General features: G+C 39.9%; 6 protein-coding genes and 2 long non-coding RNA genes across 8 annotated transcripts; 5 read left to right on the forward strand and 3 right to left on the reverse strand.

The window, feature by feature from the left end:
• Positions 1-15,573: 15,573 nt before the first annotated feature.
• Positions 15,574-16,460, reverse strand: LOC122757901. The gene is made up of 2 exons (XR_006358092.1): positions 16,023-16,460; positions 15,574-15,958 (listed from the first exon to the last, which is right to left on the reverse strand). It is a non-coding gene; the product is annotated as an uncharacterized LOC122757901 (long non-coding RNA).
• A 1,835-nt stretch (positions 16,461-18,295) lies between these two features.
• Positions 18,296-19,671, forward strand: LOC116804653. The gene is made up of 2 exons (XR_006357467.1): positions 18,296-18,401; positions 19,501-19,671. It is a non-coding gene; the product is annotated as an uncharacterized LOC116804653 (long non-coding RNA).
• Positions 19,672-33,011: 13,340 nt separating this feature from the next.
• LOC6586226 (glycine-rich cell wall structural protein 1.0) lies at positions 33,012-34,295 on the forward strand. The gene is made up of 2 exons (XM_032733185.2): positions 33,012-33,208; positions 33,280-34,295. Exons 1-2 carry the CDS (start codon positions 33,203-33,205, stop codon positions 34,171-34,173), a joined length of 900 nt encoding a protein of 299 aa, XP_032589076.1. The 5' UTR covers positions 33,012-33,202; the 3' UTR covers positions 34,174-34,295.
• Positions 34,296-39,783: 5,488 nt separating this feature from the next.
• On the forward strand, positions 39,784-40,371 carry LOC116804638. Its single transcript, XM_032733186.2, has 2 exons — positions 39,784-39,883; positions 39,952-40,371. The coding sequence occupies exons 1-2, from the start codon at positions 39,878-39,880 to the stop codon at positions 40,237-40,239; spliced, it is 294 nt and encodes a 97-aa protein (XP_032589077.1). The 5' UTR covers positions 39,784-39,877; the 3' UTR covers positions 40,240-40,371.
• A 2,552-nt stretch (positions 40,372-42,923) lies between these two features.
• On the forward strand, positions 42,924-44,217 carry LOC116804654 (skin secretory protein xP2). The gene is made up of 2 exons (XM_044011415.1): positions 42,924-42,929; positions 42,989-44,217. Exons 1-2 carry the CDS (start codon positions 42,924-42,926, stop codon positions 44,030-44,032), a joined length of 1,050 nt encoding a protein of 349 aa, XP_043867350.1. The 3' UTR covers positions 44,033-44,217.
• Positions 44,218-44,939: 722 nt separating this feature from the next.
• LOC6586229 (ATP synthase subunit delta, mitochondrial) lies at positions 44,940-46,099 on the reverse strand. Its single transcript, XM_002011816.4, has 4 exons — positions 45,995-46,099; positions 45,552-45,756; positions 45,263-45,474; positions 44,940-45,186 (listed from the first exon to the last, which is right to left on the reverse strand). The coding sequence occupies exons 2-4, from the start codon at positions 45,748-45,750 to the stop codon at positions 45,124-45,126; spliced, it is 474 nt and encodes a 157-aa protein (XP_002011852.1). The 5' UTR covers positions 45,751-45,756; positions 45,995-46,099; the 3' UTR covers positions 44,940-45,123.
• A 91-nt stretch (positions 46,100-46,190) lies between these two features.
• LOC6586230 (nuclear envelope integral membrane protein 1) lies at positions 46,191-48,413 on the forward strand. Its single transcript, XM_002011817.4, has one exon. It carries the CDS (start codon positions 46,564-46,566, stop codon positions 47,938-47,940), a length of 1,377 nt encoding a protein of 458 aa, XP_002011853.1. The 5' UTR covers positions 46,191-46,563; the 3' UTR covers positions 47,941-48,413.
• Positions 48,414-48,764: 351 nt separating this feature from the next.
• On the reverse strand, positions 48,765-49,681 carry LOC6586231. The gene is made up of 2 exons (XM_002011818.4): positions 49,473-49,681; positions 48,765-49,406 (listed from the first exon to the last, which is right to left on the reverse strand). Exons 1-2 carry the CDS (start codon positions 49,530-49,532, stop codon positions 49,110-49,112), a joined length of 357 nt encoding a protein of 118 aa, XP_002011854.1. The 5' UTR covers positions 49,533-49,681; the 3' UTR covers positions 48,765-49,109.
• Positions 49,682-72,089: the final 22,408 nt, after the last annotated feature.

The raw sequence follows: 72,089 nt of genomic DNA on the forward strand, positions 1-72,089 counted from the left end.
ACGTGAGCGATTGTTGTTGTTCCAAACGTCAATCAGCTCCGCCCGCATAAACACATGTTGTACTACAAAATGTTGATTTTTTTGAAAACGTGTGGATACGGACAAAAATGGTTAGTTTCTTACTAATCTGCACACTTTTGTTAATACCATCTCACATTAAACTTTTTGCAACGCTTTGCCATGCAAAAGTACTGATCCACGAAACACAAATACACGTGTTAAGCTCAATCTAAAAATACACATATATAAAATAAGGTACAATTGGACAGAAACACAGAACAATGACACAACTAAGGCTGAACTATAATTTTACATACCAAGACAATCGTTTTCCATAGTAATTGTTTCAATTGTTTAGAAATGTGCACCAGAGCAAATAATTAAAGTTTAGAAAATTTGCCCGCCAATTTCAGCCAAAGCATTTTCTACACAATCAGCTGATTTTAACAGTACTCAACCAGAAAAGTATTACATGATGTGTTAATGTTAAATACTTTTTTATTTAATTTGGGAGTTCTAAAATATAAAATCAACAAAAAATTGAAATTAAAAAAAATTTTTTGTTTGACTTTATGCCAAAATAAACGCAAAAAAATCCACTGTGGTATGGTTAAAATTTCAATTTCGGTGTATTTAAAAATATAAATTAAATAGAAAACTCATTTATTAAAATATAAAAATATTTTGATACAATTAAAAAAATTAACATCAGTTGTACCGATCGGGATTCGAACCTCGACTCCTCAATCGAGCGTCATGCAACTAACACACTACGCCACCTCACTTCTGGAAGCTGCGCTGGCAAAACTCAAATAGATTCACTGCTGTAGCGCCATCTACCAAAACTATACCAAACTAACAGCTGATGTGATTCAAAGAATGTGACTTGAACTTGAATGTTTTTATTCGAAAAAAACATATCTGGATGATTTATCGAATTTTAAAAGCAAACTCGACATCCGCGTTGTATATACGGTAATTTAAAAAAAATTATATCTTCTGAAATCGACGCGTTCAAACATACTGACAGACGGACGGACGGACAGACAGACAGACGGACAGGGCCAAATCAACTCAGCTCGTCGCCCTGATCAAGAATATATATACTTTGTGGGGTCTGCCACGCCTCCTTCTGCCTGTTACATACATTTCAACAAAACCATTATACCCTGATTTCCCATTGAAAATGGGTTCAGGGTATAAAAATTATCAGTTCTCTTGAAGTTCAAAATATTCATCTTCTGAAGCAATAACTTCAAGTCCATCCTGTTCTTCATCTTCATCTTCTTCTTCTCCTGCATCTTATTGCTGGAATGGAATTTCAAAACATCAGCTAAATCTTTTTATACCCTGAACCCATTTTCAATGGGAAATCAGGGTATAATGGTTTTGTTGAAATGTATGTAACAGGGAGAAGGAGGCGTGGCAGACCCCACAAAGTATATATATTCTTGATCAGGGTGACGAGCTGAGTTGATTTGGCCCTGTCCGTCTGTCTGTCTGTCCGTCTGTCCGTCTGTCCGTCTGTCCGTATGTATGAACGCGTCGATTTCAGAAGATATAAGAGCTAGAGACTTCAAATTTTTTTTAAAGTGTCCGTAATTACAGCGCGCATATCAAGTTTATCATTAAAAATCGATAACTCATCTCGATCTTTTTTATCGATAAAAAACCTTATCGAAACCCAGTTATAAAATTATATCTTCTACACCTTTATTGCTAGAGTCTCCAAATTTTTAATGTATGCTTATATGCAATTTATACAATTTCGGTTTTTGTTAAAATTTACCCCCCACCTCTAAATTCTCCCCCTCACCCTCACTTTTGTAAAAAGCGTATTTCAAATACTAGAGACTTGTGCTTTGGCAATTACATGCATATTCATGTTATAATCATAATCTAAAAGTTTCATGAAGATCGTACGTCCATAAAAAAAGTTATTAAACAATTAAGTTTTCATAGTAAGCGCACACTGCAGCCCATGCGTGTTTATGCGTGGTTGCTTGTGTGTGTATGTGTTTGTGTATGTGTGTGTGTATGTGTGTGTGTGTGTGTGTATGCGTTTGTGTCTGTATGCGTGTGTGTGTATGTATGCCTGTGTGTGCGTACGTGTGTGTGTGTGTGTGTGTGCGTGTTTCTTGTGTAAGCTGAAAGTCGCGAAAAAGTATTGAAATATCTATTGCTCCAAGGGTTCAGGGGATCTCGTAGTCGAGCAGTCTCGACTAGAGCTTTCTTACTTGTTTACTTTTGCTTTTATTTTTTAGCAGAAACTGTAGCAGCATGTATAAGTAAAAGAGATGAGTTGTTATTCTGATCGGAAAGCTCAGAAGCTCATTTTTTTTCAGGCGAGGACCAGCGCTCTCGCGCAATGGCCGGAGATTTCTATAAACATGTTTTTTTTTTCAAGCCATTTTGCATGCTTTCCTTTAAATCTTGCCAGAGTTGAGTTGCATTTTGGCAAGTGTTTATTAATATAATTTTCGAAAGCTATTACGTTTTCATTTATTGTCTTAATGCTCTCGTCATTTATAAGGTTTTGGTCTATTTTTTGCAATATGTGATGTTACACTGCGTCACATGAACGATTGTCAACCAGCTCCGCCCGCTTAAACACATGTTGTACTACAAGATGTTGATTTTTTTTAAACGTGTGGATTCGGACTGCAGTGTCGGCCTGGCGGGCAACCGAATAGGCCGCCACATCTCGTCGACGCCCGCCGATGACTCCAGTGGTGCGGGCGGCGATTTCGTCGACTGCTGTGGCGTCTGCGGCCGTTCTGGTTGTGGAATCTCCTCCAGGGTGAATCCCGCGCCAGCGTAGCTGGCACTTACCCGCGGGGACTCAGTCGTTTCCTCGTCTTCGGAGTCGGAGATGACTATTGTTTCCATCGGCGCCCGTTCTTCCTCTTCATCGCTGTCGACGATCACGATCGGATCGCCGTACTCCTCGTCGCTGCTCGGCATCGCCCGGTAAGGCGTGGGTGGGGTCCCTACGGAGCTCGTCCCTAAGAAAGCTATTAGCTACCTCTGATTGTTCGAGGTGAGTCCATTTAACATTTAGCAATCTCTTAGTGCGTAACATTAGAGCTATCAAGCATACCGAGGGAATCCCGTGACCCCCACAACTGAGGGGCATGGAAAAATTCAACTGACACGTACAACGGAAGATCCAGTATCCTCCTGAGGAAAGACCGCACCTGACTGTCACACTTTCCCAGAACGCCTTATGCAACACTACCAAGTGTAATCTTATTATAAAGCTGAGGAATTAGGACTGTTCTGAGGGCGAACAACTTCTGTTTTGGTTTGATGACGACTTGCATCAATCTCTTCATCTCTGGACGCATGTCCTCCGAAGGACTGTAGGGCATTAGTTTTAGCATTTTCGACATTGACACCGATGCCTTTGGATATGGACCACACTATCTCCACTGTAATATCTACGTAAGTATTCGAAAAGCCTTTGGTGCACCATAAGCGGTTACGGTATTGCATACCGCATCGTAAGTTACAGAGTCAAACGCCTTACTCACATCGAGCGTAGCGAGCGATACGAACACCCCCCCGTTGACCCACGCTTACTTCAATTACATCACTTTGACATTCAGAGCACTGGGCAGAAATCAACGATGCGCAAATGAAAACAGCACGTCATCATGTTCCTTAATCCGGCGCGTTACCACTTTGTGGTCAAAACTGACACACTTGTGGCAATCGTAAGTAGGGTTCAGTGGGTGCCAGGGGGAAGAAAACCACTCAATGTAGATCCTTTCGAAATCCGCCAAGATATCTAACGTCTTGCGTTCAACCTCCAATTGTGCATTGATCGTCGCTCCCGCGTCGAAGTTACATGGCCTTGGAGCAATCCCCGCTTTGCTGAGTTTTCCAGCACGCTGAGCGCAGCTGCACCGGGCATGTTGTCTGAAACAACGACTCGCCGGAACTCCCTTTCAATGGCCGAAACATGTTGTACCATTGCAACAGCTCTAGCTGGCACCAAACTAACGGAACGGGCAGTCACGGTAACAGCGGCAGCGGATGACGACGGCGCCTTCAGTGGGGCTGGGATTTGCGCAGTAGAAGTAGCAGCAGCGAAAGCAATAACAGCAACGGCAACAGCGGCAGCAGAGGCAACACCGGTTGTGACGGGTGTTGCGTTCACCGTCACGTTCCGCAAGACGATGTTCGCGATGCGCCCACGCTTCGAGAGCTTCGGCCAATCAGAGCACTGTAGTCGTGAATCGTTCACACACGCACAGCCAAAGAAATAAGCAATTTTAACATACGCTCAGCGTATTGCAGGGAGACACATCAAGTAACACTACAGCCATCACTATACTCCCACAAAATGGGGCCAACCTCTGTTCGAAATTTGGCTCTGGTCAGCCTTTCGACTCCTTCAATTGGATTTGTTTTCCATATTAAGACTCTGGTTAGCCATTCGACTCTCTCTTAGTAGCGAATCTGCCAAATTAAGGCTTTGTGGTTGGCCTTTCGATTCATCCAGTTGGAATCATCTCCCAAATTTATGGACTTTGGTCTGACCTGCGATCTGCCTACGAGAGGCACATCTTCCAGATTGAGGCTCTGGTCGGCCTTTCGACTAATCTCGAAGGATTTCGTCTCCCAAATTTAAGGACTTTGGTCCGACCCTCGAAGATAATTCTACTACCAGTTTTCACACAAAACAAAGCACTAAGGACTTGGACCGGAGCCGAATGGTTCGTCAGAAATGAAACCCTGCACACCGACCTCGAGATGCCGACAATTGCTGAGCTCATTGGCCGACACAGCACTAGGCACGCGGACAAAATATCTGCCCACCCAAACCAGCTTGCAGCCAATTTATCCACCAACACCATCAACAGAAGGTTGAAAAGATTACACCCCCTGGACCCGAGAAGTGACCTAAATCAGCAAACGTAGTTCGTAGTAATAAAGGCATTTAGCCACTTCATTATTTAAGATATCCTTATAAATGCGCTACAGAGTTTAAGACAAAAGCTGCAATAAAACTATATTTAAAAAAAAAAACAAAATACCAGTTTTGACTAACGTCAGTCCGGCACTGGTCTGCCAGGTCCCACACCATCGATCAGCATGCGTCGCCTGCTGAAGACTGTGCGAGCATAGTCCTCAAGCAGTTGCATGCTCTCCGCCTCCATCAAGGTCCTCTCCATTGTCCAGTCACCGGATCCGACTGCTGGATCCTAAGTCCTTGCAGATCCCGCACATCCTCATAGAGGGGGCAGGCACACAGCACGTGTAGCCTCTAGGGGATGGCCACATAGGCATCCAGCAGTCTCGCTTAGACCACGCGCATGCAGAAAAGCGTTCAACGAGCCATGACCAGTTATGAGGAAACTGGTCAGCATCGTGAAACTGAAGTCGGGACGGCTATAAACGAAGCTAACATCCGGGATGAATTAATGCGTAACATGGCCGTGTTCGCTGTCATCCCACCGGATCTGCCATTCACGCAACAAGCGTTCGTCCAGCAAGGCTCTCCTCATAGTACGATCAAGGGTCGAAACGTCTTGACCGTAGAGCCAATCGCCCTCTACCATCGGGTAGCTCCTCTTCAGCTTAAACTGCATAGCGTTGCGCGTTCCAGCTAGAACTTCAAGGGCATCTGCAGATACCGTTCGGCACGTAGGCAAACATCCTAACAGGATGATGCGATGGCAGGACTTGAGCGACCTCCTGGCGCCGACTAGTCTCATCACCACCGTGTACCACACCGAAGCACCAAATAATGCACAAGGCACCATGAGTCCGGCATATATCCTTCGCCGTGCGCGCGGACTGAGTCCCCAGTCAACGCGTAGCACACGGGTCAGGGCTCCGACGACTCCGGCCAGCCGATCGCGTAGAGATGCGATATGCGGGAGAAAACTCAACCGCTCGCCAGCCGTGATGCCAAGGTAACGGTATTGCGTCACATACCGTAGATTTGCTCCTGCAAATCTGACGGCGGGATTCCTGCCAGCTGACAGCCTTCCCTTAAGGAGCATCGTCACAGTCTTCGTAATCGAAACCGAGACGCCCACCTCAATACCCCATCCTCCAACTATCTCCATTAGTTGGGCGCCTGTGAGCTCCAGTTGGGATCTGGAATTCCCCTCGACGAGCAGCAGCAAGTCATCAGCATATGCACTAAATGTGCAGCGCGCTTCAAGGCGGAGCAGAAGGACATCCATCAAGATGTTCCATATAAATGGACCACTAATGGACCCCTGCGGGCAGCCACGTGAGACGTTCACACTGGCTTCACCAAAGCTTCTGATGATGCTGGCATTTCGGTCCGAAAAGAAGCTGCGCCAGATCCCAATTTTCCTGCATCCTAGGTCCGATAGTCGGCGTAACGCTGCATCCCATTCGACATGGTCGAATGCTCCTTTGAAGTCAATGAAGATTCCGAGCACGTATCGAGCCGGGCTGGCTTCGATGCTACTCACAACATGCCTCCAGGCATCCTCGACGCAGCGTCCGGGGCGAAAACCAAATTGCCATCGACTCTCGCCCGTGAGCACCTCTTTCACGCGGTTCACCATGATCCCTTCCAGTACTTTACCAAAGACAGGCAGTAGGCAGATGCCTCGATATGACGCTGGATCACTCCTGTCTTTATCGAGGCCTTTGAGGAGCGCAACCACACGTGGGCGCTTCCACTCAGAGGGAAAGTATCCATCTGCCAGGCAGCGGGAGTACAACGCTGTCATGTGCTCCGGAATAGCGCTAGGCCGCTTTGACCATACCCCCTGTGATGCCATCTAAGCCAGGCGAGCGCCTGCTCCGAACTCTGGCGATGCAAATCTCGACCTCGAAAGTTTCGAGGGCTGGGGGTACTTCGCGAGGAACAACAATGTCCACTGGCCTCTCCGCAGCTGGGAAAAAATTGCGGAGCAGGACATTCGCGCAGTCATGCCAGGTACGAACTGCTCATTGTTCCAGCGAAGGCAACCGATATCGGTGCACGTCTTGCGGCCTCGGCATATCTTGTAGACTGATCCCCATGGGTCATCCTGATGCTCGCCAACAAATCGTTTCCAGTCTTCCTCCTTCGTCCTAAGTATCATCCTCTCGTATTTCTTTCGGGTGATCCTGAAATGTGAGGCAAGGGCACTGGCACTATCACTTTGAGTACGACGCGCATGTTGAAGCCTTCGCCGGGCTCTCCTGAGCGCACGGCGTGCGTCCATGAGGGCGGCATTCCACCAGCCCACACGGCGTCTAGCTTGCGGTTGTCGACGCCCAAACAAATTGTCGTTCACCTGATGGACCAGGGAGCGCAGTGCAGCCACTTGTTCATCCGATGTCATAAGACGAAAGTTCTCCAGGGGGATTTCCATCGATGCAGTCCTCAACTCATCACAGAAACGCCGCCAGTCAGCATTCTGAAGTTTCCACGAGGGCACAGGAGCATAGCTCTCAACTGTGTTTTCCGGATCAAGCGTCACCACAACAGTGATGATGTTGTGGTCGCTTAAATCCCACTCGCTTACACTCCAGTCATACGTTGCCCACGTAGACGCCGAATCACTGGCAATGGTCACGTCAATATCGCTCCGCGCCCTGCGATTATCAAACGTGTATACACTACTACGAACATTCAGCACGCCGGCTCGACTTCCCTGAATTCAATCAGCTAGCAACTCACCCCGCTGCCTATTCAGGTAGCCCCGAGAGCGCTCGGGTAGCTTACTGAACCACAGGAGGGATACCGCATTCGCATCAAGGCCATAGATGACAGGCGTGCGGCTGGCTAGTCGCAGCACCGCATCCATGTATAGTAGGTATGGTTCCAACTCTGTGTTAAAACGGCAGTATACGGAGGTGAGGAAAATCGAGCCGAAGTTTCCCGACACACTCACGCATACGCCAAACTCGGTTATGAGCGAGGAGACAGGCATGCAGATGACCTCCGGGTCATCTACGATAATTGCAGCTTTGTTGCGTCGGTCGGAGAAGACTCGCATGCCTGCCGGTAATCCGGTGATCCTTCCTCCACGGTCAACGTATGGCTCTTGTAGCAATGCGAACATCGTCCTTGAGTGCCTCATCCGAACTCTAAGGTCGGCTGCGACCGCAGTTAGCCTGGATGATACTAAACATTATTAATGTTTAGCAGCCACCCTGGCGAGCACACGTCCGTAAATCGGGCAAGTCTCAGAGAGCATATGATGCCCCGCGGGTAAACCCTTGAAACTGCAGTTAGAAATAGAAATAGACCCTCCATGAATTGCTTCGGCGTGATGTTGCTATCAACGTTAACCACGTTGATCTTGGGCCGAATTCCAGCATTCTCCTTAACATCGAGGCCAACTTCCTTAAACTTCGGGTTCGTAAGAACCTTCCGTATTTCGCCAACGGATGGCGTGCGAATAATCGCACTGCCACGTTTCAGCTCACGCACCTTGTGAACGCGAACACCCAGTGCGGGCGCAACTTCCTTTCGGACACGCTCAGCAACTTGCTGAGACGTCTCCTCCGGGTTGCTGGACGTCACAATCGCTGACCACGTTTCCGCAACTTTGCGGGCCCCAGGAGCAGAAATCGGAGCTGCGGCTGCAGTTGCAGTGACGGCGGCGTAAGAAGTGGCGAGGGCGGCATTCGGTTGGGAGGCAGCGACCTGTGGGCGGGTCCGCGCGGTTGTTTCCAGTTCCTTGATCCTGCCATACATTTCAAGCACCAACTCCTGGTACTTGGCCGCCAGATCCAAGACGCTCAGTGCAACGGTGCTGGGCACTCCATCGGCGACGACGGCTCTCCTGAGCTTCTTTTCGATGGCCAACATTTGTTGGACCATCAAGTTGGAACTCACCTCCTTGCGTCCTCCAGGTTGGTCAGCTGCAGATGTTACAAAAGGGGCAACAGCCGGGTCAACAGGAGGGGCAACAGGAGGGGCAGCAGCAACAGAGTCAGCAACGGGGGCAGCAGGCACAGCAGGCTCGGCAGGAGCACCAGGGACATCAGGGACATCAGGGACATCAAGGGCATCAAGGGCATCAAGTGTATCAGTGGCAGCAGGGGCAACAGGGGCAAAAGGGGCATCCGAATCATTATTATGTTCTTTCTTACCTGCGCGCTTCTTGCGGGGCGGCGACTCAGGGACTATGAACATCGTGCTCTCGTGGTTAGAAGATGTCTTCCTCGATAGCTTCCGCCTTCTGCCAACAGAAGCAGGCACCACAGAAGCATCGCTTTCGCCACTAGTTTCAGTGAAGCTGCTATGGTTAGAAGCAGCCATTTTGTCGGTTTGAATTTTCCGCCAAAATAAGTGTGACCAGTCCTGTAAATTTAAAAAAGCCAAAAGATGTGACCAAACCTATTATTTTCCAAAATGCTGTATTTGTATATGAGAGTGACCATATGCTCGATTGCAATTTATCGATATCTGTTTGATTGCAACACTTCCAGTAAAAGGCCACGTAATGTCTATAAAAATTTTGCCAATATTATAAATATTGTTAATTGTTGATTATAGTTAATTGTATATTGCCCGCACTCCCCGCGCTGGGCGGACGCACAAAAACAAGCTAGTAAATAATATTATTAATTAATATTAAACACTGTTTATTTTATATATTTTACACGAGCACTCGAAAAACACGTCCGCACCAGTCGGCTGTCAGAAGCAGACTGAGTAGATAGGGACAGAATCCTTGATTTGTTTTACGTGGCGTGTACTCCAATGGGAGTTTACTACCACGGTACTCTCATGTGCCACATAAGTGACACATAGTACAGCGGGTGAAAATAATGCGTCCACCAACGCCCCTAAAAGAACTCTTTTAGCTACCAACTCGAATTGTGTTGTCGGACACAATTCCCTCTTGGGTCGAGGCGAGGCCTATCATAACCTCTGCTGACTACGGGTACAGCATCCGGTTGTGATCCAAATACACATTGGACCCAACAGCTGTGCTCCGACTTTTGTGAAGACACAGCTAAATAAACACCACAGCCACCACGATACTCCCACTAAAGGGGGCCAACCTCAATTGGACTGGCCTTGGACACCAGCCCATCCCGTGGTTCAAATTTCAAATCTGTTACAATTTGCAGCTTTGATCGGCTGAACGTAGTCCGCGACTACTGCCCATTTTGGTTTCCGACAACCTGGAACTGGGTTAACACCGGCGGCACCTCCGAAGAGATAACCTACCAGATTAAGGCTCTGGTCGGCCCTTCGACTCCTCCAAATGGATTCGTCTCCCAAACTTACGGACTTTGGTCTGACCTTTGTAGACAAGTCTACTACCAGTTTTGACTAACGTCAGTCCGGCACTGGTCGGCCAGGTCCAGGTCCTCCAGCATCTAGCAGCGTGCGTCGCCTAGTGAAAATTGTGCGAGCGTAGCATTCCAGAAGTTCCATACTATCCTGATTCGTCAAAGTCTCCGCCACAATCCAGTCACCGGTTGTAGACTGCTGGATCCTAAGTCCTTGCAGATCCCGCACATCCGCATAGAGGGGGCAGGCACACAATACGTGTAGCCAGTCCTCTAAGGGATGGCCACATAGGCATCCAGCAGTCTCGCTTAGACCACGCGCATGCAGAAAAGCGTTCAACGAGCCATGACCAGTTATGAGGAAACTGGTCAGCATCGTGAAACTGAAGTCGGGGCGGCTATAAACGAAGCTAACATCCGGTATGAATTTATGCGTAACACGGCCGTGTTCGCTGTCATCCCACCGGATCTGCCATTCACGCAACAAGCGTTCGTCCAGCAAGGCTCTCCTCATAGTACGATCAAGGGTCGAAACGTCTTGACCGTAGAGCCAATCGCCCTCTATCATCGGGTAGCTCCTCTTCAGCTTGAACTGCATAGCGTTGCGCGTCGCAACAAGGTCCAGCGGTGGGGCTCCAGCTAGTACTTCAAGGGCATCAGTGGATACCGTTCGGCACGTAGGCAAACATCCTAACAGGATGATGCGATGGCAGGACTTGAGCGACCTCCTGGCGCCGACTAGTCTCATCGCCGTCTTGTACCATATCGTGGCACCAAATAATGCACAAGGCACCATGAGTCCGGCATATATCCTTCGTCGTGCGCGCGGACTGAGTCCCCAGTCAACGCGTAACACACGGGTCAGGGCTCCGACGACTCCAGCCAGCCGATCACGTAAAGACGCGATATGCGGGAGAAAACTCAACCGCTCGCCGACTGTGATGCCAAGATAACGGTATTGCGTCACATACCGCAGATTTGCTCCTGCAAATCTAACGGCGGGATTCCTGCCGGCTGACAGTCTTCCCTTAAGGAGCATCGTCACAGTCTTCGTTATCGATACTGAGACGCCCACCTCAATACCCCATCCTCCAACTATCTCCATTAGTTGGGCGCCTGAGAGCTCCAGTTGGGATCTGGAATTCCCCTCGACGAGCAGCAGCAAGTCATCAGCATATGCACTAAATGTGCAGCGCGCTTCAAGGCGGAGCAGAAGGACATCCATTAAGATGTTCCATATAAATGGACCACTAATGGACCCCTGCGGGCAGCCACGTGAAACGTTCACACTGGCTTCACCAAAGCTGCTGATGATGCTGGCATTTCGGTCCGAAAAGAAGCTGCGCCAGATCCCAATTTCCCTGCATCCTAGATCCGATAGTCGGCGTAACGCTGCATCCCATTCGACATGGTCGAACGCTCCTTTGAAGTCAATGAAGATTCCGAGCACATATCGAGCCGGGCTGGCTTCGATGCTACTCACAACATGTCTCCAGGCATCCTCGACGCAGCGTCCGGGGCGAAAGCCGAATTGCCATCGACTCTCACCCGTGAGCACCTCTTTCACGCGGTTCACCATGATCCCTTCCAGCACTTTACCAAAGACAGGTAGTAGGCAGATGCCTCGATATGACGCTGGATCGCTCCTGTCTTTATCGAGGCCTTTGAGGAGCGCAACCACACGCGGGCGCTTCCACTCAAAGGGAAAGTATCCATCTGCCAGGCAGCGGGAGTACAACGCTGTCATGTGCTCCGGAATTGCCCGCCAAGCCGCTTTGACCATACCCCCAGTGATGCCATCTAAGCCAGGTGAGCGCCTGCTCCGAACTCTAGCGATGCACATCTCGACCTCGAAAGTTTCGAGGGATGGGGGTACTTCGCGAGGAACAGCAATGTCCACTGGCCTCTCCGCAGCTGGGAAAAAGTTGCGGAGCAGGACATTCGCGCAGTCGTGCCAGGTTACGTACTGCTCATTGTTCCAGCGAAGGCAACCGATATCGGTGCACGTCTTGCGGCCTCGGCATATCTTGTAGACTGATCCCCATGGATCATCCTGATGCTCGCCAACAAATCGTTTCCAGTCTTCCTCCTTCGTCTTAAGTATCATCCTCTCGTATTTCTTTCGGGTGGTCCTGAAATGCGAGGCAAGGGCACTGGCACTATCACTTTGAGTACGACGCGCATGTTGAAGCCTTCGCCGGGCTCTCCTGAGCGCACGGCGTGCGTCCATGAGGGCGGCATTCCACCAGCCCACACGACGTCTAGCTTGCGGCTGTCGACGCCCAAACAAAGTGTCGTTCACCTGATGGACCAGGGAGCGCAGTGCAGCCACTTGTTCATCCGATGTCATAAGACGAAAGTTCTCCAGGGGGATTTCCATCGATGCAGTCCTCAACTCATCACAGAAACGCCGCCAGTCAGCATTCTGAAGTTTCCACGAGGGCACAGGAGCATAGCTCTCAACTGTGCTTTCCGGATCAAGCGTCACCACAACAGTGATGATATTGTGGTCGCTTAAATCCCACTTGCTTACACTCCAGTCATACGTTGCCCACGCAGACGCCGAATCACTGGCAATGGTCACGTCAATATCGCTCCGCGCCCTGCGATTATCAAACGTGTATACACTACTACGAACATTCAGCACGCCGGCTCGACTTCCCTGAATCCAATCAGCTAGCAGCTCACCCCGCTGCCTGTTCAGGTAGCCCCGAGAGCGCTCGGGTAGCTTACTGAACCACAGGGGGGATACTGCGTTCGCATCAAGGCCATAGATGACAGGCGTACGGCTGGCTAGTCGCAGCACCGCATCCATGTATAGTAGGTATGGTTCCATTTCTGTGTTAAATTGGCAGTATACGGAGGTGAGGAAAATCGAGCCGAAGTTTCCCGACACACTCACGCATACGCCAAACTCGGTTATGAGCGAGGAGACAGGCATGCAGATGACCTCCGGGTCATCTACGATAATTGCAGCTTTGTTGCGTCGGTCGGAGAAGACTCGCATGCCTGCCGGTAATCCGGTGATCCTTCCTCCACGGTCAACGTATGGCTCCTGTAGCAATGCGAACATCGTCCTTGAGTGCCTCATCCGAACTCCAAGGTCGATAACGGCAGCTCGGCTGCGACCGCAGTTAGCCTGAATGATGCTAAACATTGTTAATTTTTAGCAGCCACCCTGGCGAGCACACGTCCGTAAATCGGGCAAGTCTCAGAGAGCATATGATGCCCCGCGGGTAAACCCTTGAAACTGCAGTTCCTGCAATGCACAGGATTCCTGCAGCCCGAGACACGATGCCCCGATTGTCCGCATCGCTTACACACTTGTTCCTTCATCCGACATGTTGCTATTTTGTGATCAAAGCTGAAACACCTAAAGCAAGCATAAGTCGGGGTCAGCGGGTACCAGCGGAAAGAAAACCACTCTACGTAGATCCTTTCCGAGTCCTCCAGGATGTCCAGCGCCTTCCTTTCCAGCTCCAGTTGAACGTTGACCGTGGGTCCATCGTCGCTGTTCCATGGCTTTGAGGCAATCTTAACCGACTTTTCGAACGCTGCACTGGAGCAGTGTCCGAGGAAGTGGTTCTTAAAAAGACCCTCCATGAACTGCTTCGGCGTGATGCTGCTGTCAACGCTAACCACGTTGATCTTGGGCCGAATAGCAGCATTCTCCTTGACATCGAGGCCAACTTCTTTGAACTTTGGATTTGTAAGAACCCTCCGTATTTCGCCAACAGATGGCGTACGAATAATCGCACCGCCACGTTTCAGCTCACGCACCTTGTGAACGCGAACACGCTCAGCAACTTGCTGAGACGTCTCCTCCGGGTTGCTGGACGTCACGATCGCTGACCACGTTTCCGCAACTTTGCGGGCCCGAGGAGCAGAAATCGGAGCTGCGGCTGCAGTTGCTGGAACGGCGGCGTAAGAAGTGGCGAGGGCAGCACTCACTTGGTGGGCAGCGACCTGTGGGCGGGTAAACGCGACGGCTTCCAGTTCCTTCATCCTGCCATACATATCAAGCACTAACTCCTGGTACTTGGCCGCCAAATCCAGGACACTCAGTGCAACGGTGCTGGGCACTCCATCGGCAACGACGGCTCTCCTGAGCTTCTTTTCGATGGCCAACATTTGTTGGACCATCGAGTTGGAACTCACCTCCTTACGTCCTCCAGAATGGTCAGCTGCAGCAGTCTCCTCTCCAATACCAGGATAGACGGCTGATGTTGCAGAAGGGGCAACAGCAACAGGGTCGGCAACGGGGGCAGCAGGCTCAGCAGACTCAGGAAGCTCAGCAGGAGCAACAGAGTCAAAAGGGGCAACAGGGGCAGCAGGGGCGACAGAGGCATCCGAATCATCAGTTTGTTCTTTCTTACCTGCGCGCTTCTTGCGGGGCGGCGACTCAGGGACTGTATATATTATGTCGTCATGGTTAGATGTCTTCCTCAACGTCTTCCGCCTTCTGCCAATAGAAACAGGCACCAAAGAAACATCACTTTCGCCACCTGTCTCAGTGAAGCTGCTATGAGCAGCAGCAGCCATTTTCTCCGTTTAAATTTCCCGACAAATTAAGTGTGACCAGTCCTGTAAATTTAAAAAAAAAAACTAAAGGATGTGACCAAACCTTTTATTTTCCAAAAAGCCCCTTTTGCAAGTGTGAGTGACCGTATGCTCGATTGCAAATTATCCACATCTATAAAATTGCAACACTTCCACTAAAGGCCACGTAATGTTACAAAATTTTCCCAATATTAAATAGTTAATTATTTATTTTCCGCACTCCCCGCTCTCCGCGGTCGCACAAAAGTAAGTCAGTATATAATAAATTAACTATTATTAATTAAAATTAAACACTTTATATAATTTATTTTATTTTATTTTATTTTCACTTTTTCACGAGAACTCGAAAAAACACGTCCGCACCAGTCGGCTGTCAGAAGCAGACTGAGGGGAGGACGGACAGGCGGACATGGCTATATCGCCTTGGTACAACTACAGTTTAACGATATTTGTTTCCTTTAGGGCGATGGTAAAGTTTTGCTTTTAAGCCCATGGGCTTGACGCCCGCTCTAGAGTCGCGGGTCGCATTTGCCTTTGCTTGTGTTATACATTCTAAGAAGAAGAAAGAAACCCGTTCTTTTTCACGACTATTTTGCAGCTGAGTTGCCGATCTACCGACATCTTGAACGCTACACTGTAGTAGTGTCCAAAGAAGTGGTACTTGACGAATCCTTCCATAAAATGCTTCGGGGTAATGCAGCTCCAACTCCTTCATCCTGTCGAACATCTCCGGTATCAACTCTTGGAATTTCGATGAGTTATTCAGCACGCTGAGACGAGTGGACGGGCGTCGACGGCGCCTCCTGGGGGCCAGGTAGCAGCGATAGCACCGCCAAGGGCAGCAGCAGCAACAGCAACGGTGGCATCAGTGGGGTAGCAGAGGCGACACTGGCTATGATGGCAGCCGCCAAGCTGTCTACCCAGCAAAGCAGCAAAACGATATTTGCTGATCCGTGAATTTAAAAAAGTAAAAAAAGGTATAGTTAGTAATATTTGCAAAGCTGTCGCTAATGACTTGTAAGCTTCTTGTCCCAATGAAATATTTAACAGAAGCTGTTCAGGCGAGAATCCAATTACTCTACGTTCTTCTTCGCTCTTTTTTTTTGTAAAAGTAAGACGTCTTGAATATCGTTTAACAAGTCTTTGTTGTCTACGAGTATGTCACCTGGATAAAAATCGTTAGCTATTTTTTAGATTTTCCCAAAAAACAAATGAAACTATATATTTACCCAAAGTAAGATCATTAATCAGTGGTGGTTATAAACTATTTATACATTTTACCATTTTTCTTGGCAAAAGCCAATTGCTATTATTCTTAATAGATTGTACACCTTTTACTTGGCACACTTTGCCAAGAATCTTTTGCATTGGAGCTAAATAAATAAATGTTTACTTTTCTACGAATTTGTACGAATACCTTTAAAACTATACGTTTGATTAATGAACAGTCGATTTCTTTTCAGCGATTAATTGAAATGAATAATCGTGCAGCTTCAATAACACCGCTCTCCACTGAATAACTAATTGTTTCAGCGTCTTAGTTCGAAATTTGTGATTTGATATGAAATGAGGGGAGCGAATGATTTTTTGTCCCGGGCGCTCAATGTTCTCACACACACAACCACATTTACACTCGCGTTCCCAAAGATCGCTTATCGCAGAATGCCGGAAATAAACACTTTTAGGCGCGTGAGTTATCAATCCAAGGTAACCGTATTGCGTCACATACCGTAGATTTGCTCCTGCAAATCTGACGGCGGGATTCCTGCCTTTGCCGACACTGAGACGCCTACCTCTATACCCCATCCTCCAACTATCTGTATACGCAAATACATACATATGTATATATGTAAGTCTGCTCGCATAGCATCAAACATTCCAGACTTATACACGCGCTCATTTGTATGTGTGTATGTATGTACACATAAATGCGTACTCTAGCATATTCTAAGAATCTCGCTGCGATTGATTTGTCTTTGCATTGTTTTTGATTTTCCAGCCGCTACACTGGCTTTTCTTTGCTATGGGCCGTCATAACAATAATGTGACTTTGTTTTAACTACTGTTGATCACTGCTGCCAATTTAGCTTTTTTCCCGTCAAATCTGACTGTTTCCGAAGACCAATTGCGGGAAATATTTAGGAATTGCGGGAAGCGGGAATTCTGGCTTTTTTAAAAAATGAATTTGGCTTTTTTCGCTTTTTTTTAATACTGCCACCAATGAAAAAATGTAGCAGCGCGGTTGCCACTTGTTAAAAAAGTTTGGTATTAAAATCTTCCATTTTCGATAAACCTGTGAAGAAGTTTGGTAAAAATATACCAAATGTGTCAAAGAGTGGCAGCTTTATCATACGTTTATATCGATATTCGCCAATATCACCACCACTACTTTACACAAACTGTGATCACAATAAGTGGGATTTTTTCGGCTACAAATTTCGCCATGCTAAAGGAATATAAGCAAAAGTGCCGTGATGCTTGGATAAAGAGCGAAGAATTCAAGGAGTGGCTTCGCAGGGATGACACGGACGACACAAGGGTCTATTGCAGTTATTGTAAGACTACAATAACTGCAAAGCTGAGCGATCTTCGTGCTCATGCAAGCACGAAAAAACACACAAGTGCGTTGGGTGGCTTCCAGCAAAAGAATAAAATTGATTTTGGTACCTTGCCTACAAAAGCTTTGGAACAGGAAGCAGCATTGTGTCTGTTTATTGCACAGCACACAGCTATGGCACAGGTAGACCATTTGGGCAATTTATGCAGCAGCCATTTTGATATTGCAACAGCCGGGCGAATAAAGCTTCATAGCACAAAATGCACCAGTATTATAAAAAATGTTTTGGCGCGTCATTTTTATGAAGATTTGTGCAGCGATATAGGCGACTCTAAGTTCAGCCTTATACTCGATGAATCAACGGACATCAGCGTTACAAAACTTTTAGGTAATTATCTTAATAATTGTTCTTGTTATTTTAATATATTTAATTTCATGTATTACATGTATGTTTATATATGAATACTTATATAGGTTTGGTAATTAAGTACTTTTCCGTTCCGCGAGGTGAATTCGTCTCAACATTTTTAAGTCTGGTTCAACTAGAATTTGGTAATGCTACTTGCATTGTTGATGGCGTGAAAAACGTGTTATTGTCATACAAATTAGATATAAAAAATCTAATTGGCATTGGTACCGATAATGCTACTGTTATGGTTGGCACAAACAGGAGTGTCTACACGGAATTGAAGAAGGAGGCTCCACAGCTAATTTTGGTAAAATGTGTTTGTCATTCTGTGCAACTTGCCGTTAGCCAAGAGCATCTCCAAGTAGACAGAATAGCCGACATTGAGCGGCAGTATTATGATATTAATCTAGTCAAGTGGGAAAACATAAATGACAGCTCCAAATTTTGGAATGAAGTCTCTAATTACAAGGATTCTGGCGGCAACCGCAGATTCCTTGACTTGGCAGCTGTTGCCCTGCAAATGTTTTCATTACCATGGTCCAACGCGGAGGTGGAACGCGTATTTAGCCAGCTTAACTTGGTAAAGTCCAAGTTAAGGAACTTAATGAGCCTGAACCCAATAAACAGTATTCTTAGCATAAGGTAATATTTTATTAAGAGTGAAAAGATGATACCGATTTATATATTATTTTTATACTCATTCACGAAAGTGAATCAGTATATTGGTTTTGTGCAATGTCCGTCTTGCTGTCCGTCCGTCTGTCCGTCTGTCCGTCCGTCCGTCTGTCCGTCTGTCCGTATGAACGCAATCTATTTCGGCGCTATTGAAGCTAGAGACTTGAAATTTGGAACACATACTCGTGTATATCTCCGATTTATAAAGTGTTGAAATTTTCCCGATCCGCCCACTAGGGGCGTGGCAAATCGGAAAATGCATTTTCCGATATCCCAGAAATCATGTTAGTTAAAGAGCTAGAAAGCTGAAATTTGGTATGTAGGTCCGCGTTGACCACCCAAGATCACGAGCTATGGCGGATATATCTACGCCCATTGGGGGCGTGGCAAATCGGATAAAACTGTATCTCCTAAAGTTGTAAACCTAGAATGCTGAAATTTTGCACGTCAGCTAATGGTATGACTCTATAAAGTCTAAAGATAAAATTATAAGTCTATGCCCATTGGGGGCGTGGCAAATCGGACCTGAAGATATAGTGATTTTTTAAATTCTCCTATATTTTGGACACTACTGATGGCAGAGACCTCAAATTTTGTATATATACTCGGACTGATCACCCAAGACCAAAAAGTTTTGTCGGATATATGTCCGCCCACAGGGGGCGTGGCAAACCACAAAAGTTTATATCTCCTAAAGTATAATAGCTAGAAGCTTTAAATTTGGATAGTTGAGTTACTGGTAGCCTCCTCTATCGATTCCCCAAAAATAATTTTTGCGCCTCTTTAGGGGCGTGGCATATCGAAAAATACCCTGTAATTTTCACATTTTTTGAGGTTAAGCATTCAAACTTTGCAGTTAGAGTACCGTTATCTCTTTCTAAAAACTGACCAAAAAATGAGGTGTCTACGCCCAGTTGGGGCGTGGCAAATCGGAAAAACGTGTATAATCTACAGTATTAGAGCGAAACTTAACTACTAAATTGTTGATGGGATGTGAATGAGTATTCCGCAGTCGGTAACGCCCGACTGCAACGTTCTTACTTGATTTATTTAATATAACACACAGATATGGTTTGCGAAGACTGGGCAAATGCTGCTATGAATACAAAGTTCCTCCAAATTATCTTCGCATGATAGGTACTAATAGGTCGTACGATTCTGAAAGCGATGCTAGTCGCGACGAATTAGATAGCATGCTGAAAATCTTGTAAATTAAAAAAAAAAAAAAACATGAAAATAATCAAACCATAAAAACCGCTTTTTTTTAGGCTTTTTTGTAAAAATTTTCAGCTTTTTTTTCCGTTTCTTCCATCTAAAAACAGCTTTTTTTTCTGGTAAAAAGTTGGCAGCACTGCTGTTGATCGAGACGACGCGGTGGTGCTGCAGGCTAAAGCGCCGGCGACCTTTATTTTAGATATTTTGACATGAACTGCTATTCGGCTTGGGTGCGAGTTCAAATCCCGCGGAAAACTCGTTTTTGTAAATTGCAAATTTTGTTGTTATTTTAGCTTTTTTATATTTTATTAATTTTATAAAAATGTTTCCTTCCGTGCTATCAATGCCCATGAAGCCTATTTATGTGTACAAATACATAAATAGATGGCTGATGCATATAAATGCCGCAATTCGGGCACTATAAATGCCGATTGCCACGCCCCTAGAAGCCGTAGACTCCTCATTTTTGGCCAGTTCGTAGAACGAACAACCGGTAACCTAAATGCAAAATTTTAATTTTTCCGCTCAAAAAAAATGTGAAAATTACAGGGTAATTTCGATATGCCACGCCCCTAAAGAGGCGTAACAATTATTTTTGGGGCATCAATAGAGGAGGCTACCGGTAACTGAACTATCCACATTTTAAGCTTCTAGCTCTTAAACTGTAGAAGATATAAGCTTTTGCGGTTTGCCACGCTCCCTATGGGCGGACATATATCTACCATAGCTCGTTGGACTTGGCTGGTCAACCCGCATATCGCGTATATATACCAAATTTCAGGTCTCTAGCATCAAGTGTCCAAAATATAGCCGAATACGAAAAATCACTATATCTTCAGGTCCGATTTGCCATGCCCCTATTAGGCACAGATATATATTATAAATATACCCAGCTGGCAATCAGTATAGGATTCAACGACTTGAAGTGGTGTCGCCTCAAGATTGTTGACCTAGGCCCCGAAACTTTGAGGATTCGGAGTGCAGCAATCGGAGCACCAGCAGCAGAAAAGCTGGCTACTTCAGCTATTTGGTCAATACATTAGATACATCCAGGTCCAGGTAATTGGTCAATAAAATATGAATGAAATTTAATCTATAAATCTGCATAAGTATGTAGCTCCGGAGTCTATGAAACCTATATAACCATATGTGATATAACAACATTAGGCATTCATGCAGATATCTACTTAATTATGCGTGTGGCGATGATATACGACGCGTATGTTAAACATGAAAACTGTTGAAATGCGGATATCTGGCTGGCGTATCAGCTGCCGCTGTAGCCCATATACGAACATGTATGTATATACATATAAAGCAATGGGCGAACCTAAGCTAACTGAGCCACAGAGCAACTAGAATATGCTTTTTATCTATTTGTATTAATTAATTTTTATACTCATTCACGAAAGTGAATTATTATACTCATTCACAAATGTGAATTAGTATATTGGTTTTGTGCAATGTCCGTCTTTCTGTCCGTATGAACGCAGTTTATTTCGGCGCTATTGAAGCTAGAGACTTGAAATTTGGAACACAAACTCGTGTATATCTCCGATTTATAAAGTGTTAAAATTTTCCTGATCCGCCCACTAGGGGCGTGGCCAATCGGAAAATGCATTTTCCGATATGCCAGAAATCAGTTAGTTCAAGAGCTAGAAAGCTGAAATTTGGAATGTAGATCCGCGTCGACCACCCAAGATCACGAGCTATGGCGGATATATCTACGTCCATTGGGGGCGTGGCAAATCGGATAAAGCTGTTACTCCAAGAGTTTTACAGCTAGACCGCTGAAATTGGCACGTAAGCTACGCCCATTAGGGGACCTGAAGATATAGTGATTTCTTAAATTCTACTATATTTTGGACACTATTGATGCTAGAGACCTCAAATTTTGTATATATACTCGGGCTGACCACCTAAGACCAAAAAGATTTGTCGGGCATATGTCCGCCCTCCGGGCGTGGTAAACCGCAAATATTTATATCTCCTAAAGTATAATGGCTAGAAGCTTCAAGCTTAGATAGTTAAGTTACTAGTAACCTCTTCTATCGATGACCCAAAAATATTTGTTACGCCTCTTTGAGGGCGTGGCATATCGAAAAATACCTTGTAATTTTCACATTCAAATTTTGCAGTTAGGGTACCGTTATCTCGTTCTAAGAACTGACCAGAAATGAGAAAACTTAGCTACTAAATTGCTGAGTGGATGTGAATGAGTATTTCTTAGTCGGTAACGCCCGACTGCAACGTTCTTACTTGATAACTTTACGGATGTGGATTACGCCGGAATGGCAAATGTTGTTTTAATTATAAAGTACCTGTAAGCTACTTATCATTAATTAAAACATCTGAGAAATATGAGGAAGCTAATAATGAAATTGATATAATTTCGTTAATATAATTTTAAATATATTAATAAAATTCAAATATTTATTTAAAATTATACATCAAGTGTTTTTATAGTTTTGCTTTTTTTTTTTTTTTAATTTTAGCTTATTCTAGCTTATTTTTTTTCATCAATCTAGCTTATAGTGACTTTGAAAATCTGGCACCACTGATCACGTAGTCGAGCAGCAGTCTCGAGTAGAGCTTTCTTACTTGCAGTGCTGCCATTTTAGCCATTAAGTTGCTAGATCTAGCAATTTTGAATTTGAGTTTGCAATTTTTTTTTTAAATTGCTATTAGCCACAAATATTGCTATTTTAAAAAAAAATTATGCAACTTTTAGCAATTTTGTGATTTTTGTGATCTCACAATAACATCATCTTAAAAAGAACTCAACTTGTTCAAAATCATAACAATATCGATAAATGCACAAACTTGTTAACAATAGTTCAATAGTTTTATAAAAAATGCCAAAAACGTAACGTATACCCAAAAATTTCGCGATGTGTGGTTTAGTGGCGAGTTTAAAGAGTGGATTCGCAAGGATGACACAGGCTCAACAAGGGCCTATTGCGCCTATTGCAAGTGCACTATTGGCGCGAAGCTTTATGATGTGCGCCACCACGCTGCCACAAAAAAACATATAAGTGCGATGGGTGCGTGTACACAAAAAAACAAGTTGCCTTTTGTTGTAAAATGTGACAAGACGGAGGAGCATGAGGCTGCACTGTGCCTATACATTGCAAAACACGCAGCAATAGTGACAAGCGATCATTTGTCGCAATTATGTGCGCACCAATTTGCAGCTTGCAAATCGGCAGCAAACATAAAATTGGGCAGAACAAAGTGCAGTTATATAATAAACAAGTAAGAACGTTGCAGTCGGGCGTTACCGACTGCGGAATACTCATTCACATCCCATCAACAATTTAGTAGTTAAGTTTCGCTCTAATACTGTAGAATATACAGGTTTCTCCGATTTGCCACGCCCCAACTGGGCGTAGACACCTCATTTTTGGTCAGTTTTTAGAAAGAGATAACGGTACCCTAACTGCAAAGTTTGAATGCTTACCCTCAAAAAATGTGAAAATTACAGGGTATTTTTCGATATGCCACGCCCCTAAAGAGGCGTAAAAATTATTTTTGGGGAATCGATAGAGGAGGCTACCAGTAACTCAACTATCCAAATTTGAAGCTTCTAGTTATTATACTTTAGGAGATATCAACTTTTGCGGTTTGCCACGCCCCCTGTGGGCGGACATATATCCGATAAATCTTTTTGGTCTTGGGTGATCAGTCCGAGTATATATACAAAATCTCTGTCATCAATAGTGTCCAAAATATAGGAGAATTTAAAAAATCACTATATCTTCAGGTCCGATTTGCCACGCCCCTAATGGGCGTAGACTTATAATTTATCTTCAGACTTTATAGAATCATACCATTAGCTGACGTGCAAAATTTCAGCATTCTAGGTTTACAACTTTAGGAGATACAGTTTTATCCGATTTGCCACGCCCCCAATGGGCGTAGATATATCCGCCATAGCTCGTGATCTTGGGTGGTCAACGCGGACCTACATACCAAATTTCAGCTTTCTAGCTCTTCAACAAACATGATTTCTGGTATATCGGAAAATGCATTTTCCGATTTGCCACGCCCCTAGTGGGCGGATCGGGAAAATTTTAACACTTTATAAATCGGAGATATACACGAGTATGTGTTCCAAATTTCAAGTCTCTAGCTTCAATAGCGCCGAAATAGATTGCGTTCATACGGACAGACAGACAGACGGACGGACAGCAAGACGGACATTGCACAAAACCAATATACTGATTCACTTTCGTGAATGAGTATAAAAATGTTCTTGCCGAGCACTTTGCGGAAAATTTGCGGGCTGATATTGGTGACTCGGCATTCAGTCTTTTGCTAGACGAATCGACAGATATAAGTGTCACAAAGATACTTGGTAAGCATTATTTATATATTTATTTGTGCTTATATGCGTAGCAGTATACTTAATTTAATATATGTTTAAATTTTCTTAAATCTTTAGGAGTTGCTATTAACTATTTCAGCAATAGTAAAGGCACAGTTGTCTCAACATTTCTAAGCCTTGAGCTTATTGAAGTGGGCGACGCGATATGCATAGCAGATGCAGTTAGGAAATTGCTTTTAAGAAAAAGCTTGAGTATAGGCAATTTGATTGGTATTGGAGTATAACGCAACCGTTATGACTGGATCCAAACAAAGTGTCTATACTGAGCTGAAGAAGTCAGTTCCTTCGCTTCAGCTCATAAGATGCGTCTGTCATTCTGTGCAGCTAGCCGTTATTAATGATGAAGAAAGTATATTGGAACAATTGGACGACATTTTAACTATCATTTAAAAACATAATCATAAATAAAAGTAATAAATTTAACATATAAAATTTTAACAAAATTTGGCAATTTCTTTTAGCAATTTTAATAAATTTTTTAGCAATTTTAGCAACTTTTTTTTTAAATTCTAGCAATTCTTGCCTTCAAAATTCTGGCAGCACTGACTTACTTGTGCTTTGGCAAATGCATTATTTAAATTTCACTTGCTCGAAGGGTTCAGAAATCAATACGTAGCCGACCAGGGTGCGAGTCTGAAATAATTTTCGTTCTCTACGTTGTGGAAAAGTTATATTAAATTAACATAAACAGAAAATTCTCAAGATTCTCTACTTATAATTTGCCACTCGCTTTATTGAACGCCTTTGTGCCACCCTCGCCAGGCTTAAACCGTTTGAGAATTATATAATCGTGGCTTTTGTAAATAGAAAAAAAACGAGTGAGGTAGCACTCACCTTTTGAGTGGTTTCTTATTTTATAAATATAAATATAAATACAGTCGACTCTCGTTATTCCGAAATTCAAGGAACTCTTAAAATATTTCGAATTATCGAATGTTTGAAATATTAAACGGTTCGAAATTTTAAAAGAAAATAAATAAAACTTCGAATTATCAAGGGTTTTTATTTAACGTAAATATATATGTATATGTTCAAATTAATTAAGCTTTATAAAGAACTCATTTATACGGGTTTGCTTCGAAGCACATTGCCTCTGCTCAGACTTTTCAATAATTCTTTTAAAGACAAAAAGTGCCTGATATGCTGTTTCATCAGTTTCGTTTTGTAGACAAAAGCTTTGTAAGTTATCCAATGAGGCTCTTGCTACCTTAACTGACACCTTTGCCAAAGATTCTGATGTATCGTCTTCATCTTCATCGTTGCTCTTTTCATTCATATCTGTCGCAGATAAAATTTCATCATCGGTTAGGGATCCTGAAATATCCACTTGAGCATAGTCTTTTGCAACTTCGCTATTCTTCTCACCTTCTACTTTTCCAATTAGTTTCTTCTTTTCAGCAATCGTCAAACTTTTATACTTTTTAGGACTCATTTAATAAAAAATTTTAATATGTATACTAACGAATCGATTCGTGCGGAAGCGAGCATCAAAATGTGCCTATGTTTTATGCGTAACACGCAACCACGCACAGTAAAGTTAGATTCAGGGGAGTCCCAAAATTCAAATTCAAAGTTCTTACTAACACACCACGAAACTTCGCAAATTCGAATTGTCGAGTGTTTAACCATATGAGTACGAATTACCGCGTCTTAGCAATGATTTTTTAGTTCGTATTACTGAGTGCATAAAAATGTATGGACTTGATTCGAAATATAAAGAAATTTTGTAGGGGACTCGTAATAACTTTGAATTAATGAGAGTTTCGAAATAACGCAGGTTTGAAATAACAAGAGTCGACTGTATAAATATAAATAAAAATAAAAATAAAAATATAAATATAAATATAAATATAAATATAAATATAAATATAAATATAAATATAAATATAAATATAAATATAAATATAAATATAAATATAAATATAAATATAAATATAAATATAAATATAAATATAAATATAAATATAAATATAAATATAAATATAAATATAAATATAAATATAAATATAAATATAAATATAAATATAAATATAAATATAAATATAAATATAAATATAAATATAAATATAAATATAAATATAAATATAAATATAAATATAAATATAAATATAAATATAAATATAAATATAAATATAAATATAAATATAAATATAAATATAAATATAAATATAAATATAAATATAAATATAAATATAAATATAAATATAAATATAAATATAAATATAAATATAAATATAAATATAAATATAAATATAAATATAAATATAAATATAAATATAAATATAAATATAAATATAAATATAAATATAAATATAAATATAAATATAAATATAAATATAAATATAAATATAAATATAAATATAAATATAAATATAAATATAAATATAAATATAAATATAAATATAAATATAAATATAAATATAAATATAAATATAAATATAAATATAAATATAAATATAAATATAAATATAAATATAAATATAAATATAAATATAAATATAAATATAAATATAAATATAAATATAAATATAAATATAAATATAAATATAAATATAAATATAAATATAAATATAAATATAAATATAAATATAAATATAAATATAAATATAAATATAAATATAAATATAAATATAAATATAAATATAAATATAAATATAAATATAAATATAAAATATAAATATAAATATAAATATAAATATAAATATAAATATAAATATAAAAATATAAATATAAATATAAATATAAATATAAATATAAATATAAATATAAATATAAATATAAATATAAATATAAATATAAATATAAATATAAATATAAATATAAATATAAATATAAATATAAATATAAATATAAATATAAATATAAATATAAATATAAATATAAATATAAATATAAATATAAATATAAATATAAATATAAATATAAATATAAATATAAATATAAATATAAAAAATATAAATATAAATATAAATATAAATATAAATATAAATATAAATATAAATATAAATATAAATATAAATATAAATATAAATATAAATATAAATATAAATATAAATATAAATATAAATATAAATATAAATATAAATATAAATATAAATATAAATATAAATATAAATATAAATATAAATATAAATATAAATATAAATATAAATATAAATATAAATATAAATATAAATATAAATATAAATATAAATATAAATATAAATATAAATATAAATATAAATATAAATATAAATATAAATATAAATATAAATATAAATATAAATATAAATATAAATATAAATATAAATATAAATATAAATATAAATATAAATATAAATATAAATATAAATATAAATATAAATATAAATATAAATATAAATATAAATATAAATATAAATATAAATATAAATATAAATATAAATATAAATATAAATATAAATATAAATATAAATATAAATATAAATATAAATATAAATATAAATATAAATATAAATATAAATATAAATATAAATATAAATATAAATATAAATATAAATATAAATATAAATATAAATATAAATATAAATATAAATATAAATATAAATATAAATATAAATATAAATATAAATATAAATATAAATATAAATATAAATATAAATATAAATATAAATATAAATATAAATATAAATATAAATATAAATATAAATATAAATATAAATATAAATATAAATATAAATATAAATATAAATATAAATATAAATATAAATATAAATATAAATATAAATATAAATATAAATATAAATATAAATATAAATATAAATATAAATATAAATATAAATATAAATATAAATATAAATATAAATATAAATATAAATATAAATATAAATATAAATATAAATATAAATATAAATATAAATATAAATATAAATATAAATATAAATATAAATATAAATATAAATATAAATATAAATATAAATATAAATATAAATATAAATATAAATATAAATATAAATATAAATATAAATATAAATATAAATATAAATATAAATATAAATATAAATATAAATATAAATATAAATATAAATATAAATATAAATATAAATATAAATATAAATATAAATATAAATATAAATATAAATATAAATATAAATATAAATATAAATATAAATATAAATATAAATATAAATATAAATATAAATATAAATATAAATATAAATATAAATATAAATATAAATATAAATATAAATATAAATATAAATATAAATATAAATATAAATATAAATATAAATATAAATATAAATATAAATATAAATATAAATATAAATATAAATATAAATATAAATATAAATATAAATATAAATATAAATATAAATATAAATATAAATATAAATATAAATATAAATATAAATATAAATATAAATATAAATATAAATATAAATATAAATATAAATATAAATATAAATATAAATATAAATATAAATATAAATATAAATATAAATATAAATATAAATATAAATATAAATATAAATATAAATATAAATATAAATATAAATATAAATATAAATATAAATATAAATATAAATATAAATATAAATATAAATATAAATATAAATATAAATATAAATATAAATATAAATATAAATATAAATATAAATATAAATATAAATATAAATATAAATATAAATATAAATATAAATATAAATATAAATATAAATATAAATATAAATATAAATATAAATATAAATATAAAATGTAATATAAAATGTAATATATGTATGTATGTATATAACCATATGATCACACTCAAAAACTTTCATAAAGAAACTAATAAATTCTCATAATATTGCCCACACTGCAACGCAGCCCAAGCGCAGTCGCTGCTTACTGCGCAGTTAGCAGAGCGCGTGATTATACGTGCGTGTGGAGCATGCTTATGGATGTGTGCATAAAAGAAGTGCAGAATATCAGCTAAGAAGATTCAGGGTATCTCCTATTCGAGCAGTCTCGACCTCTTACTTAAATTGTGCCGCGCCTTTTTTTGCCACCTTTTTAAGTATGTATACGTAAATTCCAGGTTTTTATACTCATTCACGAAAGTGAATCAGTATATTGGTTTTGTGCAATGTCCGTCTTGCTGTCCGTCCGTCCGTCTGTCCGTCCGTCCGTCTGTCCGTCCGTCCGTCTGTCCGTATGAAGGCAATCTATTTCGGCGCTATTAAAGCTAGATACTTGAAACTTGGAACATATATTCGTGTATATCTCCGATTTATAAAGTGTTAAAATTAAAATAGTTAAGAGCTTCAAATTTAGATAGTTAAGTTACCAGTAACCATCCATCGATGACTCAAAAATAATTTTTACGCCTCTTTAGGGGCGTGGCATATTGAAAAATACCCTGTAATTTTCACATTTTTTGAGGGTAAGCATTCAAACTTTGTAGTTAGGGTACCGTTATCACTTTCTAAGAACTGACCAAAAATGAGGTGTCTACGCCACAGTATGGCTACAGTATGGGCGTGGCAAATCCGAACTGTATTTTCTACAGTATTAGAGCGAAACTTAACTATTAAATTGTTGATGGGATGTAATGTCGGTAACGCCCGACTGCAACGTTCTTACTTGTTTTTTTTTGGAAATGTCTTCATATACATAAGTCTTTGCAAAAATTTTGATACTTTTCTGGGTTGATTGAGAACTTACACGATATTGCTATTAATATGTATATAGTAAAGGTTATTTGGCTGCGGTGGTTGTTGTTCCAAATATCAAGAAGCGTGTAGTTGGTAAACGCAGAGGAAACTTTGGGTGCATTTTTTTCAATAGGAAAAAAAAACTAGCATTACTGCTTAGTAACTTGCCACTTTTAGTTGCATGTTTGTATATGCACTTTTTAAGAAATACTCCAAGGAACACAAACAAAATCGCCCATAGTGCACTGTTAAAAAAAACACTAGATCGCGCAAGGAGCAGTTTTAGGACAAATAATAGTGTCAAAATTGCTAAATTTTTATACAATGTCAGGCGCGCGCTAACCATTTCCTGAAATAATGACGTCTCGCTGTAACTCAATCGTGCCAGAGTACATGTGTGTAATACTCGAAATGACTTGTACAAGCCGAAGTTATGTATATGTGTACAATATGTATGTATGTATGTTGCAGTCGCGATAATTATACATACATACATTTATTTTAAAAATTGTTTCTGATTTGATGAACATATTCGACTGACCCATGTTTTTCTTCTTATAATAATAATTTTATTTGGCTCAAGTAGATTTCATCACTTTTTGAATAAGATATCTCTCAAATGGACGCCTTAAGAATTATCGGCGTATTGTGACCGTTTTGCAGCATTTTCCATAATTTTGACATCAAAAGATCAAAAGATATGAGGCTGCCAGATGGGTCAGTAGAATATTATATATTAAAACAGGTTCACTGCTTGGTACCATCAACCAAACATAAACTAAATAATCGCAATGTGATTCTAAGAATATGCTAGAATAAGAATGAATGAAATAATTTATATTCACAATTTTGAGATGATGGCTCTAAAGATGTAGGTGATATGTTATTATAACTGATTTTGATAAGGCTTTTAATCGTTAATAAAATAACGAAATATCAAGCTCTATGTCCGCGCTGTATATACGGAAATTTACCTCTTACAATTTCTGAGATCGAAGCGTTCAAACATACGAACAGATGGACGGACAGACAGACAGGGCTAAATCGACTCGGCTCATCGCCCAGATCAGGAATATATGGAGTCTGCCACGCCATCTTCTGTCCGTTACATACATTTTAACAAAACCATCAAACCCAGATTTTCTGTTTTCAATGTGTACGAGTACCAAACTTTAAAACGATTATGAAATAATGGTTTAATTTCCTCGTTTGTATTAGTTAAGTTCCTGTCATTGCATAACTGATCAAACGTTAATCGAACTCTGATGAATCTATAAAATAGAAATGAGTCAACAACATTAAACCGTTTTTCCTTCTTTTTTGCCCACGCGCCTAGCAGGAAAGTGGCTAAGTGTTAAAGCGAAATGCTGGTCATTGATCAACCATATACCTAGCCATCCCATGCCATACATACATTCTCTATATGTGTATGCAAACACTTAGCTGTTTGCAATGGAATGGAATGGAATCATCCTCTGCGGCTGCATAATCACCTGAAGTTCCAACTCTATGTAGTTGGATGTTTTGACACTATTTCCAAGTGATAAAATGCCAATCGCATTTCGTTTCAACAAAATGCAAGACAACAATAATAATAAATGCGCAACGATGCGCATTAAATAATTTATACAAAAATGCACACAAAACTAAACAAAATTTGAAATCGCTTGCATGATATAAGCGAGCTGCGACGCCGACTGCGGCGTTGACGTCGACAGCCTTAGCAACAGCGACAGCGAAGTTGTTCATGGCTCAAAGCTAACAACAGATTGACTCAATCGACAAGCGGCCAAGTTGTTGCAACAACGAAAGACACAAGAGGAACAGCAAGAGAAACAAATCTCGAATCGATAATCATATGCAAAAAGCCGGTCAATGTTTGATACACGTGGGATCTGTGCCCCAGGTGGGGTAGAGAGCGAGGTGTGGAGCCATGGCTCGGCCGTTCGGCTTGAAGCTGCGTTATTGCTTGTGTTATTGTTGCATATTTTTGTTATTCCAATAAACAAATAACACAGATACAGGGTGTCTTCTGCCACTCTTGTTACGTATTATGGCATTTAAGTGCCAGCAACAACAAACAGTATGAAAACAAATTTGTGTAGTGTAAGTCTGACAGTCGAACCAGATACCTCGCTTAATTGTTTAATTTGAGGACAATCTTGTTGCCTACTTTAAGAGGTTAAAATCGTTACAACTTTTATAATACGAATTATAGCAGTATTTTATATAAAATACTGCATTAATTTTGCCATTTTCTAAACTATTTATACAGTGTGTACATTTGTATGTATATTTAGCTACTATACTATTATTTATTATGTGAAATATGCAGCACAATGTTCGCTCTATTTTTCAACTGAAATATATTCACTTAACATTTACCTCAAACACCCTGTATAATGAAATTCGTAGGAGCGGGAAAAAAGTCGGCCAACAGAAAAAAACCTCTGTTGCTCTTCTTCATTTCAATATACCCTATATAAGTTTGTTGACTTATGACATACGTATGATTTCCATAACTGTTTCCATAGTCCTGAAATTATAGGTTTCAATATACATTGCATATATAATATCGATTCCAAGCGTAAGACACGCCATGTCTTGGTAATTATAGCCATGCAGAGGCTCATAGATATAGCTACGATATATGTATATACATATATAGCTTAACAGATAAGATAATGATATAGATAAAATACGGTGCATGCACGAGTTTCTTTTATTCGGGAATATCTTCCAGGGTCTCTTTGAGTATTTACAAATTTGCTATGGCTTTGAAGTGCCTGTGTTTAGCACTAAGAGAACAACAAAAAATGCTGTTTGTTATAGATATTGGGTATCTCCTTGGATATGATCTGAGATCGGGTTGAAAGTCTACAAATTGTGAATAGAAAAAGACTTAAGTCTAAACTATTTTCGAGGACAACTTCCGATTTAACAGCTAACTAGTGAGTATCAGGTATATAAATGTTGTATTGATGGCCAGGGTATGATCAAGTTAGCCAATTTCGTATTCATTTGTTGTCTTTGCTTTGTAGCTTCTTTCAAATATCTTAAGTGAATTATGAGAGATGAGATGAGTAGTGGACTAAAGCAAAATGATTTGACTTTGGCTTTGAAGCCGAGCGTCGCGCCGCATCGGTTTGCCTCGGCTTGCGTCGCATTACGCATATCTTCCAATTACCATTTGCATTCCCCTTCGCATGCGTATCGCCGACTCTATATCGGCGACGTCATCGCTGAGCTTACAAATCTTAGCAGCGGGCAGCGGGCAGCGGGCAGCGAACAGCGGGTAGTGAGCAGCGAGTTGTTGCAACCGATTCCGGACACCGGACGATAGACTGTGAACGGCCCTATAACGGGAACTATGTAGCTGCGGAACCCGTATAAAAGCTCAACGGCAGCGCGAAAGTAGCATCATTCGCTAACCGGGAACAGCTCGACGCGCACAGGTGCTCGAGCATATCATCCACTTAAGTCAAGAGAGAGAGGGAGATTCAGAGAAAGCCGACATGAAGGTAAGCTAGCAGCCGCTCCTTTAGATAACGTATGCACCGATAACTGACGCATCACTCTGTTCTCGTCTCAGGTCTTCGTTTGTCTACTAGCCACGTTTGCCGTCTGTAACGCCACATTTTTGTCATTCCTGGGCGGTGGCGGAGGAGGTGGCGGTGGTGGAGGAACTAAGACCACCTACAATGTCATAGCGACGCCAAGCACTGGAGCTGCTCACGGAAACGGACATGCCTATGCACATGGTGGAGGCGGCGGCGGCCATGGACATGGCTATTCATATGCTGGGGGCAGCGGCGTCGGCGGTGGCTCCACCCAACTGATCAAGGTCATTCTGGAAAATGGCAACGGCTATGGAAATGGAGGCGGCGCTGTTGGCGGTCAAGGCTATGGACATGGCTACGCCAGCGCACACAATCAGGGTTCCTATGGCGAGCAGGTGTACAAGGTTATTGAGCACGCGGCACCTGTAGCCCCGGTAGCTTATCACGCCAACAGCGGCGGCAGCAGCTATGGCCAATCCTATGCAGCCGGCCATAGCTATAGTGGCGGCAGTGCCTCTTATAATAGCCAGCAGCTGAATTCCATTCTGCCACAGATCATTCAGCTCGTGCTGCAGGAGGATGCACTCTATGGAGGCGGCGGCGGCAGCGGCGGCTATGGCAATGTAGATGCCATCAATAGCCAGCTGATCGACACCTTCGGGCACAGGGGAAAGGCCATTATCATGCGCGCTGATCAAGCGCAGGGCGCCTTCTTCAAGAGCGGGCATGTTGTGCAGCGCGGCACGCTCAAGGTGATGCGCGTCCAAGAGCAACAGCAGCAGCAGCAGCAGCCGCAGCAGCATTATGGAGCTGGCGGCTACCACAGTGGCGGTGGCGGCGGCGGCGGCTGGAGCAACGGAGGTGCCTCACTAGGTGGCAGCAGCGGCGGTGGTGGCTGGAGCAGCGCTCCACCCTCCGGCTGGTAGACACTGCACTCATCTCGCTTAGTTAGACCAAATGAATTGTTTTTTTTTTATTTTTTTTTCCTAGGCTAACTCATCGCGCAGTCATTAATTGCATATTTGTATGCTCACGTATATATATATAAAAAAAGTATATATATGTGTGTATACCCGTCATTGTTAAATTATTTGTTAATAAATAAATAAATATATATATTTATAGATTTATATATACATAAACAAAAAAGAAAGATTTTGTAACTTGTTGTGGACCAAAAGTTATATCATAATGGCACGACTTTCGTTGCCTGCCCTTGGCAGTGGGCAGCTAACGATGTCGGCCTCAAAGCGTTCGGTGGAGACGTAAGAGAGGTGGGAGGGGGTGCCACTTGAATTGATTTCCAGTCAAGCTAGTTGCCAAATGCGTAGATTCGAGCTACGCCGTGTGCCGACCATCAAAGCCAAAGGTGAAACTTTTCTGCGGGTAGCTGCAGCAGCTGGCGTAACTCCAAATTGATTTTAGATAGCGTCGTAGCTTCCGCTGCTGCTGCTGCTGCTGATGCTGATGCTGTAGCACCTACGAATCTCGTATAAAATCTTAAACGATCTTCAAAACTCAATTGTCTTGGCGAAGACTGTGAAATTTGATTTCTTATATAACCCACAGAGCAACAAAGCGCAAGCCAAAGATAATAATTTGTTGCGATTTGAATAAGATAACAGAGACATTTGGTCTTTTTTTATTAAATATCATTTTATTATGTTTATGAACGGCAGAAGAGTACACTATTATAATACAACTTAGTAAAATGTGTTGACCCAATGAATTTGGAAACTTGCGAGCCTCTGATTCATGGCACTTCAGAAGGTATTCACCTTGTTTATGTAAATTTATAATCAGATTAAATGAGGCGCGCAAAAAGTCTATTTTTCGCGAGATAGATGCTGCGGGCTTGAAAACTATTAGACAGAAATAGAAGACACAACAAACATAAGAGATCATATTATAAGAATGATTTTTATATACATACAATATATATAAATATATATGAGGGTGGTGTTCGCTATATTTGTATAGTTCTATATACATACATATATACAGGAGGCAACTCCCGCCTTTAAAAAAGCTAAATGTTCATAAATTTGTTATGAGCTGCTTTGAAACGACTATAATATACAAGGCCTATGATTTTGAATTGGTTTCGTGACCCCACATTTAGGCTTAGTAAATTTTGCACGCTTTTGTTCATGTATTTCTGTATTATTTCTAATCAACATAATAAGATTTATGACTACCTTTTAGGCGTATTTCTGTTTTCAGCTATAAAACTGCATTCACAGTAGTTAACAATCTATTTGAATAAAATTATTGTTCATTTTTAGCCAAGGCCTTAGGCCTTAAACAGATCACATGTCCTAATTGAGAACAAGTAAGAAAGCTCTAGTCGAGACTACTCGACTACGAGATCCCCTGAACCCTTGGAGTAATAGCTATTTCAATAATTTTTCGCGTCTTTCAGCTTACACAAGAAACACGCACACACACACACACACACACGCACACACAGGCATACATACACACACATACATACACATATACACACACACACACACACACACACACACACACACCCACATACACAAACAATTACATACATATACACACACAAGCATAAACACGCATGGGCGGCAGTGAGCGCTTACTATGAGAACTTAATTGCTTAATAACTTTTTTGTGGACGTACGATCTTCATGAAACTTTCAGATTATGATTATGACATGGATATGCATGTAATTGCCAAAGCACAAGTTTCTAGTATTTGAAATACGCTTTTTACAAATGTGAGGGTGAGGGGGTGAATTTAAGGGTGGGGGGTAAATTTTAACAAAAACCGAAATTGTATAAATTGCATATAAGCATACATTAAAAATTTGGAGACTCTAGCAATAAAGGTGTAGAAGATATAATTTTATAACTGGTTTTCGATAAGGTTTTTTATCGATAAAAAAAGATCGGGATGAGTTATCGATTTTTAATGATAAACTTGATATGCGCGCTGTAATTACGAACATTTTAAAAAAATTTGAAGTCTCTAGCTCTTATATCTTCTGAAATCGACGCGTTCATACATACGGACAGACGGACAGACGGACAGACGGACAGACGGACGGACGGACAGACGGACAGACGGACAGACGGACAGACAGACGGACAGGGCCAAATCAACTCAGCTCGTCGCCCTGATCAAGAATATATATACCTTGTGGGGTCTGCCACGCCTCCTTCTGCCTGTTACATACATTTCAACAAAACCATTATACCCTGATTTCCCATTGAAAATGGGTTCAGGGTATAAAAATCGAAGCCATTTTTGACTTAATAAGAAAAGCCCACCGAGATCACAAATCAACAAGCTAGTCCAATATGCCCATGGGACCAAAATTCTTTCCATGTGACATGGATCACACTGTTGTTCCCAAGCGGGCTTACTGCACGCTTATAAACTAATTTGTCTTTGCTGTCCCATTTCTTATACTTTGGTAGTTATAAAAGTAGAAAAAGTAGAATAAAAGTAGAATAATGAAAACTTATGGAAATCAGTTATAAACTTATATCTGCTACACCTTTGAAGTTAGAGTCATACAAGTTCGTCGCCCTGATAAAATATATAGATATACACTTCATGGGGTTCCATCAATTCCCATTTTCCATTAAGGTTTAGATTATTAAAAGCCAAAATAATATGATTTACAATATACATTTTCAGAATTTTCTTTTTAAATCCAATTTCGGATGGTTTATTTTATGATGATGGTTTATTTTAATTATTTATACATGCATACATTAATATAATTTTTATTTATTTAGATATATATTACCACTTGTTTTATTATTTATTTATTTTTTTTTAAAATTAGCAATCAAACTTGATTTTACTTCTATACAAAATCTTTTGAAAAATTTACTTATTTTCAAACCAGGTCCATTAAAGCAATTGGAAATATTTTTACCAATGCGATGAACATAAAAGAAACTTGTTTTAGTTCATACATTTATTTCAAATACAAATTGAATCGATATTTCTTATTTCTAATTTATGTTTATGCATTATAAAGCTGATCTTTTGTCAACAGAAATGTGAAGTAAAAACCACTCGCTGTGGCTATACTTTCATTCATGTCATTAGAAAACAAATATGAAGATTCTCTAAGTGGAAATACCCGACTAAAGGCCACACTGGCACAGAGTCCTGAACTTTATAAGTTTATTACATTTTTATACTCATTCACCAAAGTGAATCAGTATATTGGCTTTGTGCAATGTTCGTCTTGCTGTCCGTCCGTCTGTCCGTCTGTCCGTCCGTCCGTCTGTCCGTCTGTCCGTCTGTCCGTATGAACGCAATCTATTTCGGCGCTATTGAAGCTAGAGACTTGAAATTTGGAACACAAACTCGTGTATATCTCCGATTTATAAAGTGTTAAAAATTTTCCCGATCCGCCCACTAGGGGCGTGGCAAATCGGAAAATGCATTTTCCGATATACCAGAAATCATGTTAGTTAAAGAGCTAGAAAGCTGAAATTTGGTATGTAGGTCCGCGTCGACCACCCAAGATCACAAGCTATAACGGATATATCTCCACCCATTGAGGGCGTGGCAAATCGGATAAAACTGTATCTCCTAAAGTTGTAAACCTAGAATGCTGAAATTTTGCATGTCAGCTAATGTTATGATTCTATAAAGTCTAAAAATAAAATTATAAGTCTACGCCCATTAGGGGCGTGGAAAATCGGACCTGAAGATATAGTAATTTTTTAAATTCTGCTATTTTTCGGACACTATTGATGCCAGAGATCTCAAATTTTGTATATATACTCGGGCTGATCACCCAAGACCAAAAAGCTTTGTCGGATATATGTCCGCCCACAGGGGGCGTGGCAAACCGCAAAAATTTATATCTCCTAAAGTATAATAGTATAATTTGGATAGTTGAGTTACTGGTAGCCTCCTCTATCGATTCCCCAAAAAATAATTTTTACGCCTCTTTGGGGGCGTGGCATATCGAAAAATACCCTGTAAGCATTCAAACTTTGCAGTTAGGGTACCGTTATCTCTTTCTAAAAACTGACCAAAAGTGAGGTGTCTACGCCCAGTAGGGGCGTGGCAAATCGGAAAAGCCTGTATATTCTACAGTATTAAAGCGAAACTTAACTACTAAATTGTTGATGGGATGTGAATGAGTATTCCGCAGTCGGTAACGCCCGACTGCAACGTTCTTACTTGTTTGACATTGGGATGAGAAAGAGGGGTATAAACAGATGTGATTTCATATTTTGGTTGCCTTAGCATAATTAATACAGTTGACATCAACTCAAATAGTTAGAGCTCAATCTAGATTCAAATTTTTTGCATGGAAGAAAAGATACTGATAATTACAAGCGTAGTATTGTCTAGCATTAGATGAAGATCCCAGATATTGCTGATTCATCCAGACAGGAGGACGCGTAGGACTATGTATGTTGACTCGACTATGGATTATTATCAAGAATGGGTTATAGGCTAAACCACGCCCCCTTCTACCCATTACATACATGGACACAAAGTCATGGAAACAAAGCCCAGAAATCTCAATTCGCAATGACTTCAATGGGCACGCAAAAAGCAGTCAACTAGACAAATCCCGTTCCATAATGGCAAACGGCAAGCGACTTCCCGTACGAGCTCGATCGAAAGTATGCAATACTTGCAGTCAAACTAAATGTATACATTGTATTTGTGTTTTATCTGAAAGCCAATTTAATATAAACAAATAAGTATGCTTAAATCCGGGATTTGCACGACTAGCATATACCCTAGATGAATTATTTTGGGGGCGAAATCATAAACACTTCTGCTATTTTCATTGCACAAGTTTTAAATTCACGCCAATCATTAATAATAGAGTCTTGATTAGTGTAAGAAGATATAATCATTGAATTCTGTAGAATAATCATCTGGCTACAGGCTAACGTTTAGGCAACCATTGCCGAAGTCACGCTGCTGAGAGACTTCAATGAATACGGAGAGTAAAGACGTCAGACAATGGGCCGCCAAAAGCAAAAGTAACAAAAAGAAAAAAGAATTAACAAATATTATTCATAAAAATGTTGTTATTGAGTGTTTTGGAAGCGCAGTATGAAACCATATGGGGAAGCTAAACTAAATGCTGAGGGTATTGATTAGCATTTGAGTTGGCTGAGCAGACTATTGTTTATTGCCATAAGCTACGATCGATAAATTTACACAATGAAAAGAATCAATCAAGGCGCCCGAGCCGGAGACAGAGACGGAGCCGAAGCCGGAGCCGGAGCCAGATTGTGATTGTACTAAGTTGTGTGCAGGAACAAGTTCTCATTGTTCTGCCAAATTGAATGGGGCGTTCATCAAGCCGATTGGGGCAGATGCGCGTCATTCCGCGATATATTTAACAAATATCAACAATTTCAATAAAAATGCCAAACATCTAAATCCCTTCCTTTATATGAGCGAAAATTTACATAACGCCATTCGATTCGATTGGGTTTTTTTTACGTCTGCCGTTCTATTTGCGTCTCCGGCCAGTTTGTGCTGATCTACTTTTAACAAGGTTCTCTGGCAGTTGCTGATGCTGCGGAGGCTGCTTCTGCTGCTATATAAAGCCACCGATCGGTGGAGCACTTCAATACAAATCAGTCGGTAATCCAATCAACATGAAGGTAAGCAAACCATCATCGATGGATGGCCAAGTGGATTCATCGAGCATTCATTGGATGTCTTTTTGCAGTTCTTCCTCGCCTGTTTGCTGCTCGCCGCCTGCCTGGCTCTTGGCCAGAGCAGTGCCATCTATGGCACAAGCTACGCCCAAGTGCCCATCGTCCGTCATGTGCCCGTGGTCCGCAGTGTGCCCGTGGTCCGTCATGTGCCCGTCGTCGACTCCGTTTCCGTGCCCGTCGTCCACTCGGTAGTGCCCGTGCACCGCGCCGCCTACCTTTCATCACCATCTCTGCTGCGCGTTGGACACGCCTACGATGTTCCTCTCGCCTACGGCGGAATTCTGAAGCAAAAGAAATAAGCTTACTCCAATTAACTGAACAGCTCGGCAAATACGCTTCAAGATTCTTGCAACAAAATTTACGAACAATTTTTTTTTTATTTTTTTTTGTTAATGTAATACGTCAATAAATTCGAAATCTGTATAGTCAAAGATGATAAGTGCTTAAACATTTTGAATGGACTACGACAAACTGGCGCCAAGTTGGTTCACATCGTTAAACATTCTTTTGGCAATTGCTACTGCATAAATCGATGGTAATGAGATAGTAGTGAGCTCAAACATATCTCATCATGAGTATGGTCTTAAGGAGCACTGTTGCACTGTCACCAATAGAGCTTCCAGCTCAATCCCAACAACTAATTAACAACTGATAGCTGAGATGGAGAAAGACGGATAAATGATTCATCCTAATGGGGTTACTCTTGTCAGCAATCTTCTTGATCTATCTTTAAGCTTTAAGGCCCAGCAACTCAAGCAACAGTGATGACTCTGTGGATCCGGACAATGTAATATATCTCCGATATCTTTGGCTTTGTTTATCTCTGTTCGTAATGTCCTTGTTGTACAGAAGTTAATCGAGCTATTCTTCATTATCGATGTTTCTCTTTTCACGTATGCTCTAAGGATTAGAATATCATATTTAACCTCAGGCTTCGCTGAACTAAAAAGTCCTTTTATATACTGTTGGCATCATCAGCTGTGAACATGCATTCAATTATAAATATGAGCTCTTCATTTATTCAGTATGAAGGAGATGTACATTCTTGAAATTGGATGCACTCTTCCCAGTTTAACATTTTAAAGCGAGACATCATGTTTGCATGAGATCGTTATCCATTAAAAGTGGAGAAGACAAAAAATTCTTTTTAGTCTATGTGTTTCAACATATGCGAATTGTCCACTGATCTTACCCAAAGAAACCCCAATTATTGATAGCTCAACTAAATGGGTGACATTCGGTTTTCGATATTTTGCTTGCGCTTAGCAAGTTTTTCGATTAATGATATACATTATATATTAGAAGAACACGAAGACAACCTTGAACGTACAAAACAGATGTGAAATAGATAGTATTAAGCTCGATTGAGGAACTAAATCTTTATTTCTACTAATCCCAGATGATGGTGTCGTAACTATTGCTTTTGTAGTTGTAGTTGTTCAAGGTAGCTACTCTTCCAAAACAATTGTGGAAACTTTTAACTGTATTTGGCTAGGAAATAATTATGATTACTTCAAATTTGAGAGATTACATTACATTCTCAATGCAAGAATTTTTAAAGCTCTTAACGGTTGCTCACAGTCCAGCATGAATTTACAGAGGTGATTAATAATAACATTCATAATGAGGTATAGGGATTAAGTAGAGATAGATATCTTATTCTATATACAAAAAAAATGTTGTTAACTGACTAAAAGCATACAAAATTGCCAGGCAAAGCTCAAATATTTGATGTAATCTGTGTTTCTCACACTAATTGGGACACATTTAACATACTCGAACTCACACGTGCGCACGCACACACACACGCATACATTACAGATTACTGATGTTGTTTGCCGGTTTATGACCATTAAACAATAGTTGTGTGTATTAGATGGCTGGCTTGTTGATTTGGAATTTTACATAACCAGCTGTTCGCTGGCGAACTGAGATGTCGGCTTTGAGTTGACAAACACAAACGATTCACCTTGAAATGCTGACTTGAAATTGAGACTAGACTTAGAGTGTTCGATTGGCCCGTGGGCCGCGTTAGACAGCGAGCCGCCGCTTGAGGCAACTGCAGCACCAACAATACGCATATGCAAATGCATCCGTAGAGAAATAAAGTCAGAAAGAGAGGGAGAGAGAGAGACAGATAAGGGTAGACAAAGTGGAAGAGTGAGACACCTTCTTGAGGCATCGTCTTATCAGTTGCCGTGAACGGCAACGGCAACGGCAACGGCAACAGCGTCCACGGTCGCTTCATTTTCATGCTAATTAGGAGGAGGTCGCTTTCGGAATTTCGGAAATGCATGGAGTAGACCGAAAGACGTTGCAACGTTACGTTAAAGTTAGGGCTTTACGAAACTGGAAACTGGAAATCGGACAACGTTATGAAAATTAAAATTGAAATTGAGCTGGAAATGGAAATAGAAATGGAAATGAAGAACCAACTGGGTGCGGTGCGACCTTATGAAAACGAAAGCGACGACGACGGCGATGGCGGCGGCGGCTGCTTCTTTATAAGCAGACTTTGCATCATCTTCGATCATCACGATCTGAACCATGATGATGTTAGCTATGATGACCACAAAGATGATGATGGTGATAATGAAGACCATTTATGAGATGCGGCCCTGGTCATTGCAAATGTTAATGAAATGCTTTTGTTTAACTCTGGCTCAGCCCTCAAGATATTGCCTCTGCTTGGACCTGGGATGGGCCAGCTCAAAAGGTTGGGATGCGTCGTTGCGTCGCTATGAAATTGCTTTGCTAATTTCGTAGCATCAAGCTCATCATGAGCATTGGTTACAGCAGCTGTTGATGCTGTTGATGCTGCTGATGCTGCTGATGCTGCTGCCGTGCTCGTGCGTTACAACGTCTTGGAATCGTATAAAAGCAAGCGATGGCCAATGGATTGACATCAGTCGTGTTTGAAGAGCACACAAAGCGTAGAATTTGGCATTAGAGTCGTCAATCCCAAGCAGGAATAGTCGTCAGTATGAAGGTAAGCATCCCACATACTCAACCAGCCCTGCCAAGTGTATCCATTCTGATCTGATTTAGGTCTTTGTGTGTCTGAGTGCGCTTTTTGCCGTGGCGAACGCCGGCTTTCTGGGACTGCTCGGAGGTGGCGGCGGCGGCGGTGGTGGTGGCGGCGGCAGCATCAAGTCGGGCCTCAGCCTGGGAGGCGGTAGCGGCGGTTACGGTGGCGGTTATGGCGGTGGCTACGGTGGCGGACACGGTGGCTTGCACGGACATGGACCCGTACAAGTGGTTAAAGTCATTCACCAGCAGGGAGGCATCTCCGGCGGTGGTGGCTATGCTGGCGGCTATGGCTATGGACCCGCCCCACAGGTGTACAAGGTGAAGGTGATCTCTGGCGGCGGCTCGGGCCCAGCTCCCATCTACCATGGCGGTGGTGGACCCGCCTCTGTCAAAGTGATCAAGGTTTTGCATCAGGAGTCTGGCCCTCTCGTCGGTGGTCCCATCGTTGAAAGCGGCCCACAGATCATCAAGGTTTTGCATGAGAACCACGATAATGGCCACCACATCCATGTCGGTCCATCCGTGCACGCGCCCGCCAGGGTGGTGCGTGTCATACACGAGCATACTTCGTTGCCTGCTCCCGCTCCCATTTACACTGCACCCGCACCAGCTCCAATCTACAGTGTCCCTGCACCAGCTCCAGTTTACAGTGTACCTGCTCCAGCTCCAATCTACGATGCACCTGCACCAGCTCCAGCTCCAATCTACAGTGCACCTGCACCAGCTCCAGTTTACAGCGCACCCGCTCCAATCTACAGTGCACCCATCTCAGTTTCGGCCCCCGCACCCGCGCCCGCACTTCAGCCCATTTACAATGCCCCAGCGCCTGCACCCATTCAGTACAGCGCTCCCGTTCAAGTTCAGAACCAATACAGTGCTCCTGCCCCGATACAGTATAGCGCACCGCTCCAGGCCCCATCACCCGTGCTGAGCGTGCCCGAGCCCGCACCCGGTCCAACTTTTAACCAGGGCTCAGTCTTGAGCATACCCGCACCCGTCGAGGAGGCACCATTGCCCATCGGCCACGCACCTGCCCCGAGCTATGGCCCGCCTCAGCTGTAAATAGCTATCCATTTTCAACACCTAAGAGCACAACTGCACCGCAGCACCACTGGAGGCATCCACCATCACCAGCACCAGCACCAGCACCACATGTTTCAGAATGTGGGGATACATCAAAGACCTCCAATTCTATGACTTCTATCGACCTATCGACCTAGCTTCTTTATGCCCTCAAAACTCTTCTGAACGACGCCATAAATTATTTTAATTTTTTTTTTTTATATAATAGATATATTTTTTGTTTGTTAAAAAGAGAAAATAGAAAATAAACCGACTGTTAAATACATTCGAAACACTTTGGAGATTGACAAATGCTCAGTTTGATATCTGAAATTTGCATATGCAGTGAAAATTCTATATAAATATATCTGCTTTAAAGCAGCTGGTGCTAAATATATAGCAATATGAATCGAATTCCATATTAGTCTGGCTAATGAATTGACTATAAACTTTTATGAACATCAGAATGAGATCGTAGTTAGGCACTAAAACAACTAGAACGAATCCCTTGAATATGGCTTGCAATTCTTGACATATCAACGTACCGCACTCGCACTCCACACCTGCCACCCCACACACACATACAACGCGCGGGGGCTAAGAAAAGAAAAAAATCAATGTTATATCACTGGAGCCCACTCTAAACTTGACCTTCGCGTTATCGCCAGTGGCTTAGCTGCAACGCCAGCTGTTGCGCCTGCGCAAACACCAATAGATATTAATCTGACGCATTTGCATAAATAAACTGTTAAATTTCACATTTTCTTTTATCTTTGGCGGGGATTTACGAATGTTTGAACACGCGAACAAAAACGAAAACCAAAAAAAAAAAACAAAACAAAAAAATGTGGTTTTTGTTGGGCTGTGCTGTTGTTGTTGCTGGTCAGCTTTTGCTATTACGATGATATTATATGTATTCGCTTATTTTATTGTTTCATAACAAATTTGTTGGGGCATGCGAACGACGCTAACGACGACAAATTTGTTTCGCTTTAATTATTTTAAACACAATTGTAAGCTGTTGATGTTGTTGTTGTTGTTGTGGATTCGGTTGTTTAATGTTATTAAAGTTGTTTAAAGATTTTTTAAAGTTATTCGGCAGCTTTGACTAGCGCTTCAGCAACTTCCACGGCAATGGCAGCTTCTGCCTTGGCCTGCAATGCGAATGAAAGAGTTAGTTGTCTACGTTTCTCATTTTCTCATTTTCAAGTGCATCGAACAGCCCCTCACCTTGTCGTTTCCAGCAGAGCTCAGCTCAGACTGGTATTTGGAAAGCAACTGCCTGGCCTCGCTGACATCGATGTCCTCAATATTGTGCGCCTCCTCGGCGAGCACCTGCACAGAGGAGTCCTCATTGACGGTCACAGAGCCGCTGGAGACAAAGTACTTTGTGACTTTGCCCTCGTTGTCGGTCACCTGGACAACGCCGGGTTTCAGCACAGCTATGGGCAGAACGGGTCAAGAGATTGATTATTGATTTACGTTTGATTGATAAATAGCAACAACGATTCCTGCTTACCCAATGTGGGCACATGCTTGGCCAGAATACCGAAAGAGCCGCTGAAAGAGGGCACATCGATTTGTCGCACAACTGCGGCGTCGAAGAAGGTCTTGTTGGCAGCAGCGAATGTCAGTTTCATGTCGTCCGAGTAGGAGCGATTCTGGCCGAGACGAGCGCCGCGCATGGCCAACAAACGAGCGTTTCTCACGAATGACATTTTGTTCTGAAAAAATTAAAATATTGGGTGTGGCAGTCAGTAAGTTAACTCAGCACCTTGCAAAACAGTTAACTGCTTTCAAAATAAAATACATATACAAATTATGTAACTTTGTAGGTTAGGCAACAGGCGACAAGTGACAGGCATTCGGTTAACTAAACACTGTGAGAGCACCACGGAATGCAGCCAGTTTGCTGTTCTTTTTATCCTATCGAAAACAGCCCTTTTGCAGCAATTTGATTACCTTTTATTTATTTGGAGTGTGGCGAAAATAAAGAATATTATGGAATCGCTAAGCTCGTAACCAGTGCCGCTGCTTAGAGATGTGAATCAAATCGACAATCACTTATTTTCTTCATATGGATTGCCTGCACTCTGAATTAATATCGATATTATTTCCTCTCTCTCTATCGACTCGCCGCCATAAACTATCGGCAATAACACGCGAGGCTGGTATGCAGTACTATAAACATTAGATAATAACACAAATATAAATGTATTTATAAATGTAAATACATACAATAATTATCCAAAATTAAAAAAAAAGTATATAAATATATATATATTGCGTCATATTTCGCGTAGTATACAAACAAAATAAACATAAGAACTTAGTGAAGAGCTTTGATATATTATCAATATGTACAGCTTGTTTCAAATCATAGTAGCGCAGCTCGTTTGTCGCTTTGGGATAGCTGCCTCAGTATAAATTAGTATTTATTTGTTTTCGGCGTGAGTGTACATAAATAAACTCTGAAAAAATTCGGAGCTATTCAGAATATATAAAGCAGCAATTTCTTAGTCTAAACAACTATGAGTTACTTACAGTTAATAGTACTCTTAGTTCTATTATCTTTTAAGCCGGCATCTGCCGGTCGACCTCAAACTGATACCGTGTATCTCGCTGTCGGCACTTCAATTGATATAACCGCAAACAGCTACGGAAACAATGTGCTGCGAACATTCTGTTATCCGGGTAAGCCTCGCTCACTATTCAGCCTATTTGAGACGGTGGAACTGGTGCTCTCAATAGCCAACGATGACTACTCCGAATATGGCGGGCGAACCCCCGAAGAAGTCCTTGAGCATTACACTGAAAAGCGTTCGTTGTTCAGCTTCACGCTCTTCTCACAGAAGCGCCAAAACATCCAGTTATCGCCATTCGAACAACAATGTATCGGCGTTTCCTCCAAGCAGCCGTACAATATAAGCCTCAAACACGCACAGCTGGATATATGGCGCCTCCTACAATTGTCTCTCGGCATTGCAGTGTTCTGGAGTGCGGGCCGCTTGGCCAAGAACAGCCTCTTTTATTATATGGCGGGCATGGTGCTCGGGATATGCGCCTCGCTGTTGGTCATCATTGCCGTTACGTCGAAACTTTTTCCTCGCCGTCCAATGATGTACGGCGTACTAATCGGAGGGTGGACCATCGGCCTTTACATTCTCAAACAACTATCGGACAACATACGAGTCATATTAATCACCTATCGCGAATATGTGCTTTGGTATCTGGTGATTACTGGCTTAATATCGTTTCTCGTCTGCTATCGCATCGGACCGCCCAGGAATCCGCGCTCGCAAAATATTATTATGTGGGTGCTACAGGCAGTTGGCTCTGCCATCGTCTACTTCAGCAGCTGGCACACTAGTGCGTGCGTCGTCCTCCTGGTGCTCGTCTGCTCGGCCCATTATTGTCCGAATTCGGTGTTGCAGTACGTGCGCAGTTTCTACAAGCGACGCTTTCCGCCCAAACGTCGCCTACTCACCCAGGAGGAGTACTATGAGCAGGCCGTGACTGAGACAGCCCGCTCCCTGGCCGAGCTGCGCGACTACGTGAACAGCCCGAATTGCCGCCAATGGAGTGTTATCAGCGCCCTACGTGACCCAATGCGCTTTGCCTCCTTTGCCAACGGTGCTCCGCATTTGTTTGATGAAGAAATCGAGGACTACTCCCGAACCATTGAGGACTCTCTGGAAGGTGCTGACGAGGAAGAGGCCTTTGATTTTTTGCAATCCAGCATGTACTATCGACCCACCGGCAGGCTTCGAAATGCGCAACGCACTTCGTCCAGTCCGGCCTCATATCCGAGACGTGCCCCGTCCCATGGCAGGCAGCTAGGCAACAACAATGTGAACGCACGCAACGATTACGAGGACGACGACGATGATGATGAATTTATGGACTAGGAGTATACAAACATCATAAGATAAGGCTTTATATGATATATTTTTAGAAATTTTTTTTGTCTAATCGATGCCAAAAGATAAATTGTTTTTAAGCCCTACCTAATTTTAGCTATAGGTCGTAAACGGACTGTATATATGTATTTGTTTGGCCCATGTAAATTTGGAAGACTTTAAATGTACGTCTATATTTTTATTTTGTAAAAGTCTTAAGACTTAAGACTCGCTAGTTTTTAATTATTTATGTATGTAAGTGTAGGAGCTCTAGGTCTGATATCATTTGTCCCGATAATTTTAAATTTGATCCATTTGTAAAAAATTGCATTTATATTTTATATTCAAATTAACTTAATCTTAAATAAATATTAAGTGAAAATGTCTCTCTATTCCATAAGGTAAGCTTAAACAGCCATTTGTAAAACTCTCGAAAACCAAATCTTTTCCTGCCGAAAAAATAAAAATTACTTTTATAAATATGTACATTCATATACACATGCATAAATTGTGCGAATGTGACAGCGGCCTCGCTCTGTCCCGCTCATTGCTGTGTGTGCGCAATGCGCATCATGCCATCCGTTTCATTTTGGCACACACTGGCCCTATGCTGCAACTGCCATGAGCGCAGTTAACTAAGCTAATATACATGTACATATATGCATGCATACATACATATACATATGCATGCAAAGGTGTGTACAGCTGCGAAAAATAAAGAGGCAGCATGTCTCTATAGCCCATTTTCGTAGTTATTTTAAGCTATTCACATTTGTGGACTAAAGAAGACTATATTTTTGGAATACAATACAATAAACTAACTTGAGAAGGAGTAACATCAACAAAATTTATTTAGTTCCGTTTGTACTTGGGGGTGCTTGGTAAAGCCAGAATAAATTCCTATCTTTGAACTACGTTAAGAAGGCATATTGCTTATATCAATTTCACTCGCATCCATATGTGCAAATGTATGTATATATACATGTATGTATCTAAGCAGACCTGTATCCAGTAAGTCAATAAACTTCACATCTCAAGCTCTAAGGCACAACTTTGATTTCGTATCTCCCACTTGCATCATGGTCAGAATTACATACATACATATGTATGTAAATATCTGAAGAGCAGAACTGATAAGTCGTCAACTGAATCATAGCAAGAGTGGAGGAGAGGAGAGGTCACTGTTTCGGCTCAATTTTGATGCGCTTTCGTGGGCAGTTGAGCAGATGCCCTGGAGATTCTGTGGCTAGTTCGATAGGACGTTTCGCACTGGCCACGCAGACCATATTGGAGCGCTTCGTCAGCTGTTCAAATTCCTCAGGCGCGCTTTGATTGGCGCGCTTTGGCTGCGTCTCAGTTTGCGTGCGCCGTCGCTCACGTCGCTCCCGACGCGGCTGCGGCATGATGAAAGAGTCGTAGATATGTAGCAGCTGTTCCATTGCCAAGCACTCGGCATTCGGCACGTACAATTCGCGCTGCAACAGCAAAATAAACAACAAAAACGATGTGATAACACAGAGAGCAATTGGCAATTCGAATACCTTTCTGAACTGGTCCAAGATGATGTCGCGCGTCGGTTCTACATGCTGCTTGCGTTCCATGAAATCCGTCAAACCTGTGAACTGTTTTGTACAAGAGCATACGCATTGCACTGTTTTCGAGCGCACGAGATGGAACAAAATGTATTTTAATTTAACTAATGTGCCTTGTGCAAGGCGGAACAGCTGATTTCACCTGCCAGAGCTGCCAACTTTCTTGAATTCAGTTTTAAATTCGAATTGCAATTTAGCCGCTTATATAACTGCAAAATGGAGCTGATTCGTCATCAGCTCTATACTCAATAATAGTGCTAATATTTACTTAAGTATTTTTATCATATGATATGTTTATCATATCTGTCTTTACATGTTTGTGCTGCTGGAACTGCCATCTACTAAAAGTGTTGCCTACGCTTTAGCGCAGCAATATTATTGAAATGCGCAGCATACTCTCGAGCTGCAGAATGAAGCAGTTGCCATTGCTGGGGCGGGATGGAGCTAGAATGCAAATGCAACTGTTTCAGGTTCTGCTCCACATTTATGAATCAAGATGAAACATATTGGCGTATGACGGCAATAATAAACTCAAATAGGAAGGCACATCGAGGCTCTCTGCAGATGCGCTCAGCATGTCTGATGATAGTCGAGCTAATGAAGCACATGTTAAAGTGCCTCATCCGCTGATGCGTTGTAGTAGTGCTTGTATGCAGGGAGCGTAGACTCTGGCTACTCTCGTCTTCTCAGCTCGTCTCTGTTCGCCTTCTCGCCGCCGTCTCTTCCTCATCTCGTCTCGCACACTGACATTGACGTCGCGTCGGCGGCTCCAATTTCCTCTTGCCATAATTTTTGGCACTTTATGTGCCGGCAGATAAGAATAATATGCCTGACTTTTGTGTATTTCGGTTTTTGGTTTTTTAGTGCTTAGGGCTAAACGTTTCCTTCGCACAGCAATTGATATGCGCTGAGCGAACTCCTGTTACGTTATCCTTTATAGCCGTAGATACTCGAATATTTGACAAACGCTTCACGTGCACCAACCCAGGCAACCAGAGTGCCGCTCTGCGTTCGATTTGTCACTTCACTTGGCTGCAATCACAACACATTTTACTCAAATATCATTTCGTGATCGCTGGCCTGTGTCTGCCTGTGTGTGTGTGTGTGTGTGTGTACGAAGGCTTAACTGCTGCTTAGAGAAAAGAAACGGAACCGTTCTCATCGGTAGGGGGTCACCCAATTGCCTAACTGTTGCTTTGGCTGCTGATTGAAAATGTTCGGTAAGTGCATTCAAGAATTAACTATGCCCATTTTAGAGTGTTGCCCCGGCTCTCTTAATGAAAGATAGTAGCCGTTCCGAGGGCCTTCTTAGGCGCACACACGCACGCACACTAGGCAACATTTCAATACTTCATTGATTATGTTAATATGGAAATGGAGTCGATGCAGTCGCTCCCCTTGATTAACCTTATCTTTTGTCAGACACAGCGGAAAAAAACAAAAATCGAATCCGAACCGAAATCGAAATCGAAACTGAAACCGAACCGAAAATCCGTTTCATAATCTAATACATACATATATAGAGGTGTACATATGTGTGTGTATATATACATGTATGTATGCATCTGTGTATATGGTTTTTTTTGATGTGTGGACAGTTTTTCACATTCTCTGTCCCTCTCGCATTCGCTCTCTCCATCTCTCGCTAGTTGTTATTGTTATTCTGAGACATGTATTTGTTTTGTATTCTTTGCCTTTGTGGGTTTTCCCGTTCACACGTTGCCCATGGAAAATTTTGTCGCTTGTAATTAAATATGTATGTATGTATGCTTGTATACTTATCAATTTTATATTGTTTAAATGTAAATCAAAACAATTTCAGCTAAATGAAGAGAGCGAGAAAGACAGGAGATATTTTTCCAAATGTAGATTTATTTGTTTGCTAATAACTGACCAGAGACGAGACTTTTTAAGGATCAAGACTGTAATAATAAAATATAAAGATTTGTGATTTATTTATTTTTCATTATTATATCGCATATAAGTAGTACGTCAATGCATTGTCTCTAGTTCTTATAGAATAAAACGATTATATGTACAACAAATAGAAAGAAAAAGGAATAGATACTTAAAAGATATTTTGAAGCTAAAAATAGGGTACTACATTCTTTATTCATTAACTTTTTATATTTTGGAACATATTAAATTCAAAATATTTTGTGTATGCTAATTTTAATTATTTATTTATTTTTATTTATTTATTTTATTTTTATAATTTTAAGCTGGAAGTTAACACTCTGATTTATTGTTATGACGTAGAGTGGAGTTTAAGCCTTGTAAAGAATACAGTATGGTGTCAATATATATTAATTATAATTATTAATTACAATATATTAATTATTTATTATTATTACTATAGAGGAATACGCAACAAATGTGCCATTTATGAATGTTTACGTGACATGAGATTCCATCAGATTCCACCTTTCCAACAATTACGGGCTTTTGAATATATAGATTTTTTATTGGCATTCGTGAAAGAAAAACTTCAAAATTCTATAAAATCTGTGAAGCACAAGCGCCAATTTGCTTTAGAAGATTTTGTTAAATGTTGACCCCAAGCATGGGCACATTCACACACACATACATGCACAGACACACACAAAGAAGAAATGATCTGTGACTGGGTGAATTTCAAGTGTGTGTGTGTTTTTTCAAAAGCAGAGCAAGGGACATAGACGGAGAGGGGGAGAGATGTGTAAGAGCTGTGTAAGTGGATACTTGGACAGGCACTTTTGGCTGTCATTTGTTCGTAATAAATATTGGAAAAAAGAGAGAAACAAGTATCAATAAAGGATCGTTCCGCTCAGTTCGTTGTATTGAACATGTGTGCCATGCCGTGCCATGTCGTGCCGAAATGAAGCAATTAAATAGTTAAATTTAAGAAGCATAGATTATGCACAGGAATAGGAGTAGGAATGGGCATCGGCATGGGCATGGGCCTGGGCATGGCCAACGGCATGTGTAGGCGTGCCTGTCCAACGGTTAGCCCAAATACAAAAAAAAAAAAAAAAACAAGAGGATGAGAGGAAAAAATAAAATATTAAGAGAAGCAAAATTATTGTCAACACATGGAAAACGTCGCCGCGTTGGCATTTGCCATGGCTCAGGAATCTCAAATATGAGACTATGCACACTAAATGCAGCAGCAAAATATCTGAATATCTGTCTACGCAGGGGCATCTTGGTCTTGGTCTTGTTCGTCTTCATCTTGGTCGTTTTGGCAGAGGTCAATAACATTTTGGAAACAATTTGCATCCTTTGACTTCATTTGATTCAGTGTGGTAGCCGTTTGTCCGATGCATTGAAATTGAAGACGCAATATCTGAGACAGGAGCAACTTCCTTCCTGACTGGCTGACGGAGCTGTGTTTCAGCTTGTCTCTCTCCCTCTCTCTCTGTCTCTCTCTCGCTTAAAGGATCACTTCCTTCATAAAACAACAGCAAACAAAGCGCGAAACGCGCGCGAAATCTTCTTTCATACGCAGATGAGATCGTTTGCCAAGCTTTTGCTTAAAGGAAGCGGCCTCATCATCATCATCATCATCACCATCATCATCATCATCATCATTATAAAGATCAACATCATTAACGGCTACCATCCGCAATCAGCTCCGTTTCGCTCTTCCCTGCCTCAAGAGCCGAGCTCGCATAAAACATGTTAATGTTGCAAGCTGCAATTTTTGCGACGCCGTCGACGCCGACGTCGTCGTCCGCTTCGTCTGAGTTGTCGTCTTCCTTTCGTTTTGCTCCGCCTTGTTAAATACTCTCACCAAAAAACCAACCAGGCCAGTTTCCCAATACAACTTTTCGTCCACTTCGACCCCTTCTCTCGCTTTTGAGTCACTTTTGTTTAGCCGCTTAGTTGAGGAATTAGCATAAACTTAAATTTCTTTCTTTTTCCTTTCTATAAGAAATTAGACACAAACTTGAAACCAACCCATAAAAATTAATACAAACAAACAAATCAAATGTTTTATTTAGCTTTTTTATTTATTTATTTACTTTTTTTTTTTTAGTCTGGCATTTTACTTATACAAAGAAAGTTAAGTGTATAAAGTTAACGAATTAATAATTATTATTTTTATTGCATAGCTACAAGATCTTGCATCAATCTTATTAAAAAAAAGGGTTTACTATGTTAAATTTGAAATATTTATATAAATTTATTAATCATTTCGAATCGATATATAAATGTGAATATATTCTTACAGCAAATTACAACAAATTTATAATATAGTATAAGTATAATTTGTAATGAGTTAGCTTAAATTTGATCTGTTTCTGTAAATTCGGAACTAAGCTCCAAGTAAAACTCTTTCTCCTCCTGCAGCAGAATTATTTAATATTCATATATAGACTAACTATATTTTGAAATAATTTATATTAGTTTACAATAGAGATTCAATTTTCATTTGAAATGGCCATTAGTAAATAAATTTCAGAGCATTGATATCAAAGAGCATTCGAGCTTCGTTAGGTGGAAAAGTTGAAGGTTGTGTTGCGAACTGAACCTGAGTTTGCAGCTTCGGCGTCTGTTCCTCTGTATGCATGCATATGTGTGCTTGTGTGTGAGTTTGCAAGCATATATGCCTACAACATAATTTTAATTTATAGCGGCAGCGGCAAGTACAGTTGAGGTTGAGGTTGAAGCAACAGGCAACAAGCAACAGGCAGCAGGCAACAGGCGTCTGTTTGGATTGCGTCTGCCCCTGCCAGTTGGCTCACGGATGACTCAGTCGGGCCGTGCTATGCAAGAGCAAAAGTAAAAAGCATAAGTAAATAAGACGAGCAAAAAAAGCAATAAAAACCTCGATCTCTATAGAACAGAGAACCAAAACAAAAGCACAAAAATACCCTAACCAGTGGCAATGGCCCTAGCCAGACAGAGGAGTGGGAAACGAATGGAAAGACGCCGCGTCTGTCTCTGTGCTCGTTTTGCGTTTTGCTGCTCTATTGCTTGCTCTAGGGCTTGGGCGAAGACAGCGCCGCAGCGCAGAGCTCGTCGCCTTTACAGTTACAGTTGGTGCGCCCAGAGGTGGCTAAAGTAGATCAACAGCTGTCACCTGGAGAGCCGGCGTCGGGCACAAACAAGTTTCTGTCTATCCTTTGCGCTTTGGCAAACGTCTGCGTCTGCGCCTGCGTCTGCGCCTGCGCCAGCAGACGACTACGTGGCAGCGATTGTCGCTTATTAGTTTCATGCATCGCCATTGCATCCACACAATTATGATGGTCGGCAAATTGCTTCTGACTCGGACAACGCAGTTGCGTGTCCCCCGGCCAGGCAACATATGGCTCCTGCTGCTGCTGCTGCTGCTGCTGCTGCTGCTGCTGCTGCTGCTGCTGCTGTGGCAGATGCAGCCCGCCTCTGTATGCACAATCGAGTGATGCGTTCTACTTCAAAAGCCGGCGCCCAAGCGCTTCCTAGTGCTTCCAATCCAATCATAATTTGTATTACAAAACCGTTAATGAAGCTGTAAGGGAATGGATGAAACACTGCCCTGGCCGTCTTTGCACTTAAGTGGGGGCTCAAGTGAGGCGCCAGCGCCAGCACGCAATGCATTTCTCTGCTGCACTTGATCCAATTCCTTCTCTATTTACAAACTCAACTCAACTTATTTTAAATTGAACTCTTCAGAGAATCAACTATAATAATTCGAAATCAGGCTATTTTCAATTTTAAATTGTTTGCAATCAATATATATTTTGAAACTTATGTTAGCTGTCATAGAGTTTTGGATTATAATAATATTATAATAAATTTGAATACAAAATTATTAAAAAATGTTCTTTCTTTGCCTTCAAACTTACATACGCTTACCTAAAATTTCATATTTATGGCAAAATATATGTATGGCAAAATATTGAATGTTAATAAAAAGGCTACTAAACTATTAAACAAATGCAATAAAAATTAGCTATAACAAATTTTAAATGACAATAAAGCATATATATTTTTCAATATAATATAATATAATATATATTCTGATAAAGCAAATTTATATAACAAGCAAAGTATACTTTTTATATAAATGATTTTATATTTCAAAAATATTATGATTCATTCACATTCACTTTGAAGGGTTAGGGGTACAGAGAGCTGTAAAAACACAATGTGCACCTCGTGGGTCTACTGCATAACGGAGTAACGGAGCTGAGCATGAGCGCTAATCGGCTAATCTTTAGGAATGCATAGCATTATTATCAGTGCGCACTGGAGTGCTAATCCCATGCTAACTTTGGCAGCTGCTGTCGATGGGGCAGCGCACGGTAAGAACTGTTCGATACTGGACAAAGGATTCTCTAGAGAAAAGGCGAGGCACGAGACACGAGGCACGAGCAGAAGGTAAACAGATGAAACGAAAACGAGAACGAAAACAAAAAACAAATACAAAACTACTCGAAAAGCAACTGCCATCAATCAAGCCATAAAGCCGCAAAAACAACATGCGGTGCGAGCTGACTGATCAATCATGCAACACATACGAAACTAAGCCACTTTTGCATGCGATCTCTCGCTCTCTCTCTCTCTCTTCTCTCTCTCTCTCTCTCTCTCTCACTCACATTCATATGTGCATATGTACTTGTATGAAGTGCTCTAACAAGGACAACCCCGAAACGGAGTCTGCTTACCTGGCCGCTTGGCTTAATACTTAAGTTGTCAACGCAACGGCAAGAGAAAATGACTGAAAGGTGTTACCCAAACTGCGGTCAGGGAGGCCGAGATTCGAGTGCGTCATGTAATTAGCCCAGGTCCCAAGACAATTCCAGTGGCCCTCAGCTGGCGGGGGGCCCTGCTCGCATTACTTCAGCTCGGCTAGACACCGGCCCAGCTAAGCGACCGATAACCAAGTGCTTACACATTTACATGTGGCTTAAATCTCGGTGCTCGGTGCTTGGCGACAGCTGCTGCAGAATGTTGCAACAGCCACTCATTAACACAGATCTACGAGGCCAACCATGATCTAACGACCCCGCCCCCCTTTTGACAGAAACTAAAAAGAGGCCTAGCACACATAATGTCTGCCCATAATGCTCTTCCTCCTGCTCTTCCTCTTGCTCTTGCTGTTGCTGGGCTGAAGTTCAACAATGGTTCAGACTTTCTTTTTAGGGCCGCGCGCGTCGCGTTGGTAAATTCTTTTCACTTTATTGCCCTGCCTCTTGCCTCTTGGGCCGACGCTTTAATGGATGGCATTTATACATAGAACATATCACAAATGTATCTGACTTGGCATTCGTATGTTCTATGTATCTGCGAGTATCTGCGCCGCTGGCGATAACAAAGGGCAAAAAAAAAAAAAAAAAAAAAAAAAAAAAGCAACAATTCAAACCTAGCCAAACGTCGTATAACTTTTTCTTTTTTTAGGTGTTGCTTTTATTGTGGCAAGTGATAATGATGATTAAATTTACCATCGAGTGGCGACAAGTGTGTGTCGCCCACGAAATGTCATTGAACGCCAGGAAAATAGTTCACCGAGAATAGCTAAAAGCCAAACCAAATTATTGAAAACTAACAACTTATAACGTGAATGGCTTTTTATCGCAAGAAGCGCGCCATGCCATCCATCCGTCTGCTGCTCCCTCTGCTTTTCTTTCGACTTTCCACTTTCCCTCTCAGTCGCACTTGCGCTCAGTGCCTCGATTCTTTTTGGACACAAATCAACTGATTGTCAGCTGACGTTTTTGAGACAAAGCCAACAGGAGCAGCAGATAAAGGCGAATGACAAAGAAATAAAGCAAAATATACTGAAAAGAAATATGTGTCAATCAGCCAACAGCTCCAATGCCCTGCACCCTCGCAAAAAATGCCTCAGACAGCGGCTATGCTAGGATATCACGCTATCAAGTGCTTCATTCGAATTCAAATCAGTGAATCAGTTATTATGTGGGGACCCAATATGTATTGGAATCCTAAAACAACTTGTCTATTCGACAAATTCTAAAGCGAATATATTGCATTTAAAAGCCGAAATATTTACTAACAAGCAACCACCTTTACCATAACACGATATATTAATTCATTCATTCATATTTTACAAAATTTGGAAACAAACGTAGAAAATGGAAATAGCTTACAGACAATAACTGAATGTAGCTTGAACAATTTTGTAAAGGGTAGCTACTAGTCAGTAAATTTTTTTTTCTTTTTTCCAGCTTACGCCCAAAAGCAGAAAACTTGTTGCATCTTCTGTTCAGTTAGACAAAGATAAATTTTCATTGGCAATTATTGTCGCCCGTCTTTGCGCTTCTCATGCAAACTTTATGAAATGTGAGACATTTTGTTGATATATCAGTCTCTCCGTCTCTCTCTCTCTCTCTCTCTCTCTCTCTCTCTCTCTCTCTCTCTCTCGCTCTTGATATATGTATGTATGTATACACCGAATTCCATGTGAAATAATATATGGTAGGCTACATCACTTGTTGTTGAAAATCAATTAGACAGACACACGCCTCTCTGCACATAGCCTAACTCAGGCAAGTATTGAACGTTCTGCCCACCCAGAGTCGTGCCCGAACTGCACATAGATAGAGAGAGAGTGTAGCCGGGGTAGTCGGCCGTGGTGTAGCTCTTACCTCTCATAAGTAATTAAGTAGTCAAGAGTTGCGCTATCGCACTATTTTCAAGAATGCCGGCCCATTTCATTTTAAGTTTATTTCTTCTTCTTATCATTGTTCTGTTGTATCTGTGTCTTTTTGCTGTCGTTGGTGTTTTGTCTTTCCTGAGTTTGGGCCAATATATGAGGCGCGCACTTGAGGTTTTTCCTATATGATAAATTACTTAATGAGCAGAGCTTTGCAGGGGTGCCAGCTAAGTGAGCTAGGCGAGCGGGTAATGTGCTCAACACAGCAAATATTGTACAAGTATAAATATATACGTCTATCTATATATACATATATATTTTACATGCTATACCTATATTTATGGCATTTAAAAGTCTTTGGCCTGTGGGCGTGCGTGTGAGTTTTAGTTTGACTTGGTCTGACTATTTCTGTTAGTTGTCTGGGTTGTCGCGACAAATGTTTCTTTGCTTTTGGCTTGTCAATCTATTTGGTGTCAGACGCGCATTTTCCAATGGAAAATTTGACTAATTTTCTGCCCTGGGGTCGAAGACCTCTTGACGACCAACTAAATACAAGCTGAATACAATATTAGTTTTTGCCACCAAAGTGCACAAAGAAAAACATCAGAAAATTGTATGTTTTATATGAAATATTTACATATGTGACGAAAATATACCCTAGATGCTACACACATGTATTACATTTCTTACTGCATTTATTTCACCTTTTATCTTACAATCCATAGTGAATTTAAATTGAGATCCCGCAAATACCACAAAACAATCAAAATGGCGTAGTTAGTAGCGAGCTCCAATAGTAAGTACCATAAAACGGACCATATTAAGACTCAAATATTTACTTAAAATGAAAAACCAAGTAGATAATTAAATTAGCTGTGAGCAGCAGTATAATATGTGAAATACATAAATAATGATGTTCAAGTTACTCAACGCAAAAGTTATTGCATAGACAGCGGCTTAGGAGACAAAATAGGATATGATAGATATATAACAGTGATAGGATGCTTCATTGGCATCAAAATAGTGGCATCACACTGTTAACTTAACAGGCCAGAGAGGAATCAATCAATAACGATCGAATATATAACAGATGCAAATACGATAAAAACTTTAATTAAATCTAAAGGTGGAAAAGCAAGCCGTAATTGTAATGGTGGCTTCACTCTCTGTAGGTCAAGTTCAAGAGACCTTTTTATACTCTCTGGCAAAGTCTAGTACTATTACACTGTACCTCTTTGACACGCATTCAACAAATAATACATATAGTCATACAAATATACAATATAAAGAAAATAAAGAGAAAAGAAGGGTTGTAGGTCAGCTGCAATGTTAAGTGAAGTTTGACATAAAGAGAAACTTTCTAGCAGAAAATGCATGTTACTGTTCTCACTTACTTAGCCCTAATATTAAAATATCACAATTAACATCATTATTAGTATGCATAGAATTCCTATCAAAATCATTATCATGGCGATTAGAGTTTACGTTTTTATCAAGAGTCTCAATATTATCCTAATAATTTATATTATCCTCTTCCTTATAATTACTATGATGATCTTGATTACCCTGAAAAAATCGTATTCAAGTTAGCTACTCGAACCTGATGTGGTTCGCTCAGATATTGACATGGTACATCCAATGCGTCAACTGCGTTAAGACCTCTTTACAGAGTTCATTTTGTACAGCGTATAACTATGAAAATCACTTAAAACAATCAACGAGCCAGCAATGTTCATAATTGGGAGCTCATAATTAGCCAAAAATAAAAATTATGTGTCTGGCCGCTGACGATGGTTACATTTTCGCCAATTAAGCGGCAATCAACGAGCCCATATTTTGGCTGGCTCTGTGCAGAGTGTCGGAGTGGGCGTGGCCAGGCGGCTGTTTGGGTGGTTCGTTACAGCTCGTCAATGAAGTCTGCTCGGCTTGATGTGTTAAAATTAAACACTCGTAAAATAGTAACAAACATAAATTAAAGCGTAACAAGCATTTAATGGCCCATAAAGCATGCAGCCAATTGCAAAGCCTACTGAAGTGCACACACACATATGTACACACTCAGTCACACACATTTGCATAATACAAGAGATCTACGTATAGGGGCTAACTATGTAGCTACGGAGCGTAAATAGCAACAAATATATCAGCCCAAAAGTGTGCTAAGCATTTGTTTAAACAAATAAAACAAGAACAACATTTTTTGTATTACATATGTTTAATACGACATAAAGAATAAGAAAATTATTAATAAATTTGTATAGTCAAGCTCCACAGTCCAACTTTAATTAAATTATCTTACTATTTTAACTTAAGCAGAAAATATTAAAACATTAAAAAAAAATATTTACAAATTCATTAACATTTAAACTGAGACAAGGCCAAAGGCCTTTGCACTCAGTAAGCTGATGATCGTGTAACTTTTCTCTGTTTAAAGAACCCCTAAGGACCTATCACATATTGAAGATCAGAGGATAGCCACACACCCCACGAATACGCAGTGTATCATAGTTATGGGAGTCTGACTACGACGTGCTGATCGTGATGATGGTCCATTCAATGATCGATCGACCAGGTTTGCAAATTTGTTAAGAATTTTCACAGCGTCAGAAAAGTCTGAAGCGTTACGACAGGCCGTGCAATGCGGGCTCAGGGGATGAGGACTATGGGAGAGAGTGAGTTTTATGATAGATGTTTGTCGCTTATTGACTTTCTCCAGCCACATAAGATATAGGGGCAAATTCTGCATGCTCCATATGATGCGCCTTCCATAAACTCTCTCTCTCTCTCTCTCTCTATCTATCTCTCTCTCTCTCTCTGTGTTTGTGTGTATTTGGCAATTTTTGCCATTTGGTTGACTTTCTTTTTCAGTCCGTCGCATTGCCTGCATGTTTGCGGTTGTTGTTGTTTGTTGATTGTTATTGCCTTTCAGCCTGTTTTGACTTTGCTTTCGGGTTAAGCATTTCGTGACCTGCATTTTGTTTAAAATAAATTGGTCTCTGAGCCGGGCCAGACATATGGCATGCATGTGGCGCACGTACAAACCACTTCACTCCTTTCAATTATGTGCGAACGCACAAATACATACAAACTCACACAGACCCACACACACACGCCAACACATTGATAGATACTCATACACCGTCACATGCCATGGCAACTGCTCAGGATCTGAGCTGCAAGTCGCACGCCTTCTTCCCCTTTTTCCTTACCCTGCTTCGAGTTTTGCGCTTGTTTTTAATTACAGCTGCAAATTTTCTCGAATCCACATAAAAAAATAAAAACAAAAGAGCGAATATTAAAGTGCTAACAGATACCCTGTAGTAAGTGTCACTGCTCTGGATGCTGATACATACAGATGCTATAAATGCTATACATATACTACAGATAGAAATAGATACTAGTAGATAGAAATATATGTGAATATAAATAATAAGGATACTATATGAACAGATACTAAAAGATCTATAGCTATAGATAGTATAAGTGAATAAATACAAATATGTATGTTTATGTATACTTTAAATAATATAGATACCATAAATAACATATATATTATAGATACTATAGAAACAATAAATACTATAGATAAATATAATAGATACTTTAGATACTATTGATAGATATTTATACTATGGCGACTATTATAAAAACTATTGGATTGCCAGAACGACTCAGTTGGAATAGTAGCACAGGGTATATGAATAAAAAAGCCACTGAAAATGCTTATGACACGATCGGGGGATCGTGAGTGTCACTTGTCTTCCGTGGGATCCAAATTTGCAAAACAAATCGATGCCGAGTTGGCGCTGAAGTTGGAATTGCAGTAGGAATTGGAGTTGGAGTTGGAGTTTATTGTGCATGGCACATATCAACACTCAGCTGAATGAGATGTTAAGATCTCTCTCAGCTTTGTCCAACCCATCTCAATCTGCTATACGACTAGCTGATTAGGTCGACCGACCATGTGCAGAGGTTAGTTGATAAAGCAACTGAACATATAAAATACTTACTCGCACACTGGCTCCTCCTCCTCCTTCTTTTCCTCCTCTTTCTGGCCCCTTCCATATTCCAAGACCCCACTCGGAGATAAAAGGGGGCTGTTAAACGCGTCACTGATAATTCCAGATGATGATAATGGATAGCGGAAGAGCCAAACCGACCGTGACGACGTCTTGTCGAGTTCCCATGACTCTTGACTGTAAGGATCTCTTTCACTGATGACAATCGGTGAATGTGATCATTTAGTTACACTCGACTACTTAGTAGCCAAAAATTAATAATAAATTAAATGATTTGAAGTATATACTTATGCTAGTAGAAATGGATATCATTGATTCCACAAATTTCTAGATAAATCGTTATCTTTTCATATATTGAAAAAGCTGGATACTTTCAACAGATGACTTTAGGACACATTACCTACGCTTAAAAGCTTCAATAGAATCTGGAATCTGTAAAAAGAGAGAGGCAGACCCAGTGACAAATACAAAAAATTGAAATAAATAACTTAGTAGTCTGTGATGATACTTGTACTAGTACTTGTACATGTACGTAATACATATATATGTATGTAGCGACATCTTCATCTTCATACATATACATTTATGATACGACGTCAGTTCTATAACTTTCAAAGAAAGAAATTTCGCCAGGCATGACAAAAAGCCGCGGTTGGATGAAAAGACAGTGGCGCGGAGGCATGCTGGTCTCTGATCTACAAGCGCTCTTTGTGCTCGCGATTAATTTATGCTGCTTTTTTGATTGATGATTAATCCAGACTTTGACTTTTGGCATTAACAGACCCAGCTCCAGCCCCAGCCCGTCCGAGCCCCAGCCACAGTCGAAGCCCCAACCACACTGAGCAACAGCAACAATTCAAAGCACAAGCAAATGTAGTTCTCATGCGGATATGCTCAACGAACGGATCACAAACGCAAATATCTAGGTCGGATGATGTACGATAGTAGATCATGTTTGAAAAAAAAAAAAAAAAAAATGTGCATAGGGGTAAAGCTTGATTCAGTTCATCCAAAGGCCTTTGAGATCGGCAGAGAGTATTGGGTATTCGTTACAAGCTCCAATTCTATTTACAGAGTATTTGATGGTCGCTGCGACAGTTGAGGGACTTATCTTTTTAATTGTAATTGCAAATATGGGCGGAAGCAAGCGCTTTTGAATGGATAGCAGTGACCGCGATGAAGGAAATCGGGGTTACTTATAAGGGCAGCCCAGCTCGAGATCGTGCCAGTGGAGCGGAGTGGGCGGGGTGGTGCGGCTGGTACGGCGGGTAGCAGAATATCCAAATTGTAGCCGCAGACCCCACATACATTCACACGGGCACGCATTGGCGCCTTGATATCGCCTGGGAGAAATACTTTTGCGCATTTGTATTTTGTATTTCCCTAATTGCGCACTTTCAAAGTACTTAGAAAACATTTTTGGATACTTGGATGTATGTATGTTTGTGCTACATGCTACATGTGCTGACGAAATCAGCTCAGCTCTGATAAGCCCTGCACTTGCCTGCTCGATCCAAGCTCGTCATCTCTTTACAAGCTATACCATGTGGGGCTACGCTTGATCTAAACACCATCAATTTTTCCCAATTGAGACTCTGGACAAACTGTTCAATATAGAGCATATAGCCAGTAGGTATTATGTATGTTATATTTAACATATAAAACTACGTATTTTAATGTTTCTGGAAATTGGATAAATAAATACTCGATAAACTCTCAAAAGCAATTGGCGTATCAGAAAGCCCTAACTATGTAGAAACATCGGCGTCGAAATCGACACGCATAGTCCGCTATCGTCTTCAAGATCAGCTAAATTTTAGTTGCGCCGAATAACATTGTACGCACTTCTATTAAAACATTATGCATGCGATAAAAACATATAATTTATGATTAAGTAGAAAATGTATGTAAAGGTTTTTCCAAAAACAAATGAAAAAGTGGCTCTAGTCAATAAGCAAGTACTTTAGCAATGAATTCTATCATGATGTTCGATTCAGCCTTTGATATAAATACAAAAAAGCCATATAATGCCCGTTGAAAGTCTATAACAATAGATGTATTCTTTGATGTGTGCAAATGTCTACAATTTTCCCACCGAGGTCGAGAACCGAATCAATAACCAATGTTTGTCTTATTCTTATCAATAATGATATTTGAACATGTAGGCGGATGAACAGAATTCTATATCTTACTATATATATAATTCTACTTTTAAAAGCTTACATAATGCAATCCATATGAATCAATATCTTGTTATGGCTTTTAGTAAACTTATAAGATTCTAAGGCAATATTAAAAAAAACCTTTTAGTTTAGTATTATTATTATCGATCAGTCTTAAGTGTTAAGTGTATAGGCTAAAAATATTTCAGACACATTACCTCTATTTCATTCCAACGAACTCATTTTGCTACTAAGGCGATGTAAAACTTTCACCCTCCCCATATTTTCCAAAGCTCCAAAACTCTTAACTCTTAGCTTAAATTGAAACACTAAAGACAACAAAAATCTGAAGGAAAAAAGATATAAATTGAATATGCGATTTGAAATTAGTGTAGTATATTATATTGCGTGTAGTCCCAGTGATTTGGGAATTGTTTCATTAATCAAATACCTAAGCCCAAACCATTTCATTAGATACATCTTGAGGGTTTCACAAACGCCGTCTTTGAAGTTCGTTTGCTAAAGACGCTAAAAATTTTGGGCACAAATTGAAAACGGCCGAAGCCTTCAAGATGGGCCATAAAAGCGAGTTGTATGCGGGGCATTTTGCATACATTTTGTTTGAGGGCAAACATTTGCTCAATAAACTTGAAATGCTTTATAATTAGTTGGTGTTAAATGGCCTAAGACCCGACTTAAGCTACAGCTACGACGGTTCGTCGATGACTTGTCAAATATTGGATGCCATTGGGCGTAAGATCAATATTGCGATCGAAGCATTGGGAGCATTGACATAACACATACTTCTCTGTTTCTCTCTCTCTCTCTCTCTCTCTCTCTCTGTCTCTCTGTCTCTCTCTATATCTATCTATCTATCTATCTGTCTCTCTCTGATTTTTTTTATGAGCAATTGATAAGAGCGCCCAGTTGGCAACAGCAACTAAATGAAGCAACTAACTGGGCTAACGTGATACGTAAATAAACAAAAAATAAATATATATATAAGCATAGAATATCGATACACGTTTCGTCTTCAGTATCTGAGATAGTAGGAAATATGCAGTGATCAATAACATGGGCAGCTGTTCAAGACCTGCAAACTTTATTACTCTTTGGTATTATAAAATTCATATTTGAGTATAAATATACATATATGTATAAGGAATTTTGTTATATGGGCATAGCAAAAATAGTCCAAATTTATACTAATAAATACGGAAAACCTATATTTTGAAAATGCTAACTTCCTTTTGCCTATTGAATATCACAGCTAAATTCATTACTCCATATTCCGCAGAGGATTCGTGGTCTCAGAAATGCAATGATATTATCAATATTGACTTGTAATACATCATATTTCAGAGATCTTAATTTATCCCCATCATTTCATCTACCAGCTTTCACTAAAATTTTGAAACTCTTTTAACAGGCAGCTAGTTCAGTTATAGTGCTGTACTAGAACCGTTCTGATTGTAGACTTGGATTTAGTAGTTGAAACATTTGACCAATAGAATATGGTTAATTTTCATGATTTATGTAATAATTGATCGCCATGAATGTGTCTTTATCTATGATGTGTGTGCTTGTGAGCACCAATTATTATTATTGACATTGTCTGTGAATATGGAATCAACTCATTCATTGAATTAATATACATGTATGCTTAGTTTGCCAAAAGAAAGAAGAAAAGAAAGACATATAAACTTACGAAGCCAGAGATAGAGATAGAGATAGAGATGGAGATTGAGATGGTGATGAAGACGAAGACGGAGAGAATAAGCTATGAATAGTCACGCGAGCGCAGTTGTATCTATGTATCTTAAAGTATGCGCGAACTCAGCTTTGTGAGTATGGCCATAAAACGCATAATGAAACCAGCGCCTGGCCAGCAGCGCGCGTAGCCAGCCAAGCGAGCCGAAATACCAAATCCCAAGCTCAGCGCCGTATTAATTGTCGGCTAAATTCTGTTTGAACACCCAAAACCTGCAAAGGTACAGCTAGGACTGGTAGACGGACCGAATGGCTAGAACAGGTACCAAGAAGCGGCAATTAAATAGGTTGCCCAAGAAAACACACACACACACACACACTAGCATAAGGAGCAACAGCGCGAGAGAGACTGCGAGAGAGGGAAGGAGAGGGAGTTTAAGCTAGAGGAAGCATTTCCATAAGATACAGATACACATGTAAGCCATATTGCGCTATGCCCAGATATTGTTCAGGTTTTGGTTATTGTTTTTGTTTTTGAGCACAGCCTAACCCGGCTGACAGGTACATTTTGGCCCTCCTGTTGATGATGCTGCTGCTGCTGTTGTTGTTGTTGTTGAACCCTATTTAAATAAATCGTAGATTAGTGTCGTTTAGCAATTCGGAATTTTCAATGCGATAAATTTCTGGCTATTATTTGTGGAATGTTTCGTGCTGTTGTTGCTGTCGCTGCCGCTGCTGGTGGTGAAGCGTCTAGAGATCATATTGATTAAGACCTTTGACAAAAACAACATTAAGTGAGCCACCTAAAGATACCCTCTGCATAGATTGAAGTTCATGTAAGTTGTAAAAACTGTAAGAGAGTACATCTATAAAATAAGTTTTTATACCCTGAGCCCTTTGATAGTGACCTAGAAATCAGAGTGTAATGCTTCTTTTAAAATGTATGTAACAGACACACCCCATAAAGTTTATATATACTTGATCATGTCGACCAGCCCTGTTCGTTTATCTTTCCATCCCTCCGTCTCTCCGTAGGCCTGCACGCGTCGATATCAGAACTTACATGAGCTAGAGTCATGAATTATTTGTAGGTTATATATTAGTCCTAGTCGGACTAATAATCTTTGCAATATGACAGAAAGTCAACTCGATATTTATCGATTATCAGTTGCTGTATATTCACTCTTCTGTTTGTCTTCTCGCTCTTCACTCAACACTTTCACCCATTTATACGCCATTTACATTACATGGGTATAAATTACGTTTGCTTAACTGAAGTAATAATAGAAATCGACGTAGCAAAAAATAAATGCTAAATTCTGACGACTCAGCCGAGTGGTAAGTCTTATCAAAATATACCAAGTTGGGTGAGCTAAGAGTTCTATGAATTACAGCTTATAATGGATTTCTTTGACATACAAAATATATTTATTTATGACTAATAATAATTCTGACGCTTGCCAAAAAAGTCGTAGGTGAATTGGCAATAAAACGAAATTAGTTTAAAAAAATTTTGATATAGAGTGGTATACCTATATATGCGTGAGTAATAGGAGAGATAAGCACCAATTATTTCTAGTCTTAAAGCAGGAATCCTCAATTTACATTCATAGCTATGCCTTATCGACTCTTAAAATTAAACTAGAATCAATCAGCGAAACTCTTGGGAGCAGTTGATAATCTAGAAATACGCTCCATAAATAAAAGTTGATAATTAACAATTCAAAGAGAACTAAATTATTGGCCATTTGAATATATGTTTAATTAGCCACTCTTTAAAGTTTTCCAATGAATGCGTGTCCATAATTATTGATAGGTTATGGCGCGTGCGTTTGTATGTGATTGCGTCTAGCCGGGCAGTCAGGCAGCGATACGATATATAACAGCCATTTGGACAGGCGAGGTCACGCATGATCATTGGTATGAAAGTTTTCAAATGGACTATTAGCAGTGCGATAAGATTAGATTGAACTGGTGAGCAGAGAACTACTTTGTGAACCAGACTCAATTTGTGATCTTTGACAACGTTTCATTCCAGGCAGCGGGCGCAAGAAACCGATAGTCACAAGAAAGTGAAAAACAAGCAGCTTAACTCTGATTAAAATGAATTTATCAAACGGAGTCAAATTATAAACCTATATAAATAGATTTAGGTAAGGTAAAACTTTCCGATAGGCCCGGCGACACCTGCTCGCGCAATCGCCCTCCACGTATATATGCCCAGTGCCCGCTACTCTCAGCCGAGCTCAGCCGTGCCACGGTGTCGTTGCCACCCCGATATGCAATCTCAATAATACGCACAAATCAATCATCAAATAAATAATTCCCAATCAAATAAATAATTCCCAATCGGCTAGGCCTGTGTGCGCAGCCGTGTATCGGTCCCCAGCAACACGCACGGTCTTTGAACGCGCCCAACTCCAACTGCTCAACGCAACAATGTTGCGTTCCACTTTATAGGCACAATCTGACGCAAACATATAGTCAATTGGGCCTTCGACGGCTTTACTTGGGGCTTAATACTCTACAATATGAAACAGGTAACATAATTTAACAAAGCTTCACCTTTTCCGACCCGAAACTATATATTAAAATATCAGATATATCGGTCCTTAAATTAGAATTTTTACTATTACTATCATTATTGCTTTTACTATTAGTATTATCATCATTATCTAAATTTGTATATAATTCCAGACCCTTACAACTAGACCAGATTCGTTGAATTGTACTGCCTTATCTTTAATAGTATGCGAATGATTACTCATCTTGACCTGAAGCAAAGTCAGCATTCTTATAATATAAAATACAAAATGTAGCCTAGGTTTATCTGTTTATTGCACTATTAAGGTATATATGGAGAAAATCTGATTTACATATGGTATATAGAGAAAGATCCTTTGATTTTTCAATATTTTATGTAGTGTAACCATTTGAAAAACATTTGCATAGATAGTTCGTCTTATGCTTAGAAAATGAGTAACTCAGCTTTAGAATCGATCTATCAATCTAATGCATATGCAAATATAGTATAAATTACACATAATCCATCTGAAATAACTCAGAAATGCTTCAGAAATTGGACTATATTTTATAAGCTCTGTGTCCACAAGTGCATAAAATGTTCGGTATGCAGTACTTTCTAGCCTTCTGTTTGCATACACACAACACACACTCACACAGGCCGAGATGGAGCTAATATTTATTGTATTTAACTACAATTTAGTTTTATTTTCCGTTTCTTCCACCCCTTTCCAATTTGTGGCTTTGTACTTTTCCACTCCACGCAGCACTTCAGCGCTCACTTCTAATATTTCTAAAATTTTATTTATTTAGTAATTTTTTTTCTTTAGCTTTTTTCTTCCTATTCTCTTTTTATCAATTTTTGTTTACATACTTTGCGCTGTTTGCATTTTCTTCAAAATTTTTGATATGCTGCCATCGCATGGCACTTGTGTAATCATTCCAGGCATACTGTGTACATAGGTTTGTATTGTACACGCATACATACATACATAGGTACATATATATATATAAATATATGCATTCGGTTGTGTATTTGAAGGTAGCTATTGGCAATTAGCTAGCTGGTATATTTCACTGATCTGGAAATGCATTGGGATGCACTTCTTACGCACACGATGCGAGAGTCAATCTCTTGAGTAAACTTCATTTCGAGTTTCATTTGTGATCTGTGACAGGTTTTTAACAGATGTCCAGGGTGCGCAATGTAATCAAAAAATTAGAGCGCTCACGCACACACTCACATACATTTTGGGAACGTCAAGTGTTTCTCTCCCTCTCCCTCCCTTTCTCTCTCTCCCTCTCTCTCTCTCTTTCGTTCATTGATAAGGCCTAGCCATTTGTTTTATTTCTTGGCTGACTTCTCTTAACTCAACTTCAAACTTCATTGTTTATCTCTTTCTATCTTTCCGTTTTTATTTCGTCTTCTGTTTCTTTCTCAACAAATAAAGCAAATCAAGTGAGTATTCCCACAAAACTATGTGCGATATCAGCTGTTAAGAAAAGAAACAAAATAGAAGAAAACCAAACATTTTTCCATTACTTGTCTGTGTGCGTTGAGATCTGCTCTGTTATCTATGGTGCATGTAAGTGTATCTGTATCTGTATCTGTATCTCTATATGTATGTGTATCTGTATATTTGTCTATTTGAACGTTTTGTTTGCCCACAAAATTCTCACGTCCATCCAGTTGTTTAAGAGGCAGCAGTAGGAATTATCATCTAAGACCCATCTGTCGGCGCGCTACAGATTACATTAGATTACAATGCAGAGCATTGCACTGCCAAAAGCGCTCTGACAGATCATTCATATTTCGTTTCGGATGCTAAGGTAAAATTAGAGGCCAAAGACACAAAACTGTTCAAGCATTTTATTGCATTCTTTGAATGGAAACTAATGTTAATTCATATCTTCATACATATATAAAAGCAAGATTATAAAATAGCCAGCTATGCTAGTTTTCATATTCTGTTGCGCAAGTGAATGATTGCTGCGCAATGGCTAGTCCAATACACTTGCCGAAATGAAAGTGATATGCAAATGTTGACAGCAACAGAAATTTAAACAGCACGAGACCAAAGCATATACAATATCTCTCTGTATGTATGTGTGTGTGTGTGTGTGTGTGTGTGTGTGTGTGTTTGTGTGTATTTAGGTGCTGGAATCGCTTTTAATTTTGAGCTACGAGCAACTGATGCTCAATATTTGCATGGCAATCGTGATTGGCCTGGCTCGGACCGAGGATCAGGTTATATCTTTTCGAATTAGATAAATTCAGAATGAACAAATTAGGGTTATTTTCTGGGACGCATGCCTTTAATCAGCTGCTCCATTGTCTTCAGAAATGGAAGAAATGTGTCGGGCAGCAGATTGCGAAAGAATATTATTCTCGATTTGAAAGAGTTCATTTTCTCTCTAGATTAGATGTGGCTTCCTGGTGTAGCTGATGCCTGCTCGTAGCTATTAGCTGTTAGCTGTTGACTTTATTTTTGGATGGCGTCGCCGTCAACTGATTCCATCAAAATCGCATAAATCCAAAACAAACGCTTCAGTCGAGCAGCCGTTGACTCCAACCTGCCACCTCCGCTGCCATCTCGCTAGCTGCTCACCAGCCCAGGCCTCTTCAAAAATAGTTTATGTACGAATTTTTGATTTGATGCCAAAATGTCGCTTGAGAGAAGAAAAAGTATAAAATAAATAAATAACTTTTAAACGGCAAACGGCTGTGCACGATTCGCGATGGAAATGCTACATGCCGCATTGGACTTGCCTTGCCATTTCATGTGGGCGTGGCACTGGCGCATCCACAGCAAGCCAGATACAGACACGGACACTTTCACGACTGCAGATACAGTTTTTGCTGTAACATTCAGAACCTGAATCGATGTGCCTCACTCTGAAAGTGCACAATCTGAGATCTAATAGCAAACAACCAAACAACCAGGTCTCAAGGCTGACCTGCCTCGGAGCACTGATGCTCAGGAAGGCAACCAGCGATAGCCAGAGACCGGTTAGGGCTGAAAGTGAACAAAAGTACCAGATATTCAAATTTTAAAGAGAAGGAGCAAAACACACACACAGACACTCTATACCCTACATCAAATGAAAATATTGATTTTCAGTTGGCAACAACAACAACAACAGCAACAAAAAGAAAATAAAAGGAATTCAAACATTTTCCAGCTTTGACACCAAATTGCGTAGCAGCAGCCAGAAAATTAAAGATGCCAAAATATTTAAAATTCAAGGTATTAATCATAGCCCCATACCCATCAGATGCTTGACAAACGGGTTTCATAACACGGAACACACACATGTAACCGAATGAATGAATGATAATTGCTGAAACATCGCGAACTCGAGAGCTGAGCAGGAATCCCCCTGAAACCCAGCTTAACTTCTGCCTCAGACAACTTTGGTGACTAGTTGAGATTTCTTTGATCATTTAAGAGAGTGTAATTCAATGTTCCTCAAAACTGATTCAAATGACAGAAGCAGCCAATTTATCATACAGCAATATAATGCTTTCAGAGAACCTATCGTACCTACATACCTTAATCTGGGTTTGATC

The sequence above is a fragment of the Drosophila mojavensis genome, unplaced genomic scaffold (assembly GCF_018153725.1).
Source record: "Drosophila mojavensis isolate 15081-1352.22 unplaced genomic scaffold, ASM1815372v1 contig_136, whole genome shotgun sequence".
Classification (NCBI taxonomy): Eukaryota; Metazoa; Arthropoda; class Insecta; order Diptera; family Drosophilidae; genus Drosophila; species Drosophila mojavensis.

What these genes read in the sequence shown, in the direction of transcription:
- LOC6586229 (XM_002011816.4), bottom strand. Translation starts at nt 45,750, where the DNA reads ATGTCATTCGTGAGAAACGCTCGTTTGTTGGCCATGCGCGGCGCTCGT. An exon ending in CAAGCATGTGCCCACATTGG is followed by an intron (nt 45,475 to 45,551) that starts GTAAGCAGGAAT and finishes TTCTGCCCATAG; the next exon opens with CTGTGCTGAAACCCGGCGTT. An exon ending in GCTCTGCTGGAAACGACAAG is followed by an intron (nt 45,187 to 45,262) that starts GTGAGGGGCTGT and finishes TTCGCATTGCAG; the next exon opens with GCCAAGGCAGAAGCTGCCAT.
- LOC6586231 (XM_002011818.4), bottom strand. Translation starts at nt 49,532, where the DNA reads ATGGAACGCAAGCAGCATGTAGAACCGACGCGCGACATCATCTTGGAC. An exon ending in TCTTGGACCAGTTCAGAAAG is followed by an intron (nt 49,407 to 49,472) that starts GTATTCGAATTG and finishes TTGCTGTTGCAG; the next exon opens with CGCGAATTGTACGTGCCGAA.
- LOC6586230 (XM_002011817.4), top strand. Translation starts at nt 46,564, where the DNA reads ATGAGTTACTTACAGTTAATAGTACTCTTAGTTCTATTATCTTTTAAG.